At 31.4% G+C, this 72,089-nt stretch overlaps 4 protein-coding genes and 1 non-coding gene across 9 annotated transcripts in view; 2 read left to right on the top strand and 3 right to left on the bottom strand.

Moving 5' to 3' along the window:
* The window catches only part of LOC107926553 (ADP-ribosylation factor), a 3,176-nt gene extending 2,706 nt beyond the window's left edge, over positions 1-470 (bottom strand). For both annotated transcript variants that reach the window (XM_041116831.1, XM_041116830.1), the window contains exon 1: positions 248-470. The gene's annotated coding sequence lies outside the window, so the exon portion shown is untranslated. The remainder of the gene's footprint in view (positions 1-247) is intronic.
* A 906-nt stretch (positions 471-1,376) lies between these two features.
* LOC107926406 (polygalacturonase At1g48100) lies at positions 1,377-4,685 on the bottom strand. Its single transcript, XM_016857255.2, has 6 exons — positions 4,368-4,685; positions 3,594-3,725; positions 3,325-3,510; positions 2,989-3,033; positions 2,698-2,905; positions 1,377-2,239 (listed from the first exon to the last, which is right to left on the bottom strand). Exons 1-6 carry the CDS (start codon positions 4,605-4,607, stop codon positions 1,656-1,658), a joined length of 1,395 nt encoding a protein of 464 aa, XP_016712744.2. The 5' UTR covers positions 4,608-4,685; the 3' UTR covers positions 1,377-1,655.
* Positions 4,686-26,486: 21,801 nt separating this feature from the next.
* LOC107926488 (DEAD-box ATP-dependent RNA helicase 46) lies at positions 26,487-31,714 on the top strand. 4 transcript variants are annotated; one of them, XM_016857347.2, is made up of 9 exons: positions 26,520-26,690; positions 27,431-27,773; positions 28,136-28,291; positions 28,442-28,510; positions 29,076-29,345; positions 29,530-29,880; positions 30,022-30,296; positions 30,470-30,856; positions 30,970-31,714. In XM_016857347.2, the coding sequence occupies exons 2-9, from the start codon at positions 27,456-27,458 to the stop codon at positions 31,109-31,111; spliced, it is 1,968 nt and encodes a 655-aa protein (XP_016712836.2). In that variant the 5' UTR covers positions 26,520-26,690; positions 27,431-27,455; the 3' UTR covers positions 31,112-31,714. The 4 variants fall into 4 exon arrangements, with proteins under 4 accessions (XP_040972767.1, XP_016712836.2, XP_016712838.2 ...); XM_016857349.2 differs by having other exon boundaries at positions 28,189-28,291; XM_041116833.1 differs by lacking the exon at positions 28,442-28,510 and having other exon boundaries at positions 26,487-26,690; positions 28,189-28,291.
* Positions 31,715-43,641: 11,927 nt separating this feature from the next.
* Positions 43,642-47,033, top strand: LOC107938776 (myb-like protein AA). The gene is made up of 3 exons (XM_016872013.2): positions 43,642-44,527; positions 44,672-44,798; positions 46,194-47,033. Exons 1-3 carry the CDS (start codon positions 43,737-43,739, stop codon positions 46,791-46,793), a joined length of 1,518 nt encoding a protein of 505 aa, XP_016727502.2. The 5' UTR covers positions 43,642-43,736; the 3' UTR covers positions 46,794-47,033.
* A 15,295-nt stretch (positions 47,034-62,328) lies between these two features.
* Positions 62,329-62,436, bottom strand: LOC121203830 (small nucleolar RNA R71). The gene has a single exon (XR_005898765.1). It is a non-coding gene; the product is annotated as a small nucleolar RNA R71 (small nucleolar RNA).
* Positions 62,437-72,089: the final 9,653 nt, after the last annotated feature.

Here is a 72,089-nt window from a genome sequence, read left to right on the forward strand (position 1 = left end):
CAAAAATCTAAAGAAAAAGGGAAAAAAGCAAAGGCATAAGAATAATCATATACATACACAAAAAGAAAAACCCAAACCGTTAAAATGAATCCTAAATTCAGAAAAAATAACATAAACCCAGAAAAATTAAAATAAATAATAATAATAATAACAAAAGCAGATATATCAAACAAGCCCTGAATAAAAACGAGTTAAATGAAAAGGGTTAAAACTTTGAAAAAATCATTGAAAATAAACGATTTTTTACCTGCTTTGGTCTCGATAAAAGAACTTAGATTTCAGGGGGGGAAAAAAGGAGAAAAAGGAATTTTAATTAGGTTACCTTTGTGGAGAGTTTAGAAGGAGGATCTGATATTATTTCTCCTCAGAGTCTCCCCGTTTATTTCTCTGCTTATTTTATTCTTTTAAGTGTTTTATTTAATCAGTGGCATCTAAAAATAGTCTGCTCAAATAATTTCATTCCAGGGTAGTTCCTGGAATTCCAATGTTTCCTAGGGGCTTAACATGAATTTGCATTTAAGAAAATGGTAAACTACGCCACTAGTCACTACAATATGAGTAAGTTTTCATTTTGGTCACTTAATTAAAAAAAGTTACTATTTAATCACTGAACTATTCAAAAGTTTTCGTTTAAGTTATTGGACTATTAAAATCAATGATATATGGCTTTCTCTGGTAGCAATGCCTATGAAAGCTCTTGCTCTTTCTCTTTCTACTGTTTAGTTTTTTTTTCATGAAACAGCTTTGAACATCACAGATCTATGAGCCAAAATTCAAACAGCTTTTTTCACCATTCTCCGACACTGGCTGATAGATCAGCTTGGAGCTAAGGTATGTTCTTTTACTCATTGATGGATATTAAGCCATCGTACCAATCATCAAATCATTGTTTGGAGCTCGCTAGCAGAACTTTAAGAAGAAAAAAAATAATTTAGTGACTTAAATAAAATTTTTTAATAGTTCGATGACTTAAATGAAAACTTTTGAATAATTTAGTTATTAAATTATAACTTTTTTAATTAAGTGACTAAAACGAAATTTTGCCCATAATTTAATGACTAAGGGTGCAATTTAGCTTAAAAAATAATAGCAAATTTTATTTGATATGTGTGTTGACCTAATGGCCAGGGTGTTCATCGTCTAAAGTGTGACATCTGTTCGAGTTAAGCTAGTCACCTTATTATTAAGGTTTTACCCTTCCCTTGTAATTCATCAAAAAATAAAATATAAAAAAGTCAAATAAATTAAAGGATAAACTATACCGTAGGTCACTAAACTATTAAATATTTACGTTTTAGTCACTCAATTTAATTAAAAATTATTTTATTTTACGTAGAATGATTCATCCACAAGTAAAATATATGTACTATATTCATGTTTGAATAGATATGGAATAGAAATATTGGATTACAAATAGCAAACCAAACCAAATACCTTTCACTTGTATATGATAAATTTTGCATTGCACACCTATATTAAATATGGCCACAAACTAAACTAAATCCTTTTACCTACATTGCCGAGGAAACATAACTTCCTGCAGGCAACAAATTACAATGCACTTCGTACCAATTTGAAACATATTGTAACTGAAAGCCCCAAACCCTATATTTTTACTAATCATATAACTGGTACGTACTGATATCGGGTATTCATCAACAAGAATCGGAACTGGATTGAGCTCCAGCGTTGAATGGTTTTCCACTCTCCAAACAACTAATTGGTGGTTCAGTTGATGTTTTGAGCTCACCATATGTTTCCCAACAGAAAGGTCCACTGAGAGGATGGTTTTCTTTAACTGATTGCAGCTCGATGGTACTTAACGAAACCCCACTGCACGGCAAGCTATCGCTGCACGCGAAGTGGACCGGTTGAACTGTATAGGTTCCTCGTATGTTTACGTAGTTTATCTCCGATACTTCTACAGCCGAAGATTGATTCGAGCAGTGGCTTTTGTCACAATAAAATTGATCGATCATTATTGGAGTTTCAACTTCTGATAATTGTATGTCTGAGAATGTCACTTGTTTCACTGAACCAGAACCTCCCTGCCATGTCTTGATTCGGACACCAGTTAATGTGTTTTGTAAATTGACATCTCGAACAGTAATGTTGGAAACACAGGCTTTGGTTTTGTCTTTTCCAAGTCCTCCGATGCTGATTCCATGGCCTGGTCCACATTTCACATCGTGGATATATACATTTGAGCATCCTGTTTGTATCGACACACAATCATCCCCTACACAAGCCAAAAGCAATCTCTTGGTTAGTAACTTGTTCATTTAGATACATGTGTACAAATATTTTAATATGAACATGTGATATTACTTTTCATGTAACCTTTAAATATATAGAAAATTTTAAAAGAATTTAAACATATTGGCGTTGACAAGTATTTATATCTAATGTTTCATATCTGAGTCTAGTAGTGAAGTAAGAAATTTTTTTTGAGGGAGGACATAAATTAAGTTATATATTTTTATGATAGTAAAAATATAATTTCACAATTTTAATAATTATTTATATCTTTGTCGGCCAAAACCACTTCCTTCCTCCCATTTTCGTCTTGTCTAAGCTGCTTCAAGTATTCATTTTTCTTGAAATATTGGTATTTGATCCCAGAATCCGATACATATTCAGTCATATTACGAGTGTATAACTCTTCAAATATGTAGAAAAACTTGAAAAACAAATTACCACAAGCAAGAGTAGCGGCGGAGATGACGACATCTTGGGAGTTCTGGAGGTGAATGCCATCGGTGTTGGGGCTGTCACCGGGGGACGAAGCAACGAAGTTGGAAACCTGAACGCCTGTGCAGTCATCGAATTTCAAGTGTGTTTGGGGGCTGTTTTGTATCGTTATCCCACTCACTGTTACACCATTACTTCCATAGAATCTTAATGCCTGCATGCATGCGTTGCCAATACCACATCATCATCAAACAAGTCAGCTTGTAAAATATGGAGTTTTAAACAAGGATGACTTACTGTTGGTTTGGTGCTTGACATTTTTCCATCCAGCTCACCACTTATCTGCCCCACACACAAGCAAATAAAAAACAATTAAGATTAAAATTCATTTTTGGGTAAAAGTATTTAGGAGGGGAGTTGAGTTGTAATTTTTCCTTTCTATTAAAAAATAGATAATTTAGTCCAGTTTTTGTACTTTAGGATGAAGAATATTTCCGTGTAGAAATGGATGATTTATTTTCTAATAAAAAGGGCTAGTTTATTCTTTGATTTAATATGCATTAATTAATTTGTCTTAATTTAACTCACAATACAAGGGCCTTGATGACAAATATACCATTTAGAGTATCTTACCGTGTGATTAGTTGTGGAATCTTGTAGTTGAGCAGTGGGTGAGTCATTCCACCACACAGAACCTTGACCATCAATGGTACCTTTGCCTTTAATTGTAATCCCCTTCAGTTTTGTAAATTCAATCCATTGCAACAGGCCTGACCCCCAAGCTTTGGAATTTGTTGGAGCTATAATCTTCCCATCCAACTACATCATTTTTTTTTTAATGCATTAGTCTTTTGGTATGCGGAAATATTGGAATATTAAACTTACTGAACTGATTTATTTACCTGAAAGACGATATTGGGTTGACAATTGGGGCCTGAGAAAGAAACAGGTCCAACAAGGAATATTGAACCCGATGGAACCATCACTGTTGATGCCTCAACTTTACAAGCATCAGCCCATGCTGCTTCGAATGCCTGGTTTTGCAATCAACCACATCTTTATTTCTTTGGAGATCAAATTTAATGAGATGTGAATCGGATCAAATCGTACTTGAAAGTGTCGAAGCCCGTCTGATTTGGTAAGTTTAAGGCTTAGAAAAGATGGTTTTTTTTTTTGTAAGTCAGTTTAGCTCAACTTGTTATCAAATTAAATAATTAAATATTTTTTTTATGTGCATAATAATAAATTTGATTCTTAAGGTTTTTATTAATTTAGTTCATTTTTTAACATCATTAACATTAAAAAAAAAGTCAAAATCGATTTTTTAATGAAAATCTTTATTAAAACATAATCTTTTAAATGATGTTGGTGTTGCAACTAACGTGATAATTTACGTGTACTTAATACTAATATAACTTTATTTTTTATATGTTATGTCAACAAATAATTTAAAAATTAAAAATATATTTTTAAAAAATAAAAATATATATATAGCATGAAGTACACATAAATCGTCCTATGGACTACTATGAAAATAATAAGTCAACTCTTTTTAAAAAATTATAAATAAAATTTAATTAAAAAATAAAAATTAATTTGATAAAAAATGTAAATATTAAAAATTAAATTTGTTATTATGTTTTTTTTAATATTAAATGTGGTAGTAGCACACGCACCTTGGAGTCATCTGTGCGTCCATCACCTTTGGCACCGTAGTCCAACACATTAAAGGTGGTAGTGGCGTCGGCTACGACGTCAGAGCTTCCTCCCTTCGCCATTAGACGGCGGAAACCACCAGCTATGCTCTGCTTCCTCCACTGTTTGCCTTCCCTAGCACTATACGTCACCTCAAAGCTCGAAAAACAAAACAGCAAAACACTAAGAAATGCTATACTTGTCGAATTAACCCTACACATTTTGAACTTGACAAAAAAAAAAGAAAAAGAAAAGACAGGTTTTGGACAGTTATAAAATGCTTCTTTTATGTTTATGTGATTCGTGGAGATATTGGATTAGTTATCTGATATATATATACGAAGGTATAAGCAGTTCACGTGCTACACAGTTTAATGAAATACAAGACTTGGGAAATAATTCAAGCTTATTGGATATGAATCTGTCGGGAATCAATTAATGTATTGATATGGAGAAGAACATTAAACTCTTTAAACTAGATTTTTAATTTTTTAAATATATTTTTAATTTTTATAAATTTTTTAATGATTTATTTAATTGAACCGGTCAAATAGACAAATCAGTGGCTTGATCCCACTAATCTGATTCTAAAAATCGTGCTTGGAATATTGTATGCATCGGTATTCATTACACTTAATACATAATTTGATATTTGAATTTGACAATTTTTTTCTAATTTGGTACCTAAGTTGGTTTTTTGGTCAAATATGGTATTTGTATATTTCGTTCCTAAAGCTAACAATGTAAAACTTTTAATGTTTAATTTGGATTTTAGAATTGATTTGATGAAAACTCATAATTAGCTAATAAAATAAAAAATTAACTTTAATCAAATCAATCCTCTAACTCAAATAAAATCACATCAATTGGACATATTTTGATAAATTAAAAGCAAAATTAAATAAATTCACAATCTACACAAATTTTATTCTATTAACAAAATTATGAAAAGTTCAAATCTAATAGTTACAACAATTAACTTTTATCGAATTAACTTTAAATCCCGAATTAAACATTAAAAATTAATATTGTTACATTTGGATACCAAAAAATATAATTTTTGTCAAGTACTCATATTAGATTCGACCCTCCAAAAAATATAAATATCACATCAGGAAAAAATATCAAACTCTATTACCAAATAATATATTAAGCTTATTAGTTACTCTCGCATGAAATATTAATGTATATACATATGTCAATCAACAAATATTAAATACAATAGTAAAATATATTACATTTTCGCAAGAAAAATTAATTAAAATACCAATAATGAAACTAAAAATAATTGTCTTTAAAAAAATTAAATCTAAAATTTCACATGAAAATATGGCGCGCGTATTGTTGACTTTCATTTTTCTAACAAATAAATCGTATTGTTTTTTATTTTTCCTTTAAATAATGCAAAGATTTAACAAAGTCAATGTTTACTTTTATCTCGCCGTAATTAAATCTGTCTAATGGGTCAAATTACGATCACCTGAACTTTAATCTTCTTATTTGAGTTCAGACTAAAAATCGCTTTTATTATTTAAAAAAAATTACAATATTAAGGATAGGAATGAAATAACACGGTTCAAATTTGTATTGAGCAAATGTTTGACAAAAAATTTGACCATTACTTTATTTAAGTCAAGACATTTAAAAAATATTTTTTATTAATATGTATATTGTTTTATAATTAAGTTTGTAATTCAAACTCAATCGAATTAATTCAAAAATTCAAATAAAAAAATGTATATAGATTTTACCACACCCACAATGTGGGTGGATGAAAATATTTTCTATTAATAAAAAAATGTCTGAAACACTGTTTTTGGTTGATTTTGCGGTGGGGACGAATTTTACGAGTTTGAATAGTGGTGTTGGCAGCGCAACGAAGAAGGTAAGGCAGCGTACGGATTTGCCTCAAGATCTGAATGACCCAATTGGGAATGATAATGGTTAGGCGATTTAGATTGAAAATGTGGCAAGTGATTCGTATAAGACAAAGTTATTAAGTGCCTCATCGGGACAAAATTCAACTGTTAATATGGAGGAGGATTTTGAATTACAAAATAGGGATGTGGCTACGGAGGTGGTGGATGGAATCTCATCAATTACTTTTTCCGATTGCATGCATCAATTCATTGAGCGAAAGATGGCTTTACAATTATTGTCAAACTATTAGGGAAGAAAATAGGATTTAATGTTTTACTCAATAAGGTGCCATCATTATGGAAAACTTAGGAATCAGTTTCAACTAATGGATCTGGAGAATGACTTCTATCTTGTCAAATTTCATGACAAGGTATTGATGGGTGGCTTGTGGGTAATCTTTGGATATTATTTGATAGTGAGACCTTGGTCCGTCGAAGTATAGTCAACGATAAGGTGGATACCCAAGTAGTTTGGATAAAATTACTCGGGTTATCGAAAGGTTATTATTCAAAAAATTTTGCTTCGGGCTATCGACCAAGTGATTGGTCCTGTAGTTAAAATCGATGAGCACACAAACGCAATAGTAAGAGGATGTTTTGCTAGGTTGGTGGTGTGTGTGGATTTGAAGAAGCCGTTGATTTCCAACGTTAGAATCAATGGTAGAATACAGGTGGTTGAATATGAGTATTTTCCAAATGTGTTTTAAGTGTGGGTTATACGAGCATAGTTTAACCCTATGTTCAAGGAGTAAGTTAATCATGGTGGAGAATACTACTAATCGTAGCAAACTAGTAGTGGAGAAATTTGATCTGCATATTCGGATTGAGGAGGAACTGTTTGGCCCGTGAATGCTAGTGGAACTCCGATAGAAAGGGAAATAGAGAGGTCCATCAGTAGCAAAGGTCGGTGGATTTGAAAATTTCTTTGGTGGCTCGCGTTTCTCCGTCCTAAAGACGGTTGAAACTGAGACTGAATTCAAAAATCACGCCGATCATAATGGGAAGCAAGAAGCAAAGTTTGGATTGGAGGTGGATTCGATGAGATTTGCGGGTGGGAAAGGTTTAAATGCAGTTAGGGAGGCTGGTAGTGGTAAAAAAGGAGAGGCTATGGTTAATGGGTAAAGGGATTTATGTAGGTAATAGGCCTAAAATGGGCATGCAAATTTTAAAGCCTACTAATAGTGGTTATGGGCATCATTTTTAAAAAAGTGCTAGCGAGTTTAATGATTGATCTAAGATAGGCTTATTGGGTTATGATGGAAAAATGGATCAAGTACAAGTCTAGGCAGTGTCTCTTAAGCCAAATTTGGACAAAGCAAAACATAAGGCTTTTCGGGTTATGGAACCTCAAAGGATGGGGTTGAAAAAGAAAATGGTGTGTTTCATTTTGGTGTTAATAGGAAAGAAAGCATGGAACAGGGAGTTGGTGTTGCATTAGAGCAGTTTCAACGGAAGAAATCGCCTGATGTTGGATCGAAGATTCATGGCTAGTCTACAGTAGATTTATCAGAGGCCGTAAAAGGAATAGTAAAAGAAATTAAGTGGTCTCAGATGCAGGCTATTTCGAAGGGTTCTTCATTGCCTGTGGTGGAAGTTATGGATGCGAAATTGAATCGGGAAGCGGGGATATGTTGTTGACTATTGCAAATTTGAGGTTGTCTATGGTTTGTTCATCTCTCTTTTCTATCCATTTTTTTTATGGATTCAAAACTTATATTTTGTAATTTTTAGGGAACCGCCCCCCGATTTCCACAAAATGGTTGTCGAATATATAAATGAATCTAATCCGAATGTTTTGTGTTTGTTTGAAACTCAAGTTAGTGGTTTTTGTGCTGATGGAATTATTGATAAAATTGGTTTCCTAAATTCGTGAAGAATTAAAGTAATTGGTTTTGCTAGGGGGATTTGAATATTTTGGAATGACACTGTTATCATTGATATCTTGGGTTTACACTCCCAAGCAATCCACATAAGGATTCGTAGCGGTTATAGCTTGTCGGGTTTTCTTTGTTCGGCGGTGTATGCTAGCCCCCAAGTGGCTAAAATAAGGTTGTTTTGGGATTATTTATGTTCTCTAGCATGTCTGATTAATGAGCTATGCGTCATTGCTAGTGATTTCAATTCAATTTTGGATGCTTCGGAACAAATAAGCGGTGTGGTTACAACATAGAATTAATGTGTGTATTTTCTAGAGTTTTTGTTTAATAATTGTTTTCAAGATTTAGACTGCTGTAGGTCACGGTTTACATGGAGTAGAGGGAGGTTATCTTAACGGTTGGATCGAGTAGTGGGTAATGCAGACTAGGACTCCTTTACACTGGAATGCTTGGTAGGCAACATTCAACGGCTGAAGTCTAATTATCGTTTGAGTTTAGTATCCTTAAAACTAGTTCAAAATAGAGGGTACATGCCATTTAGTTGCCTAGATAGTTGGATGCTCCGTGCTGAGTTTAAGGCTTTAGTTACTAGTAATTAGAGAGTTGATGACCCAGAAGTTGATAATTTAGAATAATTTCAGATAGAGGTCTAGGAATGGAATAATCATGTATATGGAAATATTTTTTGTCAGGAAACACTAGTTAATTTCAGAACTTAAACGGGTGCAAAGGATATTGAAGTTAAGGGCATCTTTTAGGCTTCATAATCGTGAAATGGAGTTGAGGTAGGAAGTTGAGGAGATTTTAAAGCATGAAGAGCTGTTATGGCTTCAAAAACCCCAATCTACTTAGTTATTAATGGAGATAGAAACACAAGGTATTTTCATAATCGCACGCTTGCTAGACGCCGAAGAAACATAATTGAAGGCCTAAAGGTTGAGGGTGACTATTGCTGTTTTGATTCTGTATTATTGCAAGAACATGTAGTGGGGTTTTTCAAGAATATCTATGCAACAAACTATTTAATTAGTGAAGCTCTTTCATGTCAAGGTAAATTTTCTAGTTTATTACAAGTTGAGAAAGATGGTATGAAAATGGTGGTGTCAGATGAGGAGGTTCGAAAGGTAGTGTTTGGTATGGCTCCCTTTAAAGCACCGGGAGTTGATAGATTTTATGCGAAATTTTATCAATTACAGTAAGATGTTGCCGGGCCATCGCTATGTTTGTTGGTACGACATGTGATGAAAGGGTGACTTTTGGATACTAGGATAAGCAGAACCTTACTTGTTTTACTTCCCAAGGTTCATGGTTTGGAAATGATTACGTAATTTAGGCCAATTAGTCTATGTACAGTGTTATGCAAGATTATCACGAAGACAATCATTAATAGGCTACGACCGTTGATGGTGAAGCTTACTAAATAGAATCAGGCTAGTTTTGTGATGGGTAGAAATATTTCAAATAATATCATTATTGCTTAGAGGGCAATACTGTAATAGTCCGGTTTTGAACCCAGTTAGAATAGTGGTTTCGGGACCACATATCCGAGTCAGAAAAATATTTTAGTAATATTTTTCGTGGCTTTTATAAGTGAATTGACATGTGTGAAAATCTCGTGTGAAAATTTAATTGTTTGTGTGCTTAATTTGCAAAAATGACCTAATCGCGTAAAAGGTAAAAGCTTTGTGCTAGTTGTTAAAGTGCTTATTTGAATTGGCTTTCTAAAGTAAAGGTCCTTATGTGTTTATTTGACCATTGGAAGTTTGAATGGACATAAAAGGCATAAGTTAGATGAATGAATAATTTTATAACAAAGGGTAAAATTGTTATTTATTTATTTAGTTAATATTAAATAAAACAAAGGCATGAAAATCAAGCCATTAGTGTTCATCTTTGCAGAAAATTGGAAAAGAAATAGGGTTTGGAAAGCTCGGCCATAATTAAAGCTTGATTTAAGGTTCATTTTTGATCCGTTTTTGATAATTTCTATGTTTTTGTGATCGTTGTTAAATGCTCTAGCTAGCCCATGCTTAAATTCATGAAATTGTTGATGATTTAGAAATGTGCCATGGATGAATTTATGAGCTTGATGATGTTATATGTTGTAATATGAAAGCTTGATGTTGGGTTTACATGTGTTGTCTTTGAATTTTTGATAAAATTGAGTAATTTGGGCTAGATGGTAAAAATGTTATTTTGAGGGACTAAAATGTGAATAAATGAAATGTGTGGACTAGTCTGAGTACTAGGAGAATTCGGCTAAGCTTGTGTATATGCAAATTATGTGTATTTTGTGATTTGTGAAATAGGGACTAAAATGTCAAAATATGTAAATGTGAGGGCTAGTTTGCAAATTGACCTAAAAATGTGTTTATGGATTGAATTGAATTATTTGGTGAATAAAGGGTTAATTTTGAAAACATATAGATCAAGAAAAGAGGAATTCGGACTTAGATCGAGGAAAGTCGAAGGTTATTGAGTAGATAGTCCAAGTCGACAAATTTCGAGTACGAGGTAAGTTTGTACTTAAAATATGATGTTAAGTAAGTTTTGATGCCTTTATTATGCATGGGTTGTATATAATTGAATTGGATAATATGGTGATGAATCTAAAGTTTTGGCACTAAGTGTGCGATTTAAACTAGTTTTGGCACTAAGTGTGCGATTTAACTAGCTTCAGTTATTTGAGGCACTAAGTGTGCGATACCGACTTAATCTTAGTTATTTGATATAGCACTAAGTGTGCGGAAATATTTAGCTTCAGCTAATCTTATAGCACTAAGTGTGCAGATGTCTAAAATACGAATAAGTTATGGAAAGTCTTGTAACATTCAACAAGAGGTAAGTACGAAAGTGAACAAGTACGGAAAGATTCAGGTATGTATAATACCTAGGTGGTAGATGAAGTTATGTATGTGAATTTCATTGAGTTGATGTGGTTTTATGGATTGAAAAGGTGCAAATACTCATATGTTGTTATTTTATGTTCATATACTATTAATGATTTGAGTACGAGCTTACTAAGCTTTTTGAAAGCTTACTTTGTGTGTGTGTTTAAATTGTTTTGTAGATATCGAAGCTACCAAGCTCGGGGATTGTCAAGGATTGTTTCTACACTATCGAACCTTATTTTGGTACTTTTGGAAATGTATATATATTTTAAGTATGGCATGTATAGGCTAGTAATTGTGGAGTATGTTTTGTGATGTATATATTTAGCCATTTGATTTGGCTAATTTGCGTTTAAACTTATGGTTGCAAAAGGCTTATGATATATGGTGTTAATTTGCAATTGTGACATGTTTTAGTTGGATAATGGAGAAGGTAAGTTTGATCAGCTCATGGTATAAAAATGAATGATGTTTTTGATATAATCTTACATTATCTCTTAGTATAAATTGTTAAGGTTTATAAGTATGTAAATGGTTGATAATATTATAGTATGAAGGATATGTGTTTCAACATGAGAAAAATGGTTGATTGGGTTGGATATATATGCTTGATTCCTTGTTTGTAGGTTGACCCATAATGGGGTGGCAAGTTGGCTTAAACCAAGCCTACATTGTGCTACATGGCCATAACACACGGGCGTGTCTGTTAGCCATGGGCTTAAGTCAGTAGCTAGCTAAAAACTATATGGCCATAACACACGGGCGTGTCTGGTGGCCGTAGGTGAAAGTTAATATGTATGCTCTGTTTTGGCACGGCTGGATTACATGGGTGTGTCTAGTGCCCGTGTAAGGCACACAGCCTAGTCACACGGGCGTGTGACCTTAACAGAATTGAAAAATTCTCTAAGTGTTGAAATTTGTGAATGTGTTTGGTTTAGTCCCGATTTCTTCCTAATGCATGTCTAAGGTCTCGTTGACCTAAGAAAAGGGACTTTATGTTGATGTTTGACTATGATGCTATGATGTTTGTGAAATGAATGCTAAGCGTTCTGATATGTCTAGTAATGCCTTGTAACCCTAGTCTGATGATGGATACGGGTTAGGGGTGTTACAAATACATTCTATGAGAAACTTCAGGGGTAGAAAATTTGGGATGGTTTTTAAAATTGATCTTAAAAAGGCTTATAATTAAGTCAGATGTGATTTCTTAGAAGATACGCTTTCAGAAACAAGTTTTTAGCTATCATCATTCCAGGTACTTTGGAATGGCGTGGTTATGGAGGAGTTTAAGCCATCATGAGGTGTACGACAAGGAGATCCTCTCTCGCCTTATTTTTTTGTGATTTGTATGGAGAGGTTGGGTCATTTAATTGAAGAAGCTATTACTCAAGAGAGGTGGAAACCTTTGTCGTTGTCTAGGTGGGGTCCAACTCCGTTTCATCTGTATTTTACAAATGACTTAATGCTATTTTGTAAGGTTGATCTGGGGCAAGTAGATATTGTTATTGGTGTCTAAATACGCTCTGTTACTACTCGGGGCAGAAGATGAATAGGAGTAAGTCCTAAGTCTTTTTCTCACCTAATGTACCAAAAGATTTAACTAATGCTATTTGCAGAAAAGTGGGATTTGTTCATGCTGATAATCTTAGGAAGTATCTTGGCTTGCTGATTTTGCATAAAAGAGTTGGAGTAAGTACATTTGAGTTTGTGGTTTATAAAGTCTAAAACTGAGTAAACGGAGGGGAAGCAAAAAATTTATCTTTGGCCGACAAGATAACATTAACAAAATCAGTTCTTTTAGCTATATCTAACTATTTCATGGCCACGATTTGTATACTTGTCCCGGTATGTGGTGAGATTGAGAAGTTGGCTTAAAATTTTATTTGGAGAACCATTATTGAAGCTAGGAAGCCGATGTTAATAAGTTAGAATGATTGTTGCCAACCGAGATATTAGTGGTCTTGGCATACGATGTTTAACAGACCAAAATAAATTTTTTGTTGAAAATAGGGTTCTAATTGCTTACGAAAACAGAAGCCTTATAGGTATAAATTGTGAGAAATAAATATAATGCATGTGGTCTATTGCTGAATACTATTGCAAATAGTAGTTTTTCTTTTATATGGAGATCTTTAATGAAGTTTTGGCAGGAGGTAATAAAAAATATTTATTAGGCTATAGGGGATGGTCGTCTGGCTAATTTTTGGAATGATACTTGGATTAGTAAGGTAGGTCCACTTAGAGTGTTCCATACAGGTCAGTACAACTGGATGACAAGGTACGTGTTAACGATATGGTGGATGAATATGGTAATTGGGATTGGGATCGTTTAAGGAGTTTTCTTCTAGACCATATTGTTTTGCATATAGAAGTTGTGTTACCACATTCGATTGATGTTGGACCAGATCATCTATAATGGAGATGGGCGATAAGGGAGACTTTCTCTTCGGCTGAAACTTATAGGGGTATTCATCAGTTTGACTCGATTGATGCTTTTAGTGTTTGGAAGTTGATCTAGAAAGCCAAGGTTCCTTAAAGGGTTAGGATGTTCATTTGAATTCTATGGAAGAATACACTATTGACTAATGGATAGTGAGCAATGAGACATATGAGGAATGAAAGCCATTGTCTGAGATGCAGCAATGTCAACGAATCGGGGATCCATGCAATTCGTGATGGCACATTTTCAAAGGCGGTGTGGTGTTCAATTGTACCGATCTATAATTAGGTTTTTTTTTCTCTATACCACTTGATGAATTGATTTTATGAAATATGCAGAACATAAGGTATTGTGGTAGTCATGAGATAGAAAGGAGAACTTTTTTTCCAATAGTGTGCTGGTTGTTATGGAAAAGTAGGAACATGTATGTGTTTTCTAGTAGCCATAGTTGTGCTCAAGAAATTGTAGATATGTGTACAAGTTAGACAAGCAGTTATGTCAGGATGAATGCATCCATGTCTATGTTAATCCTATGGTTACTACTAGGAAGTTGTCAGCCCTGAATAGAGGATGGGTTAAGCTAAATACAGATGAAGCAGTGTCGCTAAATAAATATTTTGTTGCCATTAGGGAAGTATTGAGAGATGTTGATGTAAATTAGCTATGTGGATTTTCGATGTTGCTAGGTAAGGACACCGTTTTTAAAATTGAAGCGAGAGCTATTCTAGAGGGTCTATGCTTTGCATGAGAGAAGGGGTTCCAACAATTAAAGCTTGAATGTGATAATGTCATTTTGGTGGAGACGATTTTAGTTGGTGGAGTTCTGATAGTAATATGATGGAATTATACCTTATTCATCGTTTATAACATCGAAACTAGAAGGTCTATATACGCCATATTCAGAGAACTCAAAATACAGTTGCTGACCATATGGCTACAAATTTCACAGGAATCCAACTGTTTGAAGAACCTCCAAGCTCAGTACGAGAGTTAGCTCAGGTGGACTATTTCGGTTCTATGATCAGTAATTAATGTAATTTTATATTGTTTTCGCTTAAAGTTGTTTTATCCTACCAAAAAAATTTATAAATGTTGTTCAGTTATTTCATTTGAAGATTATATAAAAGTATGAAAATATGAAAATACATTTATAATAATATTAATCACACTTTAAAATAATGATATTTTAATAATTTCACAATTAAGTAATATTAAATTAACTCATAACACCAACTCGTTTAACCACGTCATATATAATATATGTAGAGATGATATACATCTTCAAAGTTTAGACTTTAAACCAAAAAGAAAAACTGAATTATGGGTAAGATTTAAATATAAAATATAAAAATAACCCAAAGCCAAATCTACTTATACCTTAATGGCCTAGCATGGAATTATGGCTCAAAACATTACTTTTTAGACCCCTTAAAACCGGGTAAAGCACATGCAAAATGTTTGAAAAAAGTTAAACCCTAATGACTATATGGCTAAAAGAACAAAATAGAAGCAAAGGAGATATTGACAAATTAACGTACCTAGTAGGATGCCATTGCTCTAGGGATGAGAATAATTATGAAAATAAAAAGATACGAGATTAATAAATAAAATCATTTAATGAATACCATACGCAATACATTTGTACCTTAATATTTTGTGAAAATTTGATGACGTTATGTACTGTTGTATGTGTGTGTGTGTTTTGTTGTGTTATGTATGTACGTATTATTGACAAAGATTTTATTAGGTTGTTTGTGGTAATAAAAAAGAAATGTCTCAAAATCTTTTCCATGGTGCTGGCACCTAAATGAACAAACCAGAAAGGTGGGCTATATGTCTATTATTATTAAAAAAAAAAATTGTCGTGATAATTGAAAATTGAAGAGTATCATTTCCTTGTGAAGCTAAAATCCAATATTGAACTGATTTTGGATGAAGACATGCATTGTTTAAACTTGTACATAAAGGCAGGTGAAGACCAACATGAACCTAAAGTCACTGCTGATGAGAGCAAAGATAGCAGCAAATTAAGTATAAAAGTTTAAGCAACAATCCGTGATGTGAAAATGAAATGATACACTGATTGCGGCTTTGGATAGCCATGCATGCATATCTATATATTATAATCTAATGTGTTCTCATTATAAAAATTTGACGGAAAGGAAGTATTTATGGTGAGTAAAATTGCAACATAAACCCCTGTGCTTTTTTATTATATAATTTTTATTGGTGTTTTGCAAAGTTATATTTTCATAATAAGTCCTTTCAATTTATTTATATTTAATAATTTAACTTATAATTTTATATGATGAGCCACTGTAAATTTTAAAACCGTTTAAAAGAAGTTTTTAAGTTTTTCACTATTTTTACAAATTAAATACATTATTAAAAGTCAAATAGATATAATGTTACAATAAATTATTTAGTGTGTCACAATATTTAAATTTAATTAATAATTAAAATTTATAAGTTAAAAGCTATATTTAAAAATAGAATTTCACGCCATCTAACTATTATATTATTTATATTTTAAAAATAATTTCAAATATGGTTTATTTATGTTATAATAAAAGGTGATTATAGCAGTAGAATGATCGTAAAACAATAAGAAAAGAAAAATTAAGAACACACCGATTTTACATGGAAAACCCTTTCGGGAAAAATCACGAGCATAGGAGGAGAAAATTCACTAATGTTGAAAACCGAATGATACAAGAGGAGTTTCGACTATATCTATTTAAGGGTTGAAAATCCTGTTCTAATCAAAGTCAAATAGTAGAAGTATAGTTCTATACGGACTTAACTTGTGTGGTATGGTCTGTTATTTTGCCACTGTATTTATTTCTTCAACGAGTGACAGGATTCTGGTCACACAAACTCTAACAATTTAAATAATTTCAAAGTATATTATTATGTTTTAATTTCATAACCATATTATTAACACGATATTAAAAAATAATTTTAAAAAATAATCAAATATAATTTAATTAACACATACAATCAACCCATGCATCGCATGGGTAAAGAAAACTAGTATATATATTATTGGATCAATTATTATTAGAGATAAATATTAAATTTATATGTGAATTTTGACGAAATGTATAATTTAATAGGTGAAGTTTAGTTTGGTATAATTTTGAAAATGAAAATTTGATTTTTATTCAATAGTACAAATAAAAATTTGATTTTAATGATGAATTAATACAAGTTTTTGTATACATAAATTCGTGTTATTAGTTTATGAAAACTGAGTTAAAATAAATTTTTCTGTATACAATTACATTAAATAAAAATTAATGTATCACATTAAACATTAAACCAAAGTTCATTTATAATTTTAGAATTTATCTTTTATTATCTATACTATATATTAATCGCCGAACTAAGTTGATGGCACGAGTTAGCTGGATATCCAGGGGCGAAGCTAGAACATTTTTTTGGGACTGAATGAAATTTTAATTTTTTATAATCTATATAGTTATAGTTTTTAAAGGATTAAATCAAATTTTTATAATTTTAGGGGGGCAAAGAGTAATTTTATCTTTTTTAATTTAAAATTAAAAAATTAAAGGACTTAAATAGTAATTTTTTATTTTAGGGTGGCCGAGGCCCTACCAGCCTTCCTAAACTCGTGTATGTGTGTACCAAACTCAATTAGGATTATTTTAAAGGTATTTTTCTTTTTTGTTTTTTATATATGTTATATAAATTTAAAAAAATACATACACATAATTAAATTTAAATCTCTATTTTCTCATTTAAACTAAAACCTCATCTAAGTTATTTCATTAAAGTATAATCCAATTTTGGACTTATCATATTCATTTTGTTCTACTTCTAATTAAAGGCAAATCAGTGGTGTGCTAATGAGAGAAAAGGCAGCTAATTAAGTTTGAAAATTCAAGCAACAATCCGTGATAATGTAAGATACACTAATTGCGGCTCTTATATTATATTATATATTTTAAAGTCTGTAACTTGACATTGACAAATACATTGCTTCATGTCCAAATTTTCTCAACTTGGGCTTATACCACTAATTACTATTACCATGTGAGCTAACATAATTTTCTTTTAATAATTTCATTCTACAGCCTCTCCCTAACCTATAAATAGGAGGATAATGTGTTTTAACGCACTCAAACCTACATCTTCATACATTGACAATAATGATCATGCCAATTAAGCTAAGACTCAATCAACTATATATAATATCATTTATAATCCCCATATAATCACATTTGTTATAGGTTTTGATCATATCTATTCTTTTTTACACAATGCCCAACCCTTAAATAGGAGAATAATGCGTTTCAACATACTCAAACTCATGTCTTCTTGTATTGACAAAAATGCTTATACTAATCAAACTAAGACTCAATCGGTTAATATATAATAATTTTTAATTGTGCATTAGGACATATATATATATATATATATATTGAATTAGAATTCATATATCCACTTTAATTGTGGTCAATAATAAAAAATATTATGGGGATTAATTATTATTATTATTATATATAGTTTTTTAAAAAATTTTGTATCTTCTTCATACAAACAAATAGATTGTTTGTGTGATTGTGTCCAAATTGTCCAAGATTTTATCAAGTTGAGTGTACCACTATTAGAATGTGAGATCAATATTTTTAGCTTATAATATGAAGTTATATTATATCCCGGATGCCGATTATTTTATTCATTATTTTAAATATATTTAATGAAAAATACTATTCAATAACCATTTTTGTGTGTATGTATATACACATATACTTTATTAATCCTACATAACTTGTACCTTAATTCAATTTCATGCAACAACATCTAATCAACTACAACTTATAAAAAAGGCCTTTCCATTTTTATTATTTATTTGATTATAATTTTGTTTGAGCTTTGATTTGCTTTTTGTCGAGTCTGATATTTAGACAAGTGTTCAGGTAGATGTTCGAACATGAATGTGAACAGAACACAAGTAGTAAACAAATAAGAAAGTGAGAGAAATGGGTTCACAAGCTTTGTTAATGCAGTTCAGAAACAATCTTACATTACGAAGCTTTGTTCAATGAATGATTTATTCACCAATTAATCTATTAACCTATTAGTTAAGGCCTAATCTACCTTTACAAAAGTAACCCCAATAGATAATCCTGACTTGTTACAATCACTCACCCAAATAACACTTACAACAATGTTTTAATCTCCAATAAATGTCTAACACAAGAGTGCAAAAATACAAAGTAAAAGATATACAAATAACCAATCAAAAGCACTCCAATGGCACTCCCATATATGCAGCACAACAACCTATTTATATGCTAAAACTTGACAATTTCTCCAAGTAATTTTGATCAAGTAAGATTTGAGAAAAACACTTAGGTTGTTTTGAAAGTGTATCTGGATAGTTGTTAAACAAGTGATGGTTTTGTTATCGTTCTTTTCAGTTTGGTGGAAGCTCAATTCTTTTGCAAATTTTGTCTGATGTCACTTTGGACCATCCGGAAGCTAATTTTCTTATTGTGATAGTTGCTCGCAAGCACTCTATAAATGTCATGCTTAAGTTGTGATAAAATTTGTTGTCAATGTGCTGCAATGTTCTATTAATGCTGAGACTGAAGGCTTTGTCGTGTTGCTAAAGCTTGTCATTCATAGATGACAATAAGCGTTTGTTGTTTTTTCTCTTATCTGAATTATATAGTCTCATTCATGGAATGAATTAATAATTTTTTTCCTTTAATAATTCTTAAATTAGAATAATTTTACCCTCCCACAATTTTAACTAGTATGGATCCTACCACACTTTGCATTGGGTTAATTATTGATTATTTTTTCGGTCAAACTATAGAGTAAATATTTGAATATTAAAATATAATTGAAGTCTTTGTACGCTTTGTATATTTAAAATTTAGTCTTTATTGTTTTATTTTTAGAAATTTAGTCTATTTATTTTTAAATTTAAAAATTCAGAGGCAATTGCTATCAACATTAACTTCTTTTTTTCGAATTCATTGATATGACATTTTCAAATTAAGAAGAAAAAATACTCAATAGCAATGTAACAAAAAAATGACATTGCAATATACTTGAAAGTTACATTACCATTTTAATTAAGATAAAGTATTTGAGCTAATCAATGACATTGTCAAAAATTGAGGTATCAAATTATATAAAAAACTGAAGTATAAAGATTGAATCTTAAATTCGAGTGTAGCATAAGGATCAAAATTGAAAATTGACCATTATTATATAATTTTAAATTTGAATGTACCTTAGGGACTAAAACTAAAATTTGACCATTTTTCTATTTTTTGGATTTAAAAATTTAAATCTAGTTGTTACAATTGTTGAAAATATTATATTAAAATTAAAAGAAATTCACTTTGTAGCCCAATAACAATAAAAATAATGTTGAGAATCATCATGTGTATTTTTTTTCCCTTAAAAGTAACTATTCGAACTCATCATGATGAAATACTTCTTTTTGTTAGAATTGTGTTCCTAAGAAAATTTGGTGTCAACATTTTTATTGAAATAGTTAACAATATTAACTATTTAAATATTTTTATTGAAATAGTTAACAATATTAACTATTTAAACTAATTATAATGACATTATAAAACTAAAGGAACCAAATTATGTCAAAACTTAAAAAATATAGATTAAATCTCAAGTTTCAACATAGTATAGGGACTAAAATTGAAGTTCGATTATTATCTTATGATGTTAAAAAGAGAAGTAAAACAAACTCAAAAGAAATGAGAAGTCACATGTCTTTCTTTAAAACCCTTAGAGCATTCAATTTATATATAACCAAGTAATATTTTAATCGCAAAGTTGATAATATTTACTATTTGGACTAATTAATAATATTATAAAAATGCATGAACTAAATTATGTTAAAAATTAAATCTTAAAATGAAGCATAAAAAATGGACCTAAATTAAATTTACCACTCTTCTATAATGCAAAAGGGGAAAATAAAAATAATAATAATAATGGAGACTTGTCAACGTGGGAAGGTCCAAATATAGGGTTTATAGATTTTGTAGAATTCACTTGATAAAAATATCACCTAAAATCAAAGAAGTTGACCCAAAGTTCTCTTATCATTTTGGGCCTCTAAAAGGTATTGTTTGTTATTTAAGCCTATTAAGGATCGTGTTTTGGGCCTCAATAAATATAGTACTATATTATTATTAAATCCCTAACTGAATTGGTGTTACGAGATAACGAGATCCCAGTTTGATTGATGAAATTACTAAACTATCTTTTCATATTTGAAATAAATTATATTATTTTATATTATTATAAGGGTATTTTTATCTTTTTCACATTTTAAATAAAATCAATAAAAAAATGTAAATAATGAAAATTTGATCCCATACTATCAACATGCATAAAACCTCAATTTTGCTATTATAGCCATGCTTCATTTTGATTTTTTGTATACATTTTAAAAATGATCATTTATGTTTGATTGATAATTTAACATTGGCATAATTTATCATAAAACCTTATTTGATTGATAATTTTAAAAACGATCATTTATGTTTGGATATTTAATTTTTCTTGAATTTTAATTTACCCCAAACATTAAATGTTTAAGATTTTGATAATTTAGTTTTGGTCCTTCCAAAGGTTTTTTTTTTAAATTTACCTTTATTTTTATAGAATTTGTATTTTAACACCATAAATTTAGTTTCATTGTTAGTTTAAATCTCATTAACTTTATTAGTTATTAGCTATTCCCACGTATTTCATGAGCACAACCCTAATTCTTGTTTCTATAGTCAAGGAGTTTGAGAAATTTGCAAGAGTGTTTATATGGGGTCTAGCTTGGACGTTAGGAAACCATGTCTTGTTTGTTAGTCCCAATGTTGTCAACCTAATTGTAACGGCCCAATTTTTAGTGACACCTTAAAAGGTAATTTCAGAATCCCATTTCCATAAATATTAAATATGAATATTTACGAGAATATTATAAAAATAAATTAAGGATTGGTCCAGTAATTTTGCCAAATTAATAGTTAATTAAGACTCAATGACTAAATTGTAAAGTTTCAATCGCTATAAATTTTTAATTGACAAAAGGCTTGAGGATTAAAATGGCAATTAGGAAAAATTCCTAAATGGCAATTGAACCATTTCTCAATAAGAGATAGTGGAAAGTGATGGCAAAATCCACTATGTGTAATTAGATTTAGTTAAATTATGTTTAAGTTAATTAAACAAAATTAATTTTTAATCTAATTATAAAAAAGCTAAGATAGTGGAATGGTATCACCCCATTCATTTGTTTCTTTCATTACCATCCAAAGAGAGTAGAAAATCTAGCGAAATTTCACCAACATTTGATCATGATTTGTAAGAGAATTCAAGCTTTTTTGTAATTTTTATAGATTTGGGACCATGGGAGCTAGATTTAGCTAGCTCATGTACCAATTTGTAAAACTAATAAAGTTTCTGAAAGTTTCCATTATTGATTTCTTGTTGAATTAGGCTTGAAATTTATAGATTTTAAGCTTAGATTATAAAAAAGAGTTAGATTGTAAAGTTAATTTAGCTTGTTTGTTAACTTTGTTACATTAGGGATCAAATTGAATAAATGTGAAACTTGACATAAAATTGTGTTAGACATAGAAATTTTAAGGTCCCTTATGAGAATATGTGAAATTGGATAATAATCCGAAGCTAGGAATTGAAAGTTATGACTATCCCAAGTTCAGGGACTAAATTGAAGAAAATACAAAATATTAAGGATATCAAAAAATTGAGTTCATATAGATTCATACATATCATAGCATAGAATGGAAATATTTGATATTGATTGATGATATAAAAAGATTGTTTAGATCAAGGATTAGATCGAAGTGGAGTTGAAAGAGTAAAAGCTAAAATTTCAGATTAGCCCATGAAGTATCAACTTTATGCATTTTGAACAGGTAAGTTTTATATGAACTTACCACCTTATTTTATTTTCGTATGAATTATGTTCGAACTTATCTATATGTTAGATTTAAGTAGAATTTAGTGAAATTGGCACATATGGTTAAAATGGACTAAATTGAAAAGTCATACTAATGTTGGCTATTAGGAAATAGTATAGAGTGCAAACATGAATGTTAATATGTAATTCATAATCATGTATAAAGATTGGTATGATAAATATATGAAATGATACCCGTGTGAACTTAGTAAAAGGTTAGGATACGTATCACATGTCATTAGGGTTATATGCGCGTTTGATAAGAGATTTTATATGTTATTGCGAGTTCTAACATTTATTGCAGATTCTCAAGTTATACATATCGTAGGTTTAGCCCGGATAGGTAACCTCAATATAATGTTAGCTTGTGTGAGCAATATTGTTATAATGTCAGCTTGTGTGAGCAACCCTGATATATTGTCAGCTTGTATGAGCAATTTATTCTCGTGTATCTGAGTCTGTTTTACTATAGTTCCATTAGGAAATATTCATTTCATTGGAAATGGAAATTTAATTGTGAAATGGAAATGAAATGGTACTTGTTGATACTTGATATGTGGATTGTTACATGATTCCATTTAAGTCTCAATATTACTTATGATTTGGGAATGTGACTGACCGCCTCTAGACATACTAACGTCCAAAGTGTGAATACTGCAACTAAATATATGAAATCGAGGCGGTGTTCGCAAGTATACGGGTCATGTTGTAATATAGTTTACAAACAGAGTTGATAAGTACTTTGAGGATCGTACCCTAGGGAGGTGAGTACTAAATTAATATTAACCTAAACGCCAATTGATCTAATATTAACCTAATGTAATTCCACATCAAATAAATTGACTTAATTAAATTATTTCCAAAGTCGTAGAATTTTTTTCTGATTCAAATGCAGTCTGATCGAGCTTTTGTTGAGTAAGTAGATGGACCAAATTGGACAAATACAATTAGGCTTGAATAATTGAAATTATGTCCAGAAGCATCATTCCGATAATTCACAATTTACTTAATCATGGAGTTAGTTCACAATAAGTACCATGATTGAAAACTCCTTATTGTATACTCTTTACGAAAATAATTTATCAAACTACTTTGTCCAATGACCTCACCATGTGTGTGTTACCCTCATAAGATATCTTTAATTCCTTTGAGTTAAATCCTTTCACTCAATACTATCTTATTTTATCTCATTGTCACCATTGTGTCTTTTAATTGATTAATATGATCATTGTCAACTAATGACTATGATAAATTGCTCGTTTGAGAACAAACAACCCATGGTCACATTCCATATTTATCAATCTACACAATGCCAATGAGAGAATCTCGCTAACTCTTTAATCGAGTTATGAATTCTATTGTTGCTAATAAAGCTATACTATACACAAGTCATGTACCCAACATACCGGCTATCGGCTCGATCATCTTTAGAGTATAAGCCTTCACTTATATCAAAGCACATGAGTTATGTACACATGGTCAGTGACTATCTCAAGATTTAGATAAGTTACAACATGAAAGTCACAAGTGAATTAATTCACATAGATTCAGAATTAATTCAACTTAGGTCCAGTCCAATGTGTCATTCTTTCAATATGTACATCAATGTCTCTACCAATGAAGTCAATTGCTTCGATAAACAAGAATAGTCATCTCCCTGATTGGAATTGTAGACGACATAATAATCCTTCTAAATATTTGAATCAAATGCTCACTTTGATTCTTTTACAGCATTATAGACTCGTTTAGATTATATACTGAAGTAAGTTGTCTTTCTCGCAATGTAAATGTTCCTACAATGCGACTTATCATCAATTTGAACTTAGACAATTAATGAGCTAATATTTGCTTGTCATAATATTGCTATGTATACAAAACATGAAAGTCAGGAACACAAAAATATAATAGTGAAATGTCAAATTAACTTTATTCATTTATTCATCGTTCAAATCCATAAAAAATAGTTGCATGTTTACTAAAATATGGACACATTTCCCAACAATTGAAGTGGAGTCTTATTTGCATGCCTTGCGTGACTGTGGTTTTGCTAAAAGGGTATGTCATATAATTTTTCTTGTAAATGTCTTAAAGTTTTTTTTTTCTTGTTGTCTTTGCAAGAATGACTCATTTGGAATTTGTGAAATGAATGTGCTATTAATATTGAACAAGTGGAATAGAACTCTTTTTTCCCTAATTGCATTTGCAAATTATGGGAGTACAAGGATGAGTACATTTTCAATGACTCTCATTGTAGCATTACTTAAGTTATATACACTAGTATTTCTTGGGCAAGTATGGTGCTTGTTGGCCTTCATGCATGTTAACCTAAATAGGTTATGATGCATGATAAAGCCTGGCATCCACCAAGAGTTGATTGGATCAAAATGAATATGGATGGTTCAATTAGCTTAAACGATGAAGAAGTAGTGGTTGGTGGAAGAGTTCATAATTCCCACGGTGATTGGTTTATCGATTTCGTGAAGAACATAAGTGTTGCATATGTTTTCCAAGCAAAAGCTCGAGCAATTATGGAATTTTTGTACTTATTATAGGATAGAGGCTGATAATGCTCTTTTGGTCCAATTTCTGTGCAATGCTTATTATTCTTTAATGGAATGGCCAGATTCGTCATGTGCAATTGTTATGTAGAAGACCCTGTCAGCTTGAGTTAAATCATATAAACAAAGAACAAAATGCTTATGCGGATAGGTTGGCAAGAGTTAGTAGAACTACAATAAGGGACTTGATATATCCGAAGAGTCTCCTAATTTATTGATAGACTGCTTATTTAAGGATCACTCTAATATTGTTGTTCTTGATTCTATATTGACTCATAATGTTGTTTAGGAACCTTTTCTACCGATATTTTTTTCATTTTGTTTAAAAGAATTAAAAAATTATAATATCTAATATAAGTTTTACATTTTACATTTTTTGAAAAGAAAATCAAATATTGCTATTAAAAAAAATATTGGACAAGCAAGACATTGTCGAGAAAAAGAGAACATACTAAAATCCAAACCAACACCTATGTGTTTAAATAATCAATCATATCATAAAAATAGGGTAAAATATGCTGTTAGTCTATGTACTTATATAGAAATTGAGATTTAATCCTTATAATTCAAAAATTATAAATTTAATCATTCTACTTTTTCAATTTAAAAATCTTAGTCCAATCATTATCATTGTTAGTAATTTCTGTCAAAATTTTTCAACTTGAAAACTTGATTAAGTTATCATTATATTACAAGTCATATGATTACCATTAAAAAAAATGATAAGTTGACAAATTTTGACAGAAACTATCAACAACGATAATGATCGAACTATGGTTTTTAAACTGAAAAAGTAGAATGATTGAATTTTTAACTTTTAAAGTATAGAGATTCAAATTCTATACAAGTAATGAGACTAACAACATATTTTAACCTAACAATAATGGCATAATGATAAATTTAACCCTCAACATTTGAATATTTTTCAATTTGGTCATTATTCTTTTTTTTTTGAGTTAAATTTGGTGATTGACCTCTAAAAAAGAATCAAATCACTTTTTTTTATTATGGAAAATGTTGACTAGAACATTAATATTTTAATGATGTTAGTGCGGGAACTTGCATGACAATTTACGTGTACTTCATACTAATATGTTACCAATTTATCTTATATGTATGTCAACAAATAATTTAAAATTATAAAATAATAAAAAATGAAAATAAATTCAAAATTCATAAAAATATATAAAAAAGTTATCATGAAGCAAACTTGGATTGCTATTGGGTAGCATGTTTAAAAAATTAATGTTTTAGTCAATATTTCTATTAAAAAAATAATTGGATGCTTTTTGAAAAGTTGATCGTTAAATTCGACTCTTTTTAAAAGTTTGAGGGCTAAATTTAGCTAAAAAAGAATAAGGGCGAAATCGACAAAAGATATAGATGTTAAGAGCTTAATTTGCGATTATGCCAAAAATAATTTTATGTTTCTAATTATATTCGTCGGTTTTACCTTCCCACGTTTCTTTGTCTCTTCGTCTTTCCCACTTTCTCTTCTCTTTGGAAGTTTGTAAAGCACAAAGCAGCCAAAGAGAAAGAGATTTAAGGAAGCAAAAAAGACGAAATCTCGAAAATACCCAAACAGTGGGAGCGATTCTCGCTTCGTCTTCCTCGAAACTATACATTTAAGGTAATTCCATTTCCATAATTATCTTTCTTGAGTTCTCCAGATCTGATTTCATTGGTTTCCTTTTTTTAGTTTTTTTGAGTTCCATTTTCGATCTCTTCTAAATGGTGGATTTCTGGGGGTTCTGAATTCTAATTTATCTAAAATTACCCCATCTTTGTTTGCCTTGTTGCATGTTGGTTAAGTTAGGGTTTAGGTTTGAGTTTTAGTTAGGGTTTAGATTATTTACTGATAAAATGTGAAGAAGAGAATTGCTTTTTTTCCTTATATTGGTCTCGAATCTGGGCTCTGTTTGAATGTGAGGCATGGTTACATTTCATATTATTTTTGAAGTTTTAATATTGATTGAGCATTTGAGCTCTGTTTTGTGTTTTTCAGGGCATTTTTGGGTATGGGTATATCAGAAAATTTAAACTTATGCATTACTTAGCTGTTCTTTGGTTAATGTTGCTCTGATTTTATTTTGTACTGTTTGGTTTGGTTTAGAAGTTACTTTTTGCTATATTTTTTCTCCTTATGCTAGCTATATCTTGATATTTGCCTTTTGGTTTCCTAGTAGTAAAAAAAATGCAAAAGTGGTACAAAGCAAAAATAATGATTGATTAAAAATGGAAAATTTTTTACTACAATGCAAGATTAACTCATGGTCTTGGTCCTCCTGGAAATTTACCTTCTAAGTTTGTCATCATGGTTATTTTATATTAGTTTCTTATTTGTGCCTTTTGTAACTTTGGGGCTTGCAGATTTTAGTTGGTGGCTTTTCTTGCTATGGCTTCCACTGCAACTGCCTCTTCTGCTGGTCCCCGTTATGCTGCACCAGACCCCACTCTACCCAAACCATGGAAAGGCCTAGTTGATGGTAAAACTGGTTATCTATACTTTTGGAATCCTGTAACAAATGCCACGCAGTATGAGAGGCCTACAAGTGCAGATTCTGTCCCGAAACCTTCTGTTGCACCTATAAGTTCTTCAGTTCAAGTTCAGCAATCTTCTGAAGGACGTTGTGGTTATAGTCCTGGCAAAGAAAATGATCGGGATGGAAGAGGAAGTGAAGCCAAACTTGAGCCAGTATCAAGGACTGACCAGGTAATTTGATTTACTATCTGTCCTCTTTAAATCGGGCACTTGATTTATCTGGTTTTTCTTGCCCATCTTAGGTGAAATCGAAAATTAGTACATTTTTCTTAACATGTTAAGTGCTGAAGTATGGTCCTTGTCATTCTGGTGGCTAGACTGTTAAATTTTTGTCACTTTTGATTTGAGACTTGGACATGTGTTCCTGTCCAAGATGCTTTTAACTTTTTATATCTGATTATCGAAATTCTTAAAAGCTCGGGGTTTTTCAAAATTACATAACTTCAAGCATCTGAAGTGGGAATATATGATACATGTACATGTATATGGTTGTTCTCCTATCGTAGGTTTTTAATGTTCTTAACTTTTCATAGAATGCTAGAAGTGGACCAGTTCATTCCCATAATACACCTAATGTGACTTCCAGCTCTGTGTCGGGAGTATCTTCTGCTAGAGGACATGGATCAGTTACTGGGGGAAGTAATTTGTCTGGTGATGCTTATCGCCGTCAGCATGAGATAACAGTAACTGTGAGTATCTAGTTGATGATTACAATTTGCAAATAGTTTATAAATCATCTCATTTTTATGTTCTTTCAGTCACTTTCTTCTGAAAACCTCATTGTGCTTGGGGCATTACTATCCCTTGTGACGCAAATTGTTTTTCTTATTTCTTGTCAGGGAGATGAGGTGCCCCAACCTTTTTCATCATTTGAATCTACTGGATTTCCTTCTGAGTTACTTAGAGAGGTCAACTATTCTGCTTATCCTTTAACTTTTGGTCTTTATAACATTGGTGGACTTGAAAGTTGAATCTTGTAAGTTACGAGCAATGCAAGTTGATTGTTTCTCGTGCAAAGTTCTTAGATTGTTGGAGGTCCCAATGTTGAGCATCAGACTCATGCTAATTCTTTTGCCATCTTTACTTTTTTGTCGCAGGTGCGATATTTGCTCCTCAGAGGAGCTAATATCGTACGCTGTGGTGCCCTCTGTGGGGGGCCATGCTTATCATTTGGAGTGCCCTTATTTGGTGGACAAATTTTTTGGGAAGGGCTTTCTGAATGACCTAAGTCCGTGGCCAGGGCTGCCGTAGATGATACTTCAGTCTCCCACTCGGTCTAAAAGGAAGAAGAGGCTTCCTCCTGTTCCAGCTTGCATCAGCAAGCGTTGGCCGCTTGCATGTGGGGGATGATGCTACTTCTGACATAAGCCACTGCACTATAACTTCTAAAGAAAACCATAAGTCTTGAGGCCATTACTTCTGCTCACAGAAGTTGCTGGATTTTTTTCCCTTTATTTTATTTTCTTTTAACAGGTACACAATGCTGGGTTTTCTGCTCCAACTCCAATTCAGGCTCAATCATGGCCGATTGCATTGCAAGGTAGAGACATAGTGGCCATTGCAAAAACCGGTTCTGGGAAAACATTGGGTTACCTAGTACCTGGGTTTATGCATATCAAGCGGTGCCGTAATGATTCTCAAATGGGTCCAACTGTGTTAGTATTATCACCAACAAGGGAGCTGGCTACTCAGATACAAGATGAAGCTCAGAAATTTGGTGGTTCATCAAGAATTACGTGCACGGTATGTCACACTCTTTGAGACTGGATCACAAAATCAATTTGTTCATTTCTTTTGTAATTTCTTTATCATCTTCTAGTTTCTCCAATAAGGTTTATATTTCTTTCTGGTATACTTCAGTTATATTTCAACATATAAGTTTTTTCAAAGCTGAAGGTAGAATGGGTTATTGTATGTTTCCATGCAGTGTCTGTATGGGGGAGCACCAAAAGGTCCTCAGTTGAGAGAAATTGAGAGAGGAGTAGATATTGTGGTTGCCACTCCTGGCCGGTTAAATGATATTCTAGAGATGAGGAGAGTCAGCCTCCAGCAAGTTTCTTACCTTGTGTTAGATGAGGCTGATCGCATGTTAGATATGGGTTTTGAACCTCAGATTAGGAAGATTGTGAAAGAAGTGCCTACTCGTAGGCAGACTCTCATGTACACAGCGACATGGCCAAGGGAAGTTCGGAAAATTGCAGCGGATCTACTGGTAAATCCTGTTCAGGTCAACATTGGCAATATCGATGAGCTTGTGGCAAACAAGTCAATTACGCAGGTTGGATTTCATTGCTGCTAATCCTTATTTAATTTAAATAAGATTTGAGAATCTGAAAGTTCTTTAGTAGTTTTAAATTTTATTATGAATGAGTGGTAGCCTTTATTTGTACTTAGAAATTTATCATTCTGTGTCCTGCAGAATGTTGAAGTATTAGCACCAATGGTAAAACACAGAAGACTTGAGCAGATTCTGCGCTCTCAAGAACCAGGATCCAAGATTATAGTCTTTTGTTCAACCAAGAAGATGTGTGATCAACTTGCTCGCAACCTCAGTCAGTTTGGAGCTGCTTCTATCCATGGTGACAAATCTCAGGCTGACAGGGACTATGTGCTTGGTCAGTTTCGCTCTGGGAGGTCGCCAGTGCTTGTTGCTACTGATGTTGCTGCTCGGGGCCTAGACATTAAGGACATCAGGTAGGGGTTGGGATTTCTGATGCATGGTTCCATGGCATTTTACTTTATAGATCAAAGGAGCCACAAATGATAAATGCAGGAAACTCTTGGTCTTTAAAGTTTAGTAACTTTATTGCTTCTGCTGTGTCGAATGTATCATGATAATGATTTGCATTTATTAATATCTTTCACAGGGTGGTAATCAACTATGACTTCCCTACTGGAGTTGAGGATTATGTTCATAGGATTGGAAGGACTGGAAGGGCAGGTGCAACTGGATTGGCATTTACATTCTTTGGTGATCAGGATTCGAAGCATGCTTCAGATCTCATCAAAGTTTTAGAAGGAGCAAACCAGCAGGTGCCTGCCGAACTTCGTGAAATGGCTTCACGTGGTGGTGGGATGGGAAGGCCTAGACGATGGGCTCCTAGTTCTGGTGGCTATGATGGTGAACATGGCGGGCGCACTGATTCAGGGTATGGTGGTAGGGATGGTGGAAGAGGTGGTCGAGGAATTTCTACATCCTCGAGCTGGCATGAGAAAAGTGGTGGACGTGGATATGGTCACGAGTCTTCTGACAGGTATGTTGGTGGTCTTGTTTCTCTCTATTGTTTTTGAATTTTAGTAATTATAATGTTCTATACCTGCTGCTGAATTTATATGATTTTCTCACCCCCTTGTTATGTAAGAACAGGAATGATCGTGGTTTCCATGATAGTTATGATACGGGACGCAGTCGGAGTCGTAGTCCTGACAGGCTTAATAGTGCTTCTGGACGTGATCATTCCCCAGTGCTCAGTTTCCACGAGCTGATGATGAAACGTAATCAGCAGTAGCAGGGAAGATCTGGATATGCTGATGGGGCCACGTACATGGTTTCAGGGACGAGTAGGAAGGCAATGATATCTCCAGGTGATAACTAATCTCTTTTGACCTCGGAATTGAGGGATTTTGGTAGTTATATAAAGACTTAAGATGCTCTCTTCCGTCACGGTTTTTGTTCGTGCTACATACATGTGTAGGGCGGTGTGCAGTGGCAAGGCAAAGTGAATTTTTTTGGTATTTTGATTTGATTTCTAAAGCTTTTAGAAGATGAGAAATCAGTCAAAGTTGAAATGCAAAAGTAAACGAGAAGAAGAACCCCTTTTTTCTTATTTTTTGATGTTTTGGATTTTGTTGTGTAGTTCTTAGGAAATGTGTTAAGGATAGTTATAACTATGCGCTGTAAAGTTTAAAGGCTAATTTCATTCAAGTGCTTTGCCAGCTTGCTTTCTTATTGGGGGTGGGGGTGATTTGGTAATTTACCTTCAAAGGATGAGATCGAACGGGATTGGTATCAATGGAAAGTTGAATGAAAATATGATACACATGTTTGAAAAATGCAAGAGGATTATGATCTGAATATGTATATTCATTATTATTAGTAGTTTTTAATGTTACATATTTTGCATTTAAATTTTTATTAGATTTTTAAACATTTTGTTTTTAATTATTGTAATTAATATAAATTAATATTTTTTATTTGAATTGTTGAATATGATTAAAATATCTTAATTTAAATATTATTATAAAAAATTTAGAAACATATCCAATATATAATTAATGTAAGACTACATAATAACTAATTAAAGTAATTAACAATAAATTATTTTTAATTTATAAAATTTATAAAAAAATTGATATATTGAAAATTAGATTCTTTAGTATTCAATTTTTTTAACAATGTCAATCAATAAATTGTTCACAATAATTTGTAGATAAAATTAATAAAAATACAATATATGAAATTATTTTATAAAAATGTATCGTTTATAAAATCTATATATGAAGCATATAGTTATTAAATTTACTATTTAAAACAAAATATATTTCTTTTTTTTTCTTTTTGGTTAATAGAAATATAATAATTTAAATATGAAATTTGATTTTTTATTTGTTATATAAATTCATTTAGTAATAGCTTTTTTAGCATAATCATAATTCTTATTTATAAGTACGATAAATTTTGGTATCAAGTAATGTTTTAACCAATTATTCTAATAAAATTAAAACTCATAATATAAATAATAAAAATATTTAAAATTACATTGAACAACAAAAGCTATATAAGACAATTCAAAAGGTTTTCTAATATTATATACAATGAATGTAATTTTACGTGTTTAAGTATTAATTAATTTTTTATATAATGTGTTTATAATTAATGTAATTTGTGGAAAATAATATTTGTTATTCAAATTGTTTAACATAATTAAAATATAATATTTATTTAAATAAAAATTTTCAAATCATAATTAAATTATTTTTATCATATTCGATATACAATATATTTTTACTTCATATAATTAGTACAAAAGAACAATATTCAAAATAATAAATAACATATATCAATTTTTTTTTTTATTTTTGATCATTCAAATATGCTGTTAATAAAAATTCCAAATAATTATTAAAGTATTTGTACAAACTATAGAAGTACAAAAATGCTATCATGTTAAGAAATTGTAAAATTCATATATATATCTAGTTGATTTTTGACATAAACTTAATCAACGATATTATCAATATACACAAACAATGTGGGTGAAATAATGTGTAACATATACCATTGAAATATTTAAAAGTATTAGATTAAAGTTTTGGCTGAAGTGATAAAGGAAAGTTTTTTATTAACATTGATGGCATGGGTTCAAATATTAACATTTTTACTTATTTTTATTATTTTTAAAGGCTAAAGAGGGTATATATGCCCTTGAACTTTGCCAAAAATGGGATTAGAAGAATCGAGTTTGTAAAAATCGAGAGTGGACATGTCTTGATTTATAAGGTTATCTTTGTGCGTTTGTAAATAAATCGAGGGTTTGAAACAAATATCGAAATTAGGGTCATAACTAATTAATTAAAATATTAAAATAATATAATCAAGTTTTATTAAATTAATCTAAAACGAAACTTGATTACAAGGTTTAATTTAAAAATAGTGTGTTTTAATTGAGTTAGAACCTAATTGGAAAAGGGGGAAAATGGGAGTGACCAAAATGGCAACTTGCCCAATTACCATTATTTGAATTATAAATAAATGAGTTTCTAGTCTGAAGGTTAAGTGTTAGTGAATTAATGTTTGAAACCCAGGTTTAAATCCCTTTCCTCGCATCAATTTTATTTTATGCAATTTTACTATAAACCCTAGCAAGTGTCACGCATTGTTGTAAGAATTAAACAAGAATGAGTATCTGGCCTAGTGGTTAAGTAGTGTAGCCATCCCTAAAGACTCAAGTTTGAATTATAACATTTCCCATTTTTTTCCTTTTATTTGTAGCAATCTAAGATAAAAACCATAACTAATATATATATATTGTCAGGAATAAAAATTAAACAAGAAATAGGCTTCAATCCTCATGATTAAGAGTTAGCTTTCCTCATTTATGATCCTAAGTTCAAACCATTCTTTCCTCTTTTTATTTTGGGAATTCGATAAGTCTCCAAAAAAAAGCAATATGTACAATTAAATGTTTAAATTAAACAAGAAATGAGTTGTAGCCTCAATGGTTAAAATGCTAGGGCCTTTAGACCCAAGTTCAAGCCCTGTCCCATTCTTATTTCATATTTTTGCCAAAAAAATGCCCCAAAATATATCTATATGATTAAGCGTAAAATAGAAATAAGGATTGTTAGTTTTCCTTTAAGCCAAGGTTCAACTTGCCTCCTTCTCCCCTTCATTTTAAATTCAATTTCGGTAAATCTTGTGAAAATTGTAGGTGACGCCCCTAAGGTAAACCCTAGGAATTTAACCAATTAACAACTTGCCCCTTCTCAAAATTCCAATAGAATTTAAATTCCACCATTTTTTTCTCTTCTATTCCTATTTAGATATTCATATGGCCTCTTTTCAAATCTTAATAGAATTTGCTCTCCCTCTTTCTATTTATTTTCTTTCCCTTTTCTTTACATCATATTTTCATTCTAATTGTTGATAATTATTTTGATTTCCCAAATCAAATCATCCTCCATTCAATAATTTTTTCTATCGGTTTCATAACTACCATCAATAACATCTTGATCATTGTCAAGAAACGGTAAGTACATCTCATTTCAAAGTTTAGATTCTGAAATTTTTGTAGTATTTCTACCCGATGCTAATCCTTCATTCAAATTAATCCATCTTTTACGATTATTGTCGAAACCTTTGATAATCTTGATAAATCTCGAAATGAATTGTTAACTTATGTATAAATATCGTTTGAAGGGCCTGATTTAGGTGAATCGGATCATAATCGGGCGTGAGGAATGTCGATTGGTCTTCTAATAAAAGGTGTGTGTTCTTTTACAAATGAATTGGGGTAAAACTTGTGTAGGATTAGGGCTACACGGTCTCCCACACGGGTGTGTTGACCACACGACCATGTGCTACTGTCATGTTAGGGTACTTTGAATCTCACACGGCCAAGAACCTTCCATACTGCCTGCCACACGGTCATGCCTCTGTTGTAGGTTGATTTTAATGTTTACTGCACGGCCACAGTCTGTTACACGGCTTGGCCACACGGTTGTGCAACCCTGCCACACGGTTGTGCAACTCTTCCACACGAACTATAGCTTTTCACACGGTCTAGCCACATGGCCGTGTGACCTCTATTTTATGGTTTTGCTCAAAATTTTTGAATTATTTAGTTTAGTCATTGTATAATCCCCAATCTATTTTTAGAGATTTTATTCACTCGATTGAGTCCCTCATTTATGAACATGCTAGAATCTGTGAGTTGATGATTGAACTGCTACTATACATTGATGATATATGAATGTTGCATGTCTATTGTCACTGTCTTTTTGATGAACTGATACTGTTATTCTTACCAATATATTACTAATTGCATGTCTACTGCTAATGTTTAACCAAATACATGATAAGCATGTTTACTGTTTCTGTTCTGTACTGTTACTAGCATGTCATACTGCATTGTATAGAGTGGGACGATTGAAAGGAGGAAGTACTGTTAGTTTAATAATCTGCAACACTAATGGTTCATCCATAAATTACTGGCAGCTTTTATTTGCAAACATGTTGTGCATCCACAACCTATTGGCAGTCTAATAATCTGCAACACTAGTGGTTTATCCACAAATTTTACTACTAGCAGTTAATCTGCAAATACTAGTGGTTTATCCATAAACTGGAGTGTTCGGGTTAAAAGACTTCCCCAGAACTCTTATTGTGGAGTGTAGTGGTAGGGTAGGACCCTTTTCTGTTAAATTGAAACTGCATTGCATGTATCAACATGAATATACAAAGCAATGAATTCTGAGATGATATTGTGTTGAATTGATCAGAAATAATGATACTTTGAATTGTTATTCAATAGTGATTATTTTATGCCTTATAATTCTGTATGTTTTATATGTTGTTTGCACTGAATTTTTTATGATTGAACTCACAATGATCTTTATAGCTCACTCCCCTTTTATTTCCATCTTTACAGATAAAGCAAAGTTAGGTATGTGGGCACGACATCCAGAGGGTCTTGGCTCAAAATTTTTTTATTTTACATAAAATGTATTTTAGAGTATTATTATTTGAATTTTTTTGTTATTTAGAGACTGTATTGTTTTACTATTGAACTGTGACATAGGACTTCGGTTTTGGGTTTGATTTGTATGCATGACATTTAATTTAAAAATAGGATGTTGAAATATGAATATTAATTCATTATGCTTGGAATTCAGTTTTAATTAAAAATCAGAATTAAAATCACTTTTTTGTTGCTAAAACATAGATATATTCTGAAATATAACAAATAAATTGGAAGTTAATTGAGTTTTGAAAGTAGTTACTGTTTCAATAAAAATGTTAAACTTAACCGATTTTTGTTAACTTGTGAGTTTTTTTGAAAATATGCTAAGTTTTCTTCTAATATAAATGAATGTATTTAAATAACTACTTTATAAACTCCGATAGCTTACTGGTCCATTTCGGTAGCCAATGTAATATCTCAAATTTAGGCCTAACTTTAGGCTGAGTTAGGGACGTTACAAAAAAAATAAAAAATAAAATCAATTAAGCCTCTCAGCAAAAGATACATTTAATTATGCCCTTTGACCAACGTTTTTTGTCTTTGACCATTATAGTGTTGACATGACCGTTAATGACATAGACATGGTGCTCCATGCCAATTACAATTCTTTTAAATAAAAAAAAATAAAGGAGATATATATATTTTTATTTTTTTACTAGAAATGAACCTGGGTAACCTTTTGTCTAAGTTCATTAATTTCAAAACTTAAATTTTTTAAAATTTCAAAAAATATATTTTAAAAAAAGTTAAAATTTTTAATTTTAAACATTATTAAAATTTATAAAAAGTATTAAATAAAATAAAATAAAATAAATAAAAACCATATAAAAATTAAATTCATAATGAATATAGACATATGGTTGTTCAGATTCAATGAACACTTAACTTACTTACAACATCTAAGAAATGAATCAAGACACTTAACTTCCTCTTCATCAATTCATCTAAGGCCCACCCCTCTCAAACTACCCACCATACCTTTAATACAATGGCTCTCCTCCCTAGTCAAGGGTGAACCACCACCACCACTACACCACCACTTCCATCTCCTCCTCCTTGTTGATTTTACCTATCAACAAAGTTGATGTTGAGTTGACTCGTGATAATAATTTAGTTACACACTTAAATAATAGTAAGTATAGATAATCATATTATATTATATAAATATATTATTTATTAAATTTTATATATGAATATACACAATCTATTATATAAATATTTAATTTTTTTTATTTAAAATTAAATTAATATATATTTTTTTAATTTCATGGCCAACTGTTTACCTCTTTGGAGAGCACCTATGGTGAAGAGATTAATCACTTTTATTAGTGGTGAACACCTTGATTTCGACAAAAAAAAGTAATATAATTTTTATTTTTATTTTTTTATCGATGGAAACATAATAATTTAAATATAAATTAACTCAATTTAAAATTTAAAACTTTTTATTTAGTATTTAATAAATACATTTAATACGGTTAAAGTACTTGTGAGGTCTCTATAATATAGGGACTGGATCAAATTTGTGTTATCAAATAGATTAATTTAGTCCTTATATTGTTAAAAAGAATCAAATAAGATCAAATTGTAACAGAATTAACATTTACTATATAAAAATGTCCCAAAAATATATATTTTTTCAATTATAAACAAAATATTTCCTTTAATATTTCATTTAAAAAATTAATTCTGTTAAACAATAAATGATATTTTTCAAACAATAATTGATAACTCTATTACACTGTCACAGGCCATGTGAAACCAGGACATATATTCTGACTTGCACCACACGGCCAGAGACACGCCCGTGTGCCATGGCCGTGAGAAAGCTAGGGAGGTTACTAACTTGGGTCATACGGTCGGCCACGCGCCTATGTGCTAGCCCGTGTGCCACAACGGTCAATAGACACGCCCTTGTGTCTAGGCCGTGTCAAACCTGTAGGGTATACTGACTTAATTCGAAAGGGTACCCCAGGGGACACACGGCCGTGTAATATGACTATGTGTCGTACATGGCTGAGACACACACCCGTGTCTTTGCCCGTGTGAACAAAAATAGGCCATTTGCAAAGTCAATTTGCCACCTTTTTCTCATGCACCCTTAGCCATCAAAATGGTATCAAATATAAAATCAAATAAGCAATCAAAAGTGATTATTTCCAGCGTAAATCATACCATATTGAATCATTACATTTCACATCTCAAATCTCAACCATTTCTTAACCAAAACACTTACCAAAACTAGCATGAATCATTTATTATCTTTAAACGAGCATGTCTGGTGGCCGTGTGAGGCACACAGCCTGTTCACACGGGCGTGTGACCTTTAAATGTTAGAAAATTTTATAAGTTTCTCAAAGTTTGTATATGTTATCGGTTTAGTCCCGAACCTTTTCCAAGCATGTTTTAAGGTCTCGTAGAGCCTTATAAGGGACAATGTGATTATGTTAGACTGATATTTATGTGAAATTGAATCATGTATGAAAAATGTATATTTTATGTTGTACTTTGATCGGTAATGCCTCGTAACCCTATTCCAGTAACGGATACGGGTTAGGGGTGTTACATACACTTTGGCCTTATTTGATTCTTTTTAATAATACATGGATTAAATTAATCATTTAATAATAGAGGGACTAATTTGATCAATTCCCGATAACAAAAAGGCCTCTCAAGTATATTCACCCATTTAATACCAACAAGTGGCCAGAATAAGTGGAAGTGGATTTTTTCCTAGGCGTTTGGACTAAGTTTGAATATTAAGCTGACATTATTGTGTGGGCTTTATATGAATACCACCCTCATCTCGAACAAAACTATATCCAGACCGTAAAATTGATAAGAACACTTGTGGTTTTACAAAAAAGGAAAACTCATTTAGTAAAAGTCTTTTAATTGAATCAAAAGTTATAGATAGTTTGATAAATATGTTGGAAAAAATAGATTTTTGGAAACTTTGAGGCATATTCTCGATTAGTAAATGTGAAGATTTGAATCATAAAATTATAGTTTTATATTCTACTCCATGAGCCATTTACAACGGTATATCATATGCTCAAAATGGTTGAGTGATTAATGAGAAACTGATACTCAAAGTAATCCACTTGTGAATTATATTTAGAAAAACGGAAAGCTTAGTCCCACATTGATTAGATATCAAGTGTGGAATATGTTTATATATATGAACCAACTTGATAATTATAAAATGATTAAGCTAATGTTCTCCCTCGCGTGTAGGGGGTGCAAATCCAAACCTGTTAGGGTTGGGGGCGCACCTGCATCACACAATATGGGCTACGCGAAATGTTTGGACTGATTTGCAGGTAAAGGACATACTAAAATTTTCTCCATTTTTCCTACAAAAATTTTGAGATATTTTCCCTACATATTTCGAACCTGTTTTAGCTTATAGAAGAAAGTTAGGCTACAGATGCTCATCTCGTTGTTGTATACGATTTTTGCCTACCTACAAGTACAAAATTTCGATCTAGTTTTATTTCCAATTTTTTTTTCAGATATATATATCTATATTGTTTTGATTCGATCTTATGATTTAAATCCAAACCTGTTAGGGTTGGGGGCGCACCTGCATCACACAATATGGGCTACGCGAAATGTTTGGACTGATTTGCAGGTAAAGGACATACTAAAATTTTCTCCATTTTTCCTACAAAAATTTTGAGATATTTTCCCTACATATTTCGAACCTGTTTTAGCTTATAGAAGAAAGTTAGGCTACAGATGCTCATCTCGTTGTTGTATACGATTTTTGCCTACCTACAAGTACAAAATTTCGATCTAGTTTTATTTCCAATTTTTTTTTCAGATATATATATCTATATTGTTTTGATTCGATCTTATGATTTAAATCAATATTTTACATTACTGTTAATTTCACTAACGTATTTGCAACAAAATATTCTTATGAAATATATTTATTTAACAAAAATGTTTTAGTAAAATAAAAAAAAAGTACTTATAAATGTCACAAAACTTATACATATTTTAGCAAAATTAAAAAAAGAATTTATGAGTATAATAAATAATATCTAAATGGTAAATTTAGTAATGTAAAGCTTCTCCAAACTCGTGCTTATATATATTGATATTATCAATGTTTATTTTTTGATCCATGTTCAGGATTTGTGGCTATTCTTCCCAATAATAAAGTCTTCAAGACTCGAAGCCGTGTTCTCTCCTTAAAAGTATAATGTACCTTATCACTATACCCAATAATTATTGATTATATACTTATATATTATTGATCATTATTATTATTTAGTTAGAGGGATTAAATTCCAAAATAAGTTTTTTCTTTGATGTGGACCTCCAATTTGGTTGTTGTTTTGCTTTTCCCTCTTTTCTATAATGCTGTTGTAAGGTTGTTTTTGGCTTCACCTCCATACTAAAATCGAACACCAAAAATAAGGAAATGCCAATCAATTTTCACTTTACAAAAATTAGGGGGAAATAATAAAACAAACAATTTTTTTTAAAGAAAAGGGTAAAAGTTGTATTTTTTTCTTATGAAAAATAAAATAAAATATCACAATTTTGGAAGGATATATTTCACGTGGTGGGTGCAAAATAATTTATATAATAAAATTATAAAAAATAAAAATATAAATAAAATACAGTTCTTTTTTATACAATATTAAGAGTAAAGGATGAGGTGCTTTCACAATTAAGTTAAAGCTCGATTAACGAGTGATACTAATCAACAAAACATTTAAATATATAGATGAATAGTATAATTTATCTTCGCGCAACAAATTTTACTATTAAGGTTAATTCAAGTTTAGTTTTATTACATACATCAATCTTTATTTCATTAGATGTAATAATTTTACATCATTTAAATATTTAAATCTAAATATATATTACTAATATTATAATATGATATTTTTATTAGTATTTGATAATTGTGAGTGAAAATTTATTATGTCTTAATTTTTTAATTACTTAATTTTTATTTTTTATTACACCATAAAAGAGTTTGTGTCATAATTTGGACATTGGGAAATCTAAAATTTTCATTAATAACTTCAATCTTTTAACCATTACCATCAATTTAGAAAACCTAAAAAGCTTTTTTTTTTTTAGCAAAATCTCATAAATTTAATACTATAATAAAAATATAAATAAATAGATATTAGGCTTAATATATCATTTGATACTTGAGTTTGATATAATTTTTAATGTGGTGCTAATATTTTTTTGGGTCCAATGTGGTACTTGTATATGACAAAAGTTATATATTTTGGTATCCAAAAGTAACGATATTAACTTTTTATGTTCAATTTGAATTTTAGGGTAAGTTAATGAAAATTCATAATTAACTAATAATATTAGAAATTAAATTTTCTCAAATCAATTTAAAAATTAGGAAAAAATCACAATAATCATACTGTATCTAAACACAAAATTTAAAAATTTAAAATTAATACTAAATTTATTCTATTAAAAAACATGAAAATTTTAACCTAAATCTAATAAATTTAAAGTTAATTTTCATCAAATCAACCTTAAAACTCGAATTAAATGCTAAAATGTCAAACACTGCTACTTTTGAGTTCCATAATTCTTGAAATTCATATAACTAAATCAATGAGTTTTATAACAAATTTAGTGTATGCATTTATAAATTGAACCCATTATTGTTGTATAAATTCAGTCAAAATTGTGCTTAGAACAAAATTTTCTCCCATAATCTTAGACTTCAACCACCCAAGTTTTGAATTGAAAAGAAGAATCAAAATTTCAATTGGGAATGACATCACAAAATGGAGAAAGTAACTGTAAATTTCTCTCTTTTTTTTTCTTTTTTTTTTCTTTTGGGTTTTATTTTAAAACAAATTTTTTGCAAAACTTAATTAGAAATTGATTGTGGGATTCACTAATTAGGCTAAAAATGGAAAAATAATAAATGTTCAGTTACAAAAACAAAGTGGTTTTAGTGTAAAATCTTTGACACATTGCAAATTTCATTTACTCATGTATTGCCAAGCCCTTCAAAACCTACCTTCCTCAGTTAATATTTTTTTTCTCCTCCAAATTCCCTCATAAAAAGACAAAATTTTTTTGTTTCAAAATACCCTTTTAAGACAAATAAAATACCTTTTTATTTGGGGTTTACCTACCCCTATTTATGAATAAAATCATGTATATTTATTTATATTTATTAATAAAAAACTAATTTTAGTGTTACGAGTTAAATGACATCAATTCAATAAAAAAATATTACATAAAATATTTAAATTAAAATTATAATAGTAAAATAAAATTAAAGATTACTTAATTCATTTAATTGAAAAAAAAGCTACTAAAAACTCCAAATCTTTTTAAGTAGGACACTTTTGTTACATACATAATTTGTTTAATTCAGTTACCTAATTAACATGTGTTTATACATATTGATTTCTATTTTTATTTGAAATTTTTTTGATACACGGTTATTGGAGTTTTTTAGACTCCATAAACGGGATAAAGGTTTAAAAATTTTTAAAAAATAATTATATAAATAAATATGACATTTGTCACACCCTCAACCCGTTTGTGGAGTTTAAAAACTCCACTAATAGTGTATCAAATAATTATCTTTTTATTTAAAATACTATTAAAAAAGAGAAATTATCTGGTATACTGCTAATGAGGTTTTAGACTCCACAAACAGGACCAAAGGTTAATAAGTATCATATAAGGGTATAATAAAATATTTTAAAAATTACTATAATAAATTATTTTCAGTAAATTCAAAAAATATTATAAACCAACATTTTGGTTTCTATTTTCTATATATACATATTTAGATAATTAATAGTTTTTTGAGTTAAAAAGTTTATATAATTGTTAATTTTCGGTTTAAAATCTTCATCTACTTAATTTATTCAAGAAATAAATTCAAGAAAATAGCTAAAAAAGTTGCAAAATTTTCGTTTTTTTGTCTCAAATATTAAACTCTCTTAATTTCAAATTTTCATGGACATAGAAAAATTAAAATATAAATTTATTAATAAGATTATTAAATAATTTGAAATTAATTTTAAAATAATCAATTTTGATTTTAATTTTTTAGTACAAGATGATTCGAACTCGGACTAATCTTAAAGAAATTTAGCGCGGATATACAGATTTCGAGAAATACATAATCTAAGATTAAATCTTAGAGGGTGAGATGTACATCTGTAATTAATTTCTATAAACGTCACTTAGACTAAATCCAACATTAAAAAAAAAATTCCAAATTTAAGTAGAATTGCATCAAAATCCTTATTCATAAAAATCCATTTAATTGGTAATAATCATGATTTTGATGCTATGAAATTAACAAATAAAATTAATTAAAGATTAAAAAGATGGGTTTTAGGAGATTACGAAGAGATTAATTATTGAAAAAAAAAACATGAATTTTAGATAAAAATCTTTTGGCTTGAAAAGAATGGAAGGGCCTCTCCATGTCTCCCACGTCTCATTTCAATTAACCTAAGAATTTCCCCTAAAATACAAATCTTTTTAACGAACTAATGATTAATTTGGGTCCATTTTCTTGCCCTTTGCAACACTTGAACTTGGAAGCTTAAAAGTCACTATCAACTTTCAATATTAACCCTTGCTTTCCCATTTCATCAATGGCTGAAAATATTGTTAAATAATTCAATATTTTAAACCCTTTTTTATTTTATTTTTATTCTATTATTATTATAACATAAATAAATAAGGAAAAAAAAGGGGCCCATATAGAAACTTAATCTCAAGCCTTTATAAACCATTAGTATAACCCTTTTTTTTTTGCAAAACAAACATTAAACCATATACGCTTCATTTCTCTTTTAAACTTTTCTCTTCCTTTTTTTCCTTTTTCTTCTTCTTCTTCTCCTCTTGTTCAACTTGCATGGAGTACGATACAAGTTTTAAAGAGGATTTTCCTTTCCTTTCTAGCCTTTTCTCGGAGAATAACTCAAATTCTTCCTTCAAACCTGATTTTAATGGCTGTTTTCCTTTGCCTGATGGTTCTTCTCCATCATCTTCCTCTTCTCCATCATCATCATCTTCCAAAGCTTTGGTCCACAACTTTATTCTTAACCAAGACCAAGACACAACTCCAACTGGTAACAACAACAATGGTTCTTTCTTGAACAATCATACTCACCATTTCCATCAGTTTCCCATTGATGGGTCCTCAAAGAATCCTTTTTTTGAGGATTCCACCACATGCACCGACCCTTTTATCGACCCTTACACCAATGATCTCAATGCTTACATCCCTTCCTTGTCTTTTACAGTACCCGATCATGGTACTTCTTTAAACAATGGCCTTACTTTCCAAGCCTTTTCAACTGAATCACCCTGTTGGGATTTTTCTCAAAACAAAGCTTCAGCTCCACCGGAAGCCGGTGATCATCATCGGAGTTATCAGCAACAACAACAGGAGCCGATGGATTTTCAAGATCAACCACCGACGCCTCCACCACCACCACCTCCGGTGGCTACCAAAGTGGCTGAAGATGCCTCATGCATTACCAATCAAAATGGGCGTAATAATAATAATCAAGACAGGGATGATGATGATGATGATGATGAGAAGAACAACAACAACAGAAGGTTCCTCAAAGCCAAAAGAGTTAACCAAGCTACTAAGAAAAATAGTATAATCAAAGGTCAATGGACTCCTCAAGAAGATAGGTAAAAAATTAATTTCTTTTCCCTTCATTTTGTTATGCTTCCCCCCCCTCCCCCTTGATTAGGGTTTTGGGTTGTTTTTCTTTTCCTTTAAAGTCATGATTTATATGAAGATCTGATTATGTATGTGTGTATATGTTTTTGTAGGGTGCTAATGCAACTGGTGACAAGGCATGGAACAAAGAAATGGTCTCAAATTGCTAAGATGCTGAATGGGAGAGTGGGAAAGCAGTGTAGAGAGAGATGGCATAACCACTTGAGGCCCGATATCAAGGTTCTTTTACCTTGATTTCCTTTTCCTTTTCTTCTTTTATTTCTCATTAACACATTAACCATACACATAAACATAGATATACATGCATGATCATGTATGTATGTGTATATATAAGCTTATTATATATATATATCATACGTACGCATGTATATATATGTCATGGACAAAAGATTGCATTTAACATATATATTTTTGATACAAAAGATTAGATATATGTATGTATGTATTCATCATATGTATATATGTAAATATACATATGCATCCATGGCTTACATCACATACGCATACATCGGGGCAAAAGCGAGGGGTAGGTCGAGGTCTTGACCCCACAAGATGGTAAAATTACTTCTAAAATCCCTTAAAAATTAAAAAATTATAAATTAGTATAATGGAAAATTTATTTTTGAGTCCCTTCGAGAACTTATAATTTAATTCTAATCCCTCTAACTTTTTTCCCCAGCCGTTACCCCGGTGCATGTATGGTATTAGTTGTACCATTTAAACCATTTTGTTTTGTTGCGAGAATTTCCATTAAAGAATATATAATATTGACACGTGTCTGTAAATGAAAGGGAGCATTTACGTCAAATTATTATGTTATTATTATCTCTTAAAAAATTGTGAAAGTATTAAAAAGACTTACCATATAATCATTTACTGTTATGGCGTGACAGCGCATAGTTAAACAATTTGACCAGGGTTAGGTTAAACCAAAATATTCTTAATTCGGTCTTATCGTCATATTAAATTATAATTATAAAAAATAAATAAAAAATAAAAAAAATTCTTTTTAACACAATTCTCAGAACTACCCATAGCCCGCACTTAAACCCATATCCTTCTACATTGACAACAATGCTCATACCAATTGAGTTAATACTCAATCCGCATTAATTTTGTGTTTTTGTAAAAAAAATATTTACTTTCCTTTACCATATGATTGTTAAACCTAATGATCATAAAATCTTAACTCTTTTTTTTTTTAATCTATAAAGAAAAAGTTATGCCAATTACATGAAATATAAATAATGTTAAAATTACATTCATAATATCTCACTTGTCTACTATGAAAAGTTTGTTGGGGTAATCTTCCATGAGAAAACAAAGAAATGGCTATATAATAAGTGAAACCTTTGTATTTGATACATAGTTAACTTATAAATTTATAAATTACTAATGAAACACCATTGATGACATGATAACTATACTTTTCAATAACTTGCGTCACGAGATTCATTCTAGCTATATAGATTCCTACACTAACCATGCGTCACATATAAGAAAAACTTATATTTAATTCATTATTTATCAAATAACTTTTTAACATTGTTTGTCTTCTTCATTTGAATATGGATTGTTTTGTCCAAAAATGTATGGGTTTATTTGAAATTACAGAAGGATTCATGGAGTGAAGAAGAAGACATGATACTGATTGCAGCACACAAAGAAATAGGAAACAAATGGGCAGAGATAGCCAAAAGACTCCCAGGGCGTACTGAGAACACTATAAAGAACCATTGGAATGCTACCAAACGAAGGCAATTCACAAGGCGCAGCAAAGCCAAAGATGGCAACTCCAACCCTCCCAAAGGCTCCCTTCTCCAAAACTACATCAAGTCCGTAAGCTCCCCGACGGAACTGACACCGGCGGCAGCCGCCTCCTCATCGAGCCAACATGAAAATGAGTTCGAAATGACTGATGCTAACCCACACATGGTGCAACTCGAAACTTCGAGTTTGAACTCTACTGGTTGGAGCATTGGAGATTTAAACGATCATGTTCAACGTCAGCGTCAACAGCAGCAGGAAGTGAATTACTGTTTTGATGCTAATGTTTATAATGATATTCATCGTAATCAAAGCTTTGGATCGATGCTTGAAGGAGATGGCAATGGCAATGGCAGTGGCATGGGCAATTTTGAGCTTCCCTTGGAAATGGATTCGTTGAAGAAAGAGCTGGATTTGCTGGAGATGATCTCTCAAGGAAATCTCTAGTTTATTATAATCATAGCCCCCTCGCCCCCCCCACCCCACCCCACCCCACCCCGCCCCCACCATAACATTATCTATTTAGGGTTTAAGAACTTTGGTTGTTTAATGTTAATTTAAGTTTCCTTTCCTTTCCTTTTAGTTTTATGTTGTAATGTTTGGGACATATATGTATCCTCAGCTTTACTAGGAACTTTCGACTGTTTTAATTTCCGTCTAATTTAAATCTTTTTTTATCTTCTAGTGTTTTTTATGAATGATGTTGAAGGTTTATTTTTGCCCTTATTTATTTATTCTAAAGTTTAAACATATATTTTTTTCTTATTAGCTAGGAATGAATAGAAACAATTGTTCCTTCTTATAAGGAATCATAAGTATCTTCTTTTAACAATCATATAATATATATTGTTCTTTTTACCAAATAATCAACTACCTTGTTATTTTCTCGCAAGACATACCTAAACATATATTTTTTTATTTAGAAATGCAATCTACCTTACACTGTACCTAATACTTCTTAATGATTTTCTTTTTATTTATTTTATTTAACTCACCAGAAATTAATATTTATTTTACAAACCTTAAATTTTTATATATAAATATATATAGCAATGCACACTACAAAATTAATGATTTTGGGACGATTAAAATCATCTTTAATAGATTTAAAGACAATTTAATTCGTCCCTAATTTAAAATTGTGTCTGAAAAACTTGACAAATATAAAATTATAATTAAAAACGAAATTCATCCCTAAAGCTTTAAGGAAAAATATCCTCCCAAATTTATAACAACATATCAAAATAATTAGGGGTGGGTTTTATCCTTAAATTTTTGGAGACAAATATTGTCCCAAAATTATTCAAAATACCCCCAAATATTTAAGGACGTTTTTGACTCTAAATGAATACTTTTTAAATTAAAATCTAATACTACAAATTCTTAAGAAAAAAATAATTTATCTACTTTTAAAATAAAAGATCATATACACTTAAATCAATAAAATCTATCATAATAAATTTTAAGATAAACTACGGAAATAGTCACTTTTGTTTGCCTTAAGTTACATTTTAGTCACTTATGTTTGAAATGTTACGTTTTAGTCACTTATCTTATTGTGTTGTAACATTTTAGTCACTGAGCCGTTAATTGCCGTTAACAGTGTAACGTAAGCTGAATGGAATGTTAAATCATAATTTCAAATGAAAATTTTAGGTTAAATTATACAATTGGCCCCTATATTTTTTCGTTTTGAGGAATTTAATTCTTTTCTTTTATGTTCCTTTAACTTTCTTTTTTTCCCTGATTCTCTTTTCCTTCTCTCTCAGTTTTCCTCCATTTTTTAATTCTTTTAACGTAATTTTTCTATGTTTTCCATTTGTTAAAACTAGTCCCTATATTTGGCTTTAACAAATAAAGAAATAAAAAGGAAAATAAATTGTTCAAAAAAATAAAAGTATAGGGATTTGTTTTAACTAATGGAAAACATAGAAAAACTACGTTAAAAGAAATAAAAAATGGAGGAAAACTGAGAGAGAAGGAAAAGAGAATCGGGGAAAAAAAAGAAAGTTAAAGGAACATAAAAGAAAAGAATTAAATTCCTCAAAACGAAAAAATATAGGGGCCAATTGTATAATTTAACCTAAAATTTTCATTTGAAATTATGATTTAATGTGCCACGTCAGCTTACCATTATACTGTTAACGACTTAGTGACTAAAATGTTACAACACGATAACGTAAGTAACTAAAATGTAACAGTTCAAACAAAAGTAACTAAAATGTAACCTAAGACAAACAAATGTGATTATTTTCGTTTGTTTATCCTAAATTTTAGTGACATTTTACACATTTGATATTCTCACCCTAAGACAAGCAACAATATTCACAGGGTACACATGTATAAATTTGCAAGAAAACACCACAAAAATTTGGATTACATGTATCGACATCTTGAAAATATCTGGTCTGGATGGTTACAATTTCCACCTTACAACTGAATTGAAAAAGGTTTTAAATGGCTCTAATCTAACAAGATGATACAAAACTTGCAAGAAAACACCACATACAACAAAGAAGTTCAATAAAGAACCTGCTCAAACTGATAGCAAAATTCACCTAATCGACTAGTTTGCATAGAAATAGAAATTTGGTTTTAATACAATAGAAGTGTTCAATCAAAAAATAGAGGAAAGAATTTAAGGGCAAGGAAAGACTTCCTGCAATCATTTTTTTTTCAAATGAAAGTTTGCACATAACTCCAAGGACAAATGTAAATAATACCTAAAACTAAATAAATGAAGCATACAACATAGTGAACTGGCTGATGCAGGATGCAACTGTAAAATCTAAGGAAACAAACATTATGGACTTTTCTGTTGCTGGTGTGACCACCATTTTCTATTTATCTTTGCATGCCTTACCACAAGACTAATCAATCTATTGTTCTCATATAAAGCAGTTTCCACGTAAGTGGCATGCATTTAGGACTATTAAGTTGACAAAATATTCATGGGTACAATAATGGGGAAAAAAACTTGCTCTCTTAGTGTATTAACTTTAATCTCATTGTAGTTATCCATTATCCTAACAATTATACCAATGTCCTCATTTAGGTACTTAGTTTTGGCTATTAACATTTTTATCTTTTCTTTGAGATAAAAATATTATATTCTAGGAAATTATACTATTGAGCGTATCTCTTCCGGAGCAACAATTCTTATTTAACAAGAGTTGTTGTTTAGAACAACTATTATTTGAGACAGCCATGTTAAAAATAGAGCTTTAGTTGCAACAACTGTTGCAACAACCTGATTTTAGCTAAATCGGAATAGTGGTTTTGAAACCACAAATTCGAGGTCGTAAAATTATTTTAATATTATTTTTTTATGTTTATAGCATGTGATTATATATGTGTGAATATTTCGTGAGCTAATTTTATTGTTTAATAGCTTAATTTGAGAAAAGGACTAAAACGCGTAAAATGTAAAAGTTGCATTCTATTTGATAAAGGTGTCTAATTGTTATGATTTAGTAAATGAAAGGTACTTATGATGATATTAGACCATTTGAAATGTTGGTGGACGATATTGGACATCCATTATATGATTTTATAAGTTTATAACAAAGGTTAATAATGTAATTTGGTTATTTAAGTATAATTAATAAAAAAAAGTCAAAATTTATTATTTTCTTCATCACCTAGCCGAATTTAAAGAAGAAAAAGAATCCATTTTACTCATCTAGGGTTCGACACTTGTAAATTCAATTTAATAAGTGTTTTGAGCTCGATTTTTGATAATTTCTATGTTTTTGTGATTGTTGCTTTGAGTACTAGCTAGCCCATGCTTAAATTTTTGAAAGTGTTGATGATTTTGAAAATTTCCATTGATGAATTCATGTGTTTTTGAATGTTTGATGATGAAATATTAAAGCTTGATGATAGATATCTATGTTTTGTAAAGTGATTTTTGACAAAAATATTAATTAGGGATTAAATTGTGAAAAGTGTAAATTAAGGGATTAAATTATGAAATAAATGTGAAATATGTGCTACTAAGGGTAATATAGTAATTCGACACACATGGGTTTAAATTGAATTGTGTGAATTTTGTGTTTTGTGAAATAGGGACTAAATTGAAAAAATGTGAAATTATAGGGGTTAATGTGTAAAATGTCCCAAATTGTGTGTTTTGTATGAAATTGAATGAATTGAGGAATAAAATAGTTAATTTTTAATGTATATAGATTAAGAACGAAAGAAATCAGATTTAGATCGGGAGAAATCGAAGGTTATTGAATAGTCGATCCAGTCTCTCTATTCCGACTACGAGGTAAGTTCATATGCAAATAAACGTCCTTAAATTGAATTATATGTGTTTACTTTCCATTGAATTGTTGTGAATATTGAACGAGCAATTACGAGTAAAAAATGATGAAGTTTCGATATTCGAAAGTCTCGTACGAACCCTAGGAATAGTATAAGATACGAATGTCATTAGATTAGGTTATCGATATGTGATTACATGTAAGACCATGTCTGGGACATTGGCATTGTATTGATATTACGTGTAAGACCATGTCTGGGACATTGACATCGTTAATCGATTTCGTGTAAGACCTTGTCTGGGACAGTGACATCGATATGTGATAACATGTAAGACCATATCTGGGATATGGCATTGTTCCATCTTATGTGATTTCCGAGTATCCTTAATGATTCCAAATGGTTCAACGGGCAAATTTATGTCGAGAAAGAATGTGTGAATGAGTTAAAGGACTCAGGTATGTACGAGACTCATACGAGCATTGAAAATGAAAGAAATGATGAATTTGATTAAGATGTTGAATATTTTTTTGATGAGAAAGGTTTGTGTTCTTGTATGTGGTTAGTTATGCTTAGCATATTTGAATTGAAATGCAAATGTTCATATGATGGCTTTATTTGTATATAGCTTTTAAAGCTTACTTTGTGTGTTCTTTCCATGTTTTTTTTAGATCATCAAAGCTAGCTTAGACATCGGGGATCATTGGGAACCATCATCACACTATTGTCTACTTGTTGGTACTTTTGGAGCTTTGTATATATGGTATATGTCATGTATAGGCTAAAGTCATTTTGGTATGTTTTGAACTATGATATTAGCCATGAGATTTGGCTTGTAAATATTGGTATGTATTACCATTAAAGTTGGCTTAAATTGTGTTTGGTAAGTGTTATATATGTGATGTATATAATGCCTTATATGTTGGCTTATTTGGTGAGGTTATGTGTTGGTTACTTTGGTTAGTTGTTAATCGATATGCTAATGCTTGGAAGCTGGCACATTGTGGTTTGTTTTGAGATGATGATATGGTATATTAAGTGACTTGGAAATTGAGGGTAAGATGAAGAGTTAATGCATTTGGAATTAGGTAAATTGTGATAGTTTTGGCATAATGAATTGTCATGTTTTTAATTGCTTAAAGATGTATTTAAATGGTGCTATTTTGGTTGCTATGTGTGCTTGTGGAAAGGGTGGAAAATTGGCTTTTCAAATGGCCTATTTTTTCCACACGGGCGCTTGTCTCAGCAGTGTGCGACACACGGTCATATTATACGGCCATGTGTCTCTTTGAGTATAATTAAAAATTCAAGTCAGTCTTTAGACGAGTGTGTCTGGTGGCCGTGTGAGACACACAGTGTAATGACCCAAATTTTAAGGTCATTGGAAAAATTGAAATTTTCGGGTCATTATTTTTACAAAATGAATTCGTAAATATTTATTAGAAATATTTACGAAGCTAATAGTGTAGTTGATTAGACTTTGATTAAGTGAATTAGCTTGAATTAAGGCTAATTTAGTGAAAGGACTAGATTGAATAAAGTGTGAAGGTTTAATTATAAACTGTAGGAAAGCCAAGGGACTAAATTAGCAATTAGGCCATAAGGTGACAAATGTATGGTAAAAATAAATAAAATGTGTAAAAATATAAATGGTACACATGTAATAAACATGTGTATTTACTTATTTTATAAGAAAATAATAATAATGATTAAAGTTTATTATAATAATATAATATAATAAAGTAATTAAATAAAAAATAAAATAAAAGAAAGAAATAAAAGAAAGAATGAAAATGAAACAAAGCAGGGAAAGAAAGAAAGAAAAAGGGAAAGAAAAAGAAAAGGAAAATTTAGGGTTTTAGAGTTCCAAGCTTGATTGGTAAGTCAATTTGGTCTCTTTTCTTGTAATTTTGATGTCTATGGAATCCTAGGAAAGAATTCTACTTGAGTTATGTTGAAATTTAAAAAGTTATTGAATTTTTAGATGTTGATTAAGTTGAATAAATGGAAGAATTAAGTGTTAATTTGATGGAAATTCAAGTTAGAAGTGGGAGAAGGATTAAATTGTGAAAGAAAATATAGGTCTTGCAATAATAAGGATTGAATTGAGAAGATGTTGTAATTAGTGTTTTATGCTGTAAATTTAAGAGTTGGAATAGTTTAAAATGATAATTGGATGAAAATTTAGGATTTGTTTTGAAGAAAAAGAATGGTTATGGTGGAAGGACTAAATTGGAATTTAAGTAAAAGATACATGGAAATACAAGAGTGTGTTATTAAATAATATCTATTGATAATTTTAAATGTTAAATTTTGTGTAGCTAACATAGTACCGGAAATGTCATCGAAAAGGGGAAAGGAGAAAGTGAACGAGGATATCGAGGAAACTCGAGAATTTCGGTTTGTATTTCTATAAGCTATGCTTAATGATTTAATACAATGTAATTGCTATTCTTCATAGTTAGAATGTATAATGAATGATATGATAGAAATTATTACTGCTTTTGTATTGAAATGTAATTATTTGTACACCCTATTAACAAGTGTCGGACTAGTCGGATATAATTGGCATGCCATAGGATTGGAAGTGTTCAGGGATATTCCGACTGTGTGTCGATGAGACACTATATGTGTCGACTACTATGACTGTTCCGGATTCGTTCCGAAGAGGTACTTCGTACCTGACTATGACTGTTACTGTTACATTTACCCTACGGTGTATTCCGGTTTCGACCGAAGAAACACTGTACATTATCCCCGGATGGTATGATGACTGACTGTATATGTTATTTATGTATGTACTGATATACGATGTTGAAAGACATTGAATGATGTTAAAGTTATAATGAATGTAAGAACGAAACTATTAAGATTATGAAAGTAAAAGTTTAAGTTACAATGTATATACATAGCTTAATATTTGTTTAAGCATTAATTTATAGAAATACCATTGAGTGTATACTCAGTGTACGGTATGTTTCCATGCGCAAGTCTAGGTACGAAAGAAAGTTAAGGACTCATCATCCAAGCCAATCTCGAACTCAAAGTGGTGAAGTACTTTTCTTTTGGTAAAATGGCATGTACCTAGGTTGTTAAGGTGTTATTTTGTATATGATAGTGTATAAACATGAAAGTTGTTGAAGCATGGTATGAAATATACATATTTTGGAAGTTAAACTTACATGAGTTTGACTAGTATGATAATGTTGTATAATTTTGATATGAATTGTGGTACATAATTCTTAAGAGGTATTGAAGTGAATGAATGAATATTTGCTAAGTTTGAATGGCATAATGAATGATATTTGATTTAAGAACTATTAGTAAATGTTTAGGCATGAAATAGATGTGTTTAGCATGTGAAAATAGCTTAAAAATGGTCAAAAATCATGTTTCCACAAGCCTAAGTCACATGGGCGTGTGCCCAGGCCGTATGAATAAGTCAGAATCTGCCCATGGCTGACCCCACGGCCATGTCCCAAGCTATACAGGCGTGTGCCCCTATCTTCAAGGAAAAATTTCTAAAATTGTCAGTTTAGTTCCGAATCATTTCTAAAACATATATGGGGCCCCGTAGGTCAATATTAGAGACTTTAAGATGAAATTTGAAAGGTTTTGATTTGTAATGAAAATTTATGACTCGATTTTGTATAAATTCTAGTGTATAAGTCCAGTAATGCCTCGTAACCTTATTTCGGTAACGGTTTAGGGTTAGGGGGTGTTACACATAGCCTTGACACATGGGCATGTGTGGTCATTTTGAAGGATACATGGACTAGACACACGGGCGTGTGGTCGACCATGTGACTTAAGTTAGTATGTATGCCCTGTTTTCACACGGCCTATGACACGGGCGTGTCTAGTAACCATGTGAGGCACAAGGCTAATTCACGCAGGCATGTGACCTATGATTTCATGAAATTTTTCTAAGTGTTTGGAAACTTTTATATGTGATCGATTTAGTCCCGAACCACTCTTAAGTATGTTTTAAGGTCTTGTAGAACCTTATAAGGGACAATGTGAATGTTTGAGAATGGATTATGATAATGAATGCATAAATGTATGGAAATAAGATGTATTGTCCGGTAATACCTCGTAACCCTATTTCGGCGACGGATACGGGTTGGGGTGTTACAACTGTAACCTAGTGTAGTTGTTATTTGAGAACAACTCCTATTGAGTGTTGGATCTGATGCCCTAAGTGTAGTATATTCATTATATCGCTACAGCAAAACAAGTTTTTAGCGGTGTTTTTTTGGCCCTATAAGTGTCGCTAAAATAATTTACGGCTTTTTGATAAGCGCCGCAAAAAATGCCACTAAAATTTACGAGATTTTTAGTAAAAGTGCAGCTAAAGTCCATGTTCTTTAACAGCGCTTGTGGGAAAACGCCCCTAACTTTAGGAGATTTTACCAAACCATTTTAATTCATATAGAACCTGAATTTTCAACATAATTTCCTGTAACATCAATGCAACCAAAAACTTCAAATCTAAATGATACTATCAAGAAAGAAATATGTATACGATCTAAATTAATAAATGAAATAACAAAATATATTATATTCAAAAGCTATAGTGTTAAGATATTCTCCTAATAAGAAAACAAAAGTCTAAGATGGCGGATCCTGCAACTGCTGAAACTTCTTCATCATATTCTGAAGCTGTAGTTAGAGTTCGTCATATTTTCTTGTTGCCTCTGCTTCCCTCGTTGCTGCCTCCGCTTTAAGTTGTAGTTGCAGTTTATTATATTTTCTTTGAGCCTTTTCTTCTCTTGATGCTGCCTCGGCTTTAAGTTGAGCAATTTGCTCAACTGTGCTCGCTTGCATCTGAGCCATCTGATCTCTTAACCTCTGAACTTCAGCTTGAGCCTGATTCACCGAAGGCATGTATTGCTGCGAGCTGGATCCAAAATATTGTGTTAGGTTAATAAAAGATCATTGAAATCGAACCCGGCCAAAGCTTTTAGGACCCAAAACTTCAGTAATAATTCAATTATCAATGTCGTCCAGATTAACAGAACTATCACTTGAAGCGGTTGCTTCATACTCTGCCCTTTTATCCTTTAGTTTTTCCTAATAAATCAGTCAAGGAGTTAGGAACAAAATATATAATCAAACAAATGCAACATAACTTGGCATTATATGCATTATAAACGACGAATTAAACCATTATAACTAAACATGATAAATATTTAAAATAATTTAAAATTTATTAGGTAAATATACCATAATTTCTGCAGCTTCAGTAGTCATAGGTAAATATACCATAATTTCAACGTTAGCGTCAACAGCAGCAGGAAGTGAACTACTGTTTTGATGCTAATGTTTATAATGATATTCATAGTAATCAAAACTTTGGATCAATGCTTGAAGGAGATGGCAATGGCAATGGCAGTGGCATGGGCAATTTTGAGCTTCCCTTAGAAATGGATTCGTTGAAGAAAGAGTTGGATTTGCTGGAGATGATCTCTCAAGGAAATCTCTAGTTTATTATAATCATAGCCCCATTGCCCCCCCACTATAACATTATCTATTTAGGGTTTAAGAACTTTGGTTGTTTAATGTTAATTTAAGTTTCCTTTCCTTTTCTTTTAGTTTTATGTTTTAATGTTTGGGACATATATGTATCCTCAGCTTTAATAGGAACTTTTGACTGTTTTAATTTCTGTCTAATTTAAATATTTTTTTATCTTCTAGTGTTTTTTTATGAATGATATTGAAGGTTTATTTATGCCCTTATTTATTTCTAAAGTTTAAACATATATTTTTTTGGTAAAGAAAAAAAACACTCTTATTAGCTAGGAATGAATGGAAACAATTGTTCCTTCTTATAAGGAATTATGAGTATCTTCTTTTAGCAGCTGTATAACACATTGTGGTGGAAAAAGTACTACTTAGTTTAGCTTTCCTTTTGTCGCATTTGCCAAACAATCAGCTACCTTGTTACTTTCTCGCAAGACATGCCTAAACATATATTTTTTTATTTAGGAATGCAATCTACGTTGCACTGTATCTATTACTTTTTAATGATTTTCTTTTTATTTATTTTATTTAACTCACCAGAAATTAATATTTAATTTACAAACATTAAATTTTTATATATAAATATATAATTTTGTATATATAAATATAGATAGCCATGTTAAAAATAGAGCTTTAGTTACAACAACTATAATCCAGTGTAGTTGTTACTTGATAACAAGTCCTGTTGAGTGTTGGATTTGCTGCCCTAAGTGTAGTATATTTGTTATATCACTACAGCAAAATAGGTTTTTAGCGGTGTTTTTTTGGCCTTAAGCTCCGCTAAAATAATTTACAGCTTTTTGATAACTGTCACAAAAAAACGCCGTTAAATTTTGCGGCATTTATGTGGGAAAATGCTGCTATAGAACATGACCTTTAGCGGCGCTTTTACTAAAAATGCTGCTATAGAACATGATCTTTAGTGGCTTTTGTGGGAAAACGCCTCTAACTGTAGTAGATTTTTCCAAACCATTTTAATTCATATAAAACCCGAATTTTCAACATAATTTCCTGTAACATCAAATCTAATCAAAAACTTCAAATCTAAATGATACTATCACAAAAGAAATATGTATATAATCTAAATTAAGAAATGAAATAAAAAATATATTATGCTCAAAAGTTATAGTGTTAAGATATTCTCACAATAAGAAAACAAAAGCCTAAGATGGCAGATTCTGTGACTGCTGAAACATCTTCATCATATTCTTCGTCATATTTTCTTGTTGCCTCTGCTTCCTTCGCTGTTGCCTCCACTTTAAGTTGTAGCTGTAGTTCATTATATTTTCTTTGAGCCTCTGCTTCTCTCAATGCGGCCTTCGCTTTAAGTTGAGCAATTTGCTCAATTGTGCTCGCTTGCATCTAAGCCATCTGGTCTTTTAACCTCTGAACAACAACTTGAGCCTAATTCACTGAAGACATGTATTGCTGTGAGCTGGATCCAAAATATTATGTTGGGTTAACAAAAGATCATTGAAATTGAACTTGATCATAACTTTCAGGACCCAAAACTTCAGTAATAATTCGGTTATCAATGTCATCCAGATTAACAGAAATATCACTTGAAGTGATTGCTTCGTACTCTGCCCTTTTATCCTTTAGTTTTCCTAATATATTAATCAAAGAGTTAGAAACAAAATATATAATCAAACAAATGCAACATAACTTGGCATTATTTGCATTACACACGACGAATTAAACCATTATAATTAAACATGATAAATATTTAAAATAATTCAAAATTATTAAGTAAATATACCATAATTTCTACAACTTCAGTAGTCATAGGAGATCCATCTTTCTTTCTATGTGTAATGTCAAAAAGCTGAAGGCGTCCAACTTTTTGACCAGACGACAGTTCCGACAATATAGTAAGAAAAATATTATTTAGTAGAAATTAGTTAATATTTGACACAATTAATAAATTCAAAATACCTCGTCATCAGTTACACAAGTAAAACTTGTCGACCTAGTTGTGTACGTGAATTTTTGTTTTTGCCTACTTGTAGTTCAAACTTGCTCACGATCCTACATTATGAAATTATTATTACGTATATAGAAAATACTATAAACCAAAATAATTATAAGATTTTAGAAGTACGTAATATCTTTTTTTTTTAATTCTAAAATCTAACTGCCTCTTCCCATTAGTACTACAACATTCCCGACAGGACATTTCGCAATTTCTCTTTGAGGCTTATATTTTTCTTAAAATATTCCTTCTTTAAAGTACTTTTATGGTCTCTCCATTTCTTTCCTAATGCCTTCTTCACATAATTATTCGAGACCTTTAAAGAAAATCTCTTCTGCAAATAACACAAGTTTAGAAAGTAAATATAAATGACTTATACCAAAGTATTATAAATTACATTCACCTTATTACCTTAATATTATCGAGAGCTTGATTTTTGTTACTATCAGGCATATGATGCCATGACTCATAGTTGATTGGTAATAGATTGGCATTTTGTGCTATAATGCCCAAGTATCTTGCTAAAAGTCGAGCTTCTAATCCAACAGGCTGACCATGACTGTTTCTAGCTACTTTGACACGCTTGACAGAATTTGAATTGTATAAATCTTTTAATTATGTACATCCTCGAGTTTTATGCCTCCCACCACTTTCAGCTAAAAAAATGGTATATAATAATTTAAGAATTTGAAACAAAAATCAATAATAAAGTCAACATGCATGTAAATTAAAGTTAACATTACTTTGAATTTCTGTAGATTCGTCAGCTGTATTTGGAACACGACTATTGCTTTACCTTTTACGGCGTTTTCCCCATAAATGCCACTATTGCTTTATTTATTGCGGTGTTTTTCTATTAGTGCCACTAATGGTATATATTTGCGGTGTTTTTTTTATCCAAATGCCACTAAAAACGCCGCTAAAAGCCTAATTTGCTATAGTGCATATACTTGTAATTTTCAAACAAATTGATTTAATATTATCCATTAATTATATTAATACCATTTGTATATTGTCTTTAATAGTTTTTGTACACAAAGAAAAATAGAAGCAAATATTGGCTCAATGATTATCTAGCGTTTAACTAATACTAAGCAATATTACATGGTCTGATCGTAATACGAAAAGACATATTGTGTTAGTAGATGAACCTAAACACGTCCTTAATCTAATCGGAAATGAGCAAGCTAATTGAAAGACTAATATGTGATCACTGCCAAATGCTTGCACATTTGACTAGAAAATACCACACCAAAAATATATAAAATTAAATTAGCGGGGTCCGCAAGTATACGAGTCAAATTGTAATATAGACGTGTACAATGAAACATAGGGAAGTATTTTGAGGATTGTACCCAAAGAAGTATGAATTAAACCAGAAATTTACTTCTACAATAACAAGTCTAAATAGTAAAAATCAAAAACCATATTGCTACGGCTAATAAAATAGATAAAAATCATAAAATAAATAAAATTGAATTGAATAAATAGAAAATTGACAAACAACTAAATCAGAATAACATGTAGAAGATTAACTTGTTTCAGTGGTTATCATTAACTTTAGAATTTAGGTTGAGATGAAATTAGCTATTAGTTAACTCGTATTATCTCTCAGCCTCTACTAATTAACTAATCGACTAGTACACACTTATCTCTTGACCTCACTTTCCCCATTGGGATAAATTATAATTTACTCGGTAAACTTATCTCCCGATATCGTTTAACCTAGATTACTTCCTAGGGTTGTCAATCCTAGGGTCGTCAATTCTAGGGTTTAAGCATGCATAACTTAATCCAACTAATTCCTTATAGGAACTCATATTCCTCTATTAACTATTCCCACATCCATTCGTTGATCTCCCTATAGAATTAGCCTCTCATGGATCTAAATGCCATAATTTTAGAATTAATTTAAACATACAGAAGTACACAATTAAACTAAATAAGAGAAGGGTAGAGAAACTGATCCGTTGGATAAATTGAATGTGCTCGTAGTTGCGAAATCTCTTAAAAACAAAACTAATCTTGATGTTTTTGAAAGAACAAGAAAAGAAATTGCTGAAATACTTAATAAAAATAACTTAGATTCAAGTTGAACCAAGGAGAAAGAACAAAGAAAAAGTAAAGTATTTAAAAACTGAAATTAAAACCTAAATCTACTAACTACGGCTCTTAAAGGTTTGCTTACTAATTCAGAATAACCTTACTATTTATAGGGATGTTTAGAAACCATAATTAGGTCTTGATAAGTGCGAAAAGTAACATGTTTTAATCCCATTCTTAATGCATTTTTGGATGATTATTTGATGTAAAATGGTGAATTTTATGCTTCTAATCCTTTAAATTCATGCTTTTATACTTAAGAGAGCATTTGGGCGCAAAATGAGTGAAAAATGAGTGAAAACCGAAAAATTGAAAAAATGTATAAGGGTCACAAGGGCTAAACCCTCCTACATGGGCTGGGCACACGGCTGTGTGAGCTACATGGGCTGCCACACGGTCGTGTGCTAGACCATGTGAAAATCACAAACTGCACTCCTCAAACGCGGAAAAACACAATTTTTAGGTTTTTCGGGCTTTCTAAGACTTATATATACCAAATATAAGAACAGGGGAGAGAGCCGTCAGAGAATATTGAAGAAAATAACTTGAAAAACATCATTGGAGCTGACTCTGAAGCAGATTTCCATCAAGATTGAAGATTTCCTTTTGATTTCTTTGAAGTTTATTATGAGTTTCTTTATTTCTTGTGGTTATACTATCTTCTAGATGTTTTTATTTGCGATTATGAACTAATTTTCTAAATACCTAGGGAGATGAACCCTAGGATGGATTCTGTTATTTTATTTCTATTTTTACGTAACAAATACTTGGATATTGTTCTCAATTATGTGTGCTTAATTCTGTGTTTAATATTTCTAGACTATTAATCCATGTTTGATGTGGTTGAATAATAGACCCTGTTTAAGAGTAGATCTAGCATAACTGAGTGGAGTTGCATGCAATTTCTAGAAATAGGACGACATAAATCTACTGGACCAGAGTCAAATCTAATAGGGGAATCCATAGATCGAGTTAATGCGATAATATGGGTTTCAATTAGAAATAAATTTCAATTAATCAACCTAGAGTCAATTGCTCTTAGTCTTGAATAGAGATATTAGCATAATTTAGGGATTTCTATAGATCAAGATATTAGGTGAAGAAATTGCATAATATAGATTGATAATGATAGATGAAGTCTAGGCGAGTTCTTCCCTGGGTATTGTTTCGCTTCTTGGTTGTTTACTCGATTATTTTTCTGAGTTGTTCTTTGTTGTGTTCTTTAGTTAATATAATTAGTTAATTTTAGTTTTTAATCAATCACTCTAATTTATCGGTTAAATAATAAAAAGACGGTAATTACTAGCACTTTTAGTCATTGTGGGAATGATATTTGTGCTCACCATAGCTATACTATTAATTGATAAGTGCACTTTGCCTTTGTCGAATTTTTAGTTGGTTTCGTGGACATCAAGTTTTTGGCGCCTTTTACGGAGACTAAAATATTAGGAAAACTTTATTTTTATTAATTTAACATTTTTATTTTTATTTGAAGTTTTTTAATTTATTTTTTGCATTCTAATTTTTCGTTTGTTTGCTTCTGGTAGGTTCTTTTGGTTTATGACTAGAGGAAACCTGTTGGATCCATTACTTTTTTTATAGTGAGATTGAAAAGACTGCTCACAAAAATCATAGAGAGGTGAAAAAAGTAAGGCAAAGTCAACAAAACATAGTAGATGATCAAGAGGAAACAAATATATTTGTGCAGATGAGTGATAATCAAAATAATCAGGGAACTCCTACACGTCCTGCCCCTCGAACTTTGTATGATTATGCTAAGCCCACTCTGATTGGGGCTAAATCGAGTACTGCTAGATTGTCTGTTAATGCAAACAATTTTGAGATCAAGCTGAACAGAATTCATATGGTGCAACAATGTTCAGTTTGATGGTTTGCAAGATGAAGATCTGAATGCTCATTTGGTCAAGTTTCTAGAGATTTACAACACTTTCAAAGTTAATAGTGTTACTGGTGATGCCATACACTTACAGTTGTTCCCATTCTCTTTAAAGAGTAAGGCAAAACAATGGTTAAATTTATTGCCACAAGGTTCTATCACGACTTTGGTTCAAATGACCGAGAAGTTTTTGTTAAAATATTTTCCTGGAAAAAATAGCTAAGTTGAGGAACAACATCTCTTCTTTTTTTTCAGTTTGATATTGAGACATTTTATGATACATATGAGAGATTTAAAGATTTGTTGAGAAGGTGTCCTCACCACGAACTACCTTTATGGCTCCAAGTTCAATCTTTTTACAATGGTTTGAACCCCTCGACTAGATAGATGATTGATGCAGCAACTGGTGGAACATTGAATAACAAAACATTTGAGATAGCTCAAGAGTTTGTTGAGGATATTGTCACTTAATAATTATCAGTGGCAAGTTACAAGAATAAAACCTGTCAAGGCAGCCGAAGTTTTTAATATTGATGCAGTTTATATGTTGGAAAATCATGTTGAAGCTCTTGGTAAGAAAATTAATGGTTTAAATTTTTCTAAGCAAGTGAATCCAGTGATACAATGTGATGCGAATGGAGTGGAGATGATTAATTCAGAATATTCACCTTTCAAGTCTAACATGGAACATGAGCAAGTCGACTTTATAGGTAATAATTCTAGATATCAAAATAACCCCTACAGTAATAGTTATAATCCTAGATGGAGGAATCATCCAAATTTTTCTTGGGGTGGTCAAGGAAATCAAAGGTTACAACCCCCTCCGGGTTTTCAGCAACCTTATCAGCAAGAAAGGAAACCGAACCTTGAAGAGATGCTTGCTAAATTTATTCTGATTTCTGAAACTCAATTTCAAAACACTGAGATAGTTTTGAAAAATTAGCAAGCATCAATTCATGGACTTGAAAATTAAATTGGATAGCTTGCTAAACTAGTTTCGAAAAGACAACAAATTAGTTTACCTTATAACACTGAACCAAACCCAAAGGAGCATGTGAAGGTAGTTACATTGACAAATGAGAAGGTGTTGTCTGAGCCTAAAAAGCAGTTGCAATATGAAACTGATGAGAAAGATGACGAGGTGACAAAAACTGAAAAAATTCAAACACTAGTGCTTAAAGAATGCAAACCATCGATCTTATATCTAACAAAGTTGAAGAAAGACTGCATGGATGAACAATTTGGTAAAATTCTTGAACTTTTTAAGCAATTACATATTAACTTACCTTTTGTTGAAGCTCTTTCACATATGCCTATATATGAAAATTTTCTACTAGGAGTTATTGACAAATAAAAGAAAGCTAGAAAAACTATCCACTGTGGAACTCAATGAGGAGTGTTCAACCATTCTCCAAAATAAACTACCCACTAAGTTGAAAGATATAGGAAGTTTTACTATCCATTGTTTTATTGGTAGTTTAAACATTGAAAAAGCATTGGCTGATTTGGGTGCTAGTATATATTTGATGCCTTATAAAATGTTCAAGTAACTTGGCCTTGGGGAACTGAAACCTATTAGGATGAGTATTTAATTAACTAACTGATCTATTAAATATCCTAGGGGAATTATTGAAGATGTATTTGGAAAAGTATATAAATTCATATTCTCTGTTGATTTTGTTATACTTGATATGGATGAGGATCTTGACGTGACTTTAATTTTAGACTGACCTTTTTTAGCTACTGCTAGAGCTATTAATGACGTGGGTAATGGTAAACTTGTGCTTAGGGTAGGTGATGATGATATCATTTTTTAAATCTATGATGCCATGCGATTTTCTAATACGTAAGATGGTTCCTGTTATTTTATTAATTCCATTAATCATGCTATTCAAGATTTATTGTAGGAATTTATTCATAAATATACATTGGAATTGTGTCTTGTTCAAGGTGAGGAGGTCGATGGAGATAATTTAGTGATAAGTGAAAGGAAAACTAATCTGGATGGTAATGAGTCACCACAAGACAAAAAGATTTTGAGGCCATTGAGGTAAGTAAGGACTTAAAGTTGAAACCTTCTATTGAAGAACCTCCTAAATTGGAGTTGAAGCAATTACCAAATCATTTGGAGTATGCATTTCTTTGAAATGATTCTACACTACCAGTGATTATTGCTTTAGACTTAAAGCCGAATGATAAGGATGAGTTATTGCAAGTGTTAAAGGAATACGAAAGAGCTATAGCTTGGAATATTTCTAATATTAGAGGAACTAGTCCTTCTTTTTGCACCCACAAGATTTTAATAGATGAGTATAAGCTATATGTGCAAGCTTAAATGAGGTTAAATCCTAACATGAAGGAAGTTGTTAAGGCTGAGATAATTAAACTTCTAGATGTTGGAGTTATTTATCCTATATCTGATAACTGTAACACCCCTTACCCGAGACCGTCTCCGGAATCGAGTACGAGATGTCATCCAATTTAACTTACCGATTCGGAACATAAAAATTTGCTTTTAAAATTAAATTCACTGTTCATAACAACACTGTCCACCTGCGCAACTGTCACTAATTTAATTATAACTTGAGTTACGAAACTCAAAATTTAAATCCGTAAATTTTCCATGAAACTAGACTCATATTCCTACTTACCATAAAATTTTCAGAATTTTTGACTTAGCAAATTAGTACAGTTTATTCATTAAAGTATCCCCTGTTTCACAGCTCGACAGATCTGACCTCTTGGCGCTAAAAATCAAATATCTAATTGTACAGAATTCATATAAGGTTATCATTAATTTATTTTGAAAATAGACTTACTAAGGAATCTAAACATATAAATTATTACCTATAATTATTTCTGTACAATTTATAATGATTTTCTAAAGTTAGAACAGGGGACTTCAAAAACCATTCTGACCCTGTCTCACTAAAATTTAAATATCTCAAAATATAAAATTTTTTTGCCTACACCGTTTCTTTCATGTAAAAATAGACTTGATAAGATTTAATTCTATATATCATTCACCCTCTAATTCCATTTCTACTATTTATGGTGATTTTTCACATTCACGTCACTGCTGCTGTCAAAGAAACTGCTTCTTTGAATTAGTTACCATTTACACATACATAACTCCAAAACATATTCTTTAATAACTACTTCAATAGCTAACATTAGCCATATCATTTGGACATGCTCAAAATGATTAAGACTCTATACATGCCATAGTTTAAACATTTTGAAAAGCACATAATACCGAGATGGTTATGATAGTGTGATACGAGCTCCGACGGTCCACTATTCGATCAAGTTCAAATCACTATAAAACAAAGGAAAGAAAGAGATGTGTAAGCTATAAATAGCTTAGTAAGTTACATGTAAACAATAATTACTCAATTAATAATTAACACTTTTAACATATAACTAATCAAAACATTTCTTAGCAATTTCCATCACTTACACATACACAATCTTACCAATTCACTTGCATATACATTTTCACACTTAACATTTCATATTCACTTTAATTCATTATTAATCCCGTTGAACACTTGGAATATACACGGATACGTAGAGATTTAGCACATAAGTGCCACACTGATATGTAGCCGAATCTACCACTGATATGTAGCCGAAGCTACCACTGGATGTAGCCAAAGCTACCACTGAAATGTAGCCGAAGCTACCACTGATCAATAACACTGGAAATGTCCACGGGTCTGCTCACACAAGCTGTCAGGTGTCTGCAACACATGCTAGATCACCCAGCACCCGGGACTCACTGTAACACTGTAACACTGGTCTCTAGTGACATGTCACTTGTATCCAATTCTATTCCTAAGTTCAACAGGGAATTTACACTTAACACTTTATTTTCAACACTTTATCACTTGAATAATTCATGAACAACTTTCCTTCCACATTCAATATTAATTCACATATCAAATATAATTCACAATTTATACAAATATAACTATTATTTACATATAACTTACCTCGGATGCAAAACGACTATTTTTGTAATTTAGTCGATAACTTTCTCTTTTCCCCGATCACTTGCACTATTTCTTCTTTCTTGATCTATATTAACACAATTTAATACATTTTATCAATATTCCATTCAAATACAATTCATACACAACATTTTGACACATTTACATTTTTCCCCATAACTTTTCAAAAATTCCACTTTTGTCCCTAAGCTCGTAAAAATAAAATTCTCTAAATTCTTAAATTTCAAACTTCAATAAATCATATTTCATGCTCATAACGGGCCTCAATTTCACAAAATCACAACTTTATGCACACTTTACCATCTTTCACAATTTAGCCCTTTTTCAACATTTTTCATTGAAATTCATCTAGTAAAACTTGTAATTAACACTTCAAACATTCATTATCTAACATCACTAATCAATTTACAATTATATCATGAATGGGTCAATTTTTAAACTTTAATTTCATTTAAATTAAATGGTAGAAACATGAAATTCAAGCTTCAATAAGCATAAAAATACGAAAATAATTAAAAACGGGGCAAGAAATCACTTACAATTGAGCTTAGGAAAATCAAAACCCTTAACTATGGTAACCTGAAACTTTCGGCAGCAAGCTTCTGATTTTTTTTGAAGAAGATGGACACTTATTTTCTCTTTATTTTGTCTTTTACCCAATTTGGACAAAAATGCCCTTGACCCATTACTTAGATATTTTTCTAGAAATACCCTTTTGTGTCCATAACACTAATTTATGGTCTAATTGCCACATAAACACTTCCAATTTCATGCAATAATTCAATTAAGTCATTTAATCACTAATTAGACACACTTTGCATTTTTCTCAATTTAGTCCTAAAAATTCAATTAAGCACTAAAGCATTAAAATTTCCTATCCATATTTTCACACAATATTTCAATCAATCAGTAACTAATAAAAATTTATAAAATTAAACTATTTCACTTCGGATTTATGGTTACGAAACCACTATTCCGATTAGGCCCTATTTCGGGCTATCACAATTCTCCCCCCCGTGTGTCCTGTGCAAGTTGTTCCTAAGAAAGGAGGGATGACTGTTGTGGCTAATGAGAAGAAAAAGTTGATTCCAACAAGAGCAGTCACATGATGGAGAGTTTGTATTGACTACTAGAAGTTGAACGATGCTACAAGGAAAAACCATTTTCCTCTACTATTTGTGGATCAAATGTTGGAGAGATTATCTGGTCACATGTATTATTGCTTCTGAGGTGGATTTTCTGGCTACTTTCAAATCCCTATAGCTTTTGAAGATTAAGAAAAGATTACATTTACATGTCCATATGACACGTTTGCTTATCGAAAAATGCCTTTTGGATTGTGTAATGCTCCTACCACTTTTCAGCGTTGTATGTTAGTCATATTTGATGAAATCGTGGAAGACATCATGGAGGTGTTTATGGATGACTTCTTAGTATTCGATAAGTCTTTCCATTTATGCCTTAATTTAAAACTTGTTATAGTGAGGAAACGAACCTTGTGCTTAATTGGGAAAAGTGTCACTTTATGGTTAAAGAAGGGATTGTTTTGGGCTATAAAATTTCTAGTAAAAGGATCGAGGTTGATAGAGAGAAAATTGAAATCATCAAAAAATTACCTCTCCTAATTCAATCAAGGCTATCAAAAGCTTCCAAAGACATGCTGGGTTCTATAGGAGATTTATTAAAGATTTTTTTAAAATAGCTAAACTTTTAACTAATTTACTAGAAAAAGATGTTCCATTTAATTTCGGTTAGGAATGTTTAGAGGCATTTGACGTTCTTAAAGAAAAAATAATTAATGCCCCGATTATGGTTGCACCTGATTGGAATTTACCCTTTGAACTAATATGTGATGCGAATGATTTTGCTGTAGGTGCAGTACTTGGACAACAAAGAGACAAGCATTTTCAGCCAGTTTATTATGCTAGCAAAACTTTGACAGACACACAATAGAATTACACTACTACAGAAAAAGAATTGCTAGCTGTGATTTTTACATTTGATAAATTTAGACCTTATTTAATAGTGTCTAAAGTTGTTGTGTACATTGACCACTCCGCTCTTCGTTACGTTCTTACTAAACCAGATGCAAAACCTCGACTTATAATGTAACGCCTCAATTTTCGGGAATTCTGTGAATGTTGGCATAGGTTTAATTATGTTAGTGGGCCTCTAGAAGGCCCAAGCTTAAGATAGAACCCGACAATTTTAGTTAATTTTTGTTCCATAAGAAAAATGGGGTGAAATTATGAAATAGAACCTATGTGAAAATGTTTGAAAATGCTATAGGCTAAATTGTAGTGGCCAAATAAATAGGAGTGCAAAATAGGAGGATTTGCATGACAAACCTCCCATTTTACATGAAGTGGCCAGCCATCATGTTGTTGTAGACAATATGAGCACTTGATATCCATAATTCATGGTACAAATTGATAATGAGTTAGGTAAATGTTCCATGATAATGGATTAGGTAAATATTCCATGATAACGGGTTAGGTAAATGTTCCATGATAATTATTTAGGTAAATGTTCCATGATGGGCATTTCATGTCTTTTGTATTAAAGAATTAAATGGATGAAATATGAAATTTTATTAAAAGAAAAAGGGGTGAAAAGAACAAAGTTTTGTCCATCTTTGTTCATCATAGCCGAAAGTTAGAGAAGAGAAAGGAGAGGAGAAAGCTCTTGAATGTTCAGTCACTTGGGGAAGAAAATTGAAGGTAAGTTCATGGTAGTTTGCTTCTATCTTGATGTTCATGAGTTCTTCTTGATTCTACCTTAACTCTTGAAGCATATTTTGGTTTTTAGTTGTGTTGTGAGCATTTAGTCATGAATTAAAATGAAGGAAATGGTTGTTGTTTCATGTTCTTTTGATGAAAAATGGAAGATAGGTGAAGTTGAGCCAAACAAATGAGCATGCATGTGCCTTAGATGCTAAGGGGAAAAATCGGCTAACATGTTGTGCTTTAAAATGATGAAATGGAGATTATACTTAAGTGAAATCATAGATATGTGATGATTGATTGGTGATATACATGTTTAAATAACATTCATGCAAGTTATGTGTGAAAGAATGAATTTGGTAGTAAATCTGCTTGGGACAGCAGCAGTAATGTGACTTTGGAAAATCACCATAAATTGTGGGAGATGAATTAGAAGCTGAATAAATTATGTAATTAAAGCTTGTTGAGTCTAGTTTCAAATGAAATAAATGAGAACATATTTTGAATTCTGTACAATGAGAAATTTGATTCGTAATGAAGAGTGGTCAGATTAGTCAAACAGTGAAACATGAGAAACTTTGAGAAAAATCTGGTATTGGTTGGCCAAACCAAAAATTCTTAAAATTTTATGGATATAAGATATATGAGTCTATTTTCAGGGAAAATTAACGGCACTTGATTTGGAGTTTCATAGCTCCAGTTATAAATGATTTAGCGACTGTTGCTCAGGAAGACAGCTTGCAGTGAAATTATGATTATGTGGTAAACATTGACAAAAAATTGTTAATGAGTTGCTTATTGATTTCTTATAAGCTTACTATGATCTGTAGGTGTGGTTGGCCGAATATTGTAAGGGGTTAATACGTAGTTTGTATTTGAATAGTTAGATTAACGTGTTAGTAATCCAATTGTAGGCGGTTCGTGTGTGGATCTCGTCAGCATATCGTCGCAAACAGGTGTGTAACTAACACCCTCTTTCTTAGTCTGGATCGGCAAAAGTCGAAAAGCCGAAATGCTGAAAACCGGTATTTTGTAGATTTGCGAGTGTTCGAATGCTCGTGAGGTAAATCGATTAATGTTTTTGGTAAGCTGCAAAATTTGGACTGCAAAGTGCATGATTTCTGTGCCCTCGATATTTTTGGGCTTAATGGGCCAAAATTGGAATGATGGGCCAACGGGCCCAATTCGGTAAGAACCCTCGGTACGTGATTCTGTTAGTACGTGAAAAGTAGGAATATGCATGAAAAACCCTAAAATAGATAAATTACTGAAATACCTTTAAAAGTAGAAAATTTACAGTTTTACCCCTAGTAGATAAATTACTGAAATACCCCTAGGGTTAAATTAACCTAAATGCATGCTTGACTGTTGTTATTTACTGCATGCCATGTTGTTATTATCTGATGCATGGGATTGGGATATTGACGGAGGAAGTACTGAAAGTGGCTTGTCCACATACTGAAGGCTTTGCCTCAATTTACTGTTAACTGAGCAACAAGGCTGCAACTGTGGAGTGTTAGGCTGGGTGGGTTGAGCTATTCCCCACATGGAGTGTAGGGCTGATATGGGTGGAGTGTAGTGGTTGGTGGGTTGAGTAGTCTCCCCAAATGGGCTTGCATATGTTTATTGATGTTGCATGTATTTTGAAATGGGCCTATGGGCCATACTATTATCTGAATAAGGGGCTAAGGCCTAGTTTATTGTAATCTGAAAAGGGCTCTGCTCCAGTACCACTGTTACCTGAATGGGCTTAGGCCCAATAGGCTTGAGGTGACTTGGGCTTTGAATGGGTTTTCCTTACACACTGAGTTTCCCCAAACTCACCCATTTTATTTTCATCCACGCAGGAAATCCCCAACCATAGTGGGCTTGGAGCTGTGAGGGAATTCGGAGTGGCCACCCGTTCTGAAAGTTTGATTTTCTTCTGGTGAACTGGACATCCTTTTATTTACATTTGACGTTTTGGGTTTTTAAATGTAATAAGGCCGCTTAATTATTTTTGATGGTTTTAATATGTATTATTAAGATAGGTATTACTTATTTTAACTGTTGAAATTGGATAGCTTTAGGGCGCGTTTTCAAAAACAACAATTGATTTCAAAATAACACGACAACAAGCAAAGCTTCCGCAATGAAAGTATTTTTCAAAATTAATCACTTTTCCTAAAAATGACTTAATCAAATTGGTTTCCTAGAAATATCCATGACGTTAAGGTGTGGCAATGGCGGTATGCATGTCTAGGATTGGATCCGAAGGGAGCTTGGTACTTAAGCAGTCCGATGGACTCACCACCTCTTTTCTGGTTTCCTACCTGGTGCACAGCTTCCATTCATTTTAACCTATAATGAAATTATCTTTTAAAACACTAAGTAAGTTTTTCTGGATCAACAATATAAAATGTTTTGAACGCTTCGATGTGGCATGTCGGATCCGGTCATAACGTCTGGGCCGGGTTTGGGGTGCTACATATAATGTGGATTTTATTATTGCAGGAATTCGATTTGGAGATTAAAGATAAGAAAGGTGTAGAAAGCCCAATTCGCTCGGGGCCAAAACCAACACCAGAAACCCAAAATACAAAACCAAATAAAAAAAAGTCCAAAATAATAAATCCACAGTCCAGCATAAATTACACAAAACTACAGCCCAAAACTAAAAGATAACCCTAGCCCAATTAATCCAACACCTAAACAAAACAAAAAAAACCCTAACCTCTTAAGCCTTCAGCCGCTGTTGCTCACGTGGTGTCAGCGCGCCCACCGCCCAGCTGGCCTATGGCCTCTGTACCTGCAAGGACAGACAACAACAGTAGCAAACAAAGTAGCATGTATTAATTTCGGCTATAAAAAGCCATGAATAAATTTTGTAATGTTGCACACACAATCAATACAAAAAAATAATAGATTTCGAATACAAAAAAAAATTCAAAAGAAACAGATTGTAAATTTTAAGTTTTGCGTGAAACGGTGTGCAAAGAACTTCGGGAATAATTTCCTGATCAGTCCCCTGTTGTTTTTCGCGCGTTCATTTAGGTCCTAATTTGTGTTTTATTAATTTTTTCAATTTTTTATAATTTACGCCCATAATTTTATTCTGAGTTGCAATTCGATCCTTAGCCTTTTAGCTTCAAATTATTTTATATATGATTTATTTTAAACTGTTTTATATACTATATATTTTAAATTGTTTTATATACTATTTATTTGTTATCTCTTTAATCTCTTTTTATTAGTGTTTTTTTCTTT

Source organism: Gossypium hirsutum, chromosome A07 (genome assembly GCF_007990345.1).
Source record: "Gossypium hirsutum isolate 1008001.06 chromosome A07, Gossypium_hirsutum_v2.1, whole genome shotgun sequence".
Taxonomy (NCBI): Eukaryota; Viridiplantae; Streptophyta; class Magnoliopsida; order Malvales; family Malvaceae; genus Gossypium; species Gossypium hirsutum.

Coding starts and splice junctions, on each gene's coding strand:
- LOC107926406 (XM_016857255.2), bottom strand. CDS start 4,607: ATGTGTAGGGTTAATTCGACAAGTATAGCATTTCTTAGTGTTTTGCTG. Junction 3,034..3,324: donor ATTCCACAACTAATCACACG/GTAAGATACTCT, acceptor TGTGTGGGGCAG/ATAAGTGGTGAGCTGGATGG. Junction 2,240..2,697: donor CGCCGCTACTCTTGCTTGTG/GTAATTTGTTTT, acceptor TGGCTTGTGTAG/GGGATGATTGTGTGTCGATA.
- LOC107926488 (XM_016857347.2), top strand. CDS start 27,456: ATGGCTTCCACTGCAACTGCCTCTTCTGCTGGTCCCCGTTATGCTGCA. Junction 29,881..30,021: donor CAAACAAGTCAATTACGCAG/GTTGGATTTCAT, acceptor TGTGTCCTGCAG/AATGTTGAAGTATTAGCACC. Junction 30,857..30,969: donor GGTCACGAGTCTTCTGACAG/GTATGTTGGTGG, acceptor ATGTAAGAACAG/GAATGATCGTGGTTTCCATG.
- LOC107938776 (XM_016872013.2), top strand. CDS start 43,737: ATGGAGTACGATACAAGTTTTAAAGAGGATTTTCCTTTCCTTTCTAGC. Junction 44,528..44,671: donor TGGACTCCTCAAGAAGATAG/GTAAAAAATTAA, acceptor ATGTTTTTGTAG/GGTGCTAATGCAACTGGTGA. Junction 44,799..46,193: donor ACTTGAGGCCCGATATCAAG/GTTCTTTTACCT, acceptor TTGAAATTACAG/AAGGATTCATGGAGTGAAGA.